Below are 71,662 nucleotides of genomic sequence, written 5' to 3'. Positions count from 1 at the left end.
AATCAAGCAACAGACTTGATCCAGCAGTATCAAATTCTAAGCAAGTTATGATGAAATTCTTAATTGTAGTTCAAGTACAGATGAGTAAGTGGTGTGACTTCAGTTTATTATCTTCTTGGTGACCTACTTTAATATGTATTCTGTAGTGATTCATATTAGTTAAGGGAAGTTTTCAATATGCTTGAAATAAGAAGTAGCATTTTACTCTCAATATAGGAAATGACTGTACACAAATGCCAATCAGTGATTTGGGGCCTTTTAATATTTTTAACAGTAATCATTTATTTATTTTTATTTTTATTTTTTCTTTTTTTGGAGATGGAGTATCAATCTGTCACCAGGCTGGAGTGCAGTGGTGTGATCTTGGCTCACTGCAACCTCCACCTCCCAGGTTCAAGCAATTCTCCTGCTTCAGCCTCCCGAGTAGCTGGACTACAGGTGCGCGCCACCACACCCAGCTAATTTTTGTATTTTTGATAGAGATAGGGTTTCACCATGTTGGCCAGGATGGTCTCGATCTCTTGACCTTGTGATCTGCCCACCTTGGCCTCCCAAAGTGCTGGGATTACAGGCATGAGCCACGGCGCCATGTTCCATCTTTTATTTTTTAATAGCCTTAGTTATTTATAATTCAAATGCACTAAAATATCATTGCTGTCATGAACTTTGCTGTTTTACAGGTTCTGTGTAATTCAGAATGCTTTGTACTTAGAAAATAACTTCTGGGCCGGGCGTGGTGGCTCACGCCTGTAATCCCAGCACTTTGGGAGGCCGAGGCGGGTGGATCACAAGGTCAAGAGATCGAGACCATCCTGGTCAACATGGTGAAACCCCGTCTCTACTAAAAAGACAAAAAATCAGCTGGGCATGGTGGCACGTGCCTGTAATCCCAGCTACTCAGGAGGCTGAGGCAGGAGAATTGCCTGAACCCAGGAGGCGGAGGCTGCAGTGAGCCGAGATCGCGCCATTGCACTCCAGCCTGGGTAACGAGAGTGAAACTCTGTCGCAAAAAAAAAAAGAAAATAACTTCTAGGTTTATTTTGTTTTGCAATTTTCATGTTTTGACAATTGCCCACCATTTATAACACTCAATTTTTGATTATGTAATGGATGGTAAAATTTAAACATATCTAATAATAATTTGCCTTAGTTTGATTAATAAATTATATCAAAAATTTGGGGATAGAAAGAGGCTTTTTTTCCCCTATAGTATTTTTTAAACTTTTTAGATGAGCTGGACGACCTTAGTACATTGGAGTGGAGTTGTATTGAGTACAGCCCCACCTCTGAAGCCTTATATTCATGTCTTAAGTACTATCGATTGTTCTGTGAATTGTTGTTAGTTTCATATTTGACATTTTAGTAATCCACCTTGCATTTTAGTCTTTGCAAAAAGGATATAGCTAGGTATATTCTTATTTCTGATTGACTATTGAATTTACATTTTCACAATTTCATTCTTTGTCATTATAATCCAAAAACAGTGTCCACATCGGACTTGGAACTTCTCACTTCAAAAACGAAATACAGATTTAGCAATGTTGTACATAATGATGTTCAAGCATTTTTCCACCTGTTTACTGAGTTTTCCAACCATTTACTATGTGTTGAGATTGGTGGGTTTTCTTGCTGTTTTTCTGAGGTGAGTGACTTGTTAAAGAGCCTCAGTGAGAAATTTTAACTAAAATCACAAAAACATAAAGTCCAGGAAACCACCAGAAGATGGATTTTTAGTGTTTTTGAAATCTTATATTTTGATATCACTTATTCCTTTTTATTTTACGACTGCCAATTAATTATGGTATTATATGTATGTGTTTATATGTATGCATATAATATATGTATATGTATATGAAGAATAAAGTTAAGATTTGGTCAAACTATATTTTCCCATTCAAGTACAAAATGTTTTCAAGGCTGCAAAAAGTGTACAGTTGTTAAACAAGTTGTAAATAAAGACTTGTATAAAAATTCAGCTTAGATTTCTTTTTTCTGCTCTTAAACTGTGACAAATGTACTTCATAATTGTCTGGTGACATTCTTCCACCCATCTTTGACACTTGCCATTGTGTCCTATCAATTTAAAGCTTATGTCACTGGTCAGGAGTGGTGGTGCCTGAGTGTATTCCTAGCACTTTGGGAAGCTGAGTCAGGCAGATCACCTGAGGTCAGGATTTTGAGACCAGCCTGGCCAACACGGTGAAATCCCATCTTTACTAAAAATACAAAAATTAGCTGGGTGGCTGGATGTGGTGGCTCATGCCTGTAATCCCAGCACTTTGGGAGGCCAAGGTGGGTGAATCACCACGTCAGGAGATGAAGACCACCCTGGCCAACATGGTGAAACCATGTCTTAAAAAAAAAAAATTACCTGGGCATGGTGGTATGTGCTTATAGTCCTAACTACTTGGAAGGCTGAGGCAGGAAAAATTGCTGAATCCAGGAGGCAGAGGTTGCAGTGAGCCAAGATCATACCATGGCACTCTAGCTTGGGCAACAGAAACAGACTGAAAAAAAAAAAAGTAATGAAGATTATGTCACTGATTTATTGTAAGTCAGGAGTATTCTTTGGGTTTTTTCCAGTACCAGTGGTAGATTTCATGTTGGTTTAGGCTGGTACTTTCTGTTTGTAAGCTGATTAGTCTTCGGGGATAAAAGTGAAACATGGCTGCTTCTCTGTAGAGCTAGCATGTTGACATAACTGATGTTGCCACGGAGAGTATGGTATTCTTTGTGACAACTTAATGTCACAATGTAAAGCATTATTGTTGGCACCCTATTTAGGCAATAAATGCACTTTTTCTTAGATCCTTACAGTTTATCTTTTTCCCCAGCTCTCCCCTCATCATTGAAATCTGGCATCTTTGGTGTTAAAGTGGTAGTAGCAGAATGGGAGTTGATTATATTTACAGTAAATATCAACTCGTTAGTTCCAAAGTGAAGTTAGCAGCTAAATAAAAGCAGTATACATATAGCCAAAATAGCACCCATTTTAATGTCAGCAAGATAAATACACGTTTTCTTCACTCATTGGCTTGGAGATATCCATATTAATTAAGCATTAAAGTTCACAGTAGAAGTATTTGTGTTAATGCGAACCTGTAGTCCTAGCTACTCAGCAGGAGGATCACTTGAGCCCAGGAGGTCAAAGCTGCAAGTGAGCCAAGATCATGCCACTGTACTCCGGCCTGGGCAGCCAAGCAAAACCCTGTAAAAAGAAATGTTCCCCAGCCAAAGCCCTGCCGGCTTTGCCTTACATATATTTTTGCTACTGTTGTGATTATCTATTGGTGTATCACAAACCACTCCAAAACCTAGGGTCTTCAAACAACCTATACTCCCTCCTGAGTCTGGAGACAGGCTGAGGCTCCACTGTTCTCAGATGGGGTCCCCTATTTGGGTGTGGTTAGGTTAGATGATGTGTGAGGTCAGAGTCATCTGAAGACTTGCTCTCCCGTACACCTGGCGCCCTGGCTGGTATGGATGGCACACCCAGGGCATGTCGGACGTTTCCACACAGCCTCATGCCACAACTTGTTTGGATCTTCTCACAAAATGATAGATGAGTTAGTTATTCCACGCAGCCAGCTTTTCCTAGAGCAAGACTCCTAAGAGACCCAGGTGAATGCTTTGCAGCTTCTTATACTCAGCCTTGGGAGCCACACAGTATCACTTCTCTTTTTTTTTTTTTTTTTTTGGGAGGGGGTTTTACTCATGTTACCCAGGCTGGAGTGCAATGGCGCGATCTCGGCTCACTGCAACCTCCGCCTCCTGGGTTCAGGCAATTCTCCTGCCTCAGCCTCCTGAGTAGCTGGGATTACAGGCACGCGCCACCATGCCCAGTTAATTTTTTGTATTTTTAGTAGAGACAGGGTTTCACCATGTTGACCAGGATGGTCTCGATCTCTTGACCTCTGATCCACCCGCCTCGGCCTCCCAAAGTGCTGGGATTACAGGCGTGAGCCACCGCGCCCAGCCATTATCACTTCTCTTATGTGTCAAAACTGTCACGGACAAGACCGGGTCCAGGGGCTGACAGAATACACTGCAATTCTCAGTGGTAGAATGACCAGGTTACACAGCTGTCACTCTGGAGTGCTAAGGAAAATGTCTGCTATGAGGATCATACTTCTGAGGTAAAATCTTTCCCCATTTTCTGATTTCTATGTCAAGCACATTCACTGTGTACAACAGTCAGGTACATGACTTCAGTGTGAACGAAACCTGAGGTAGAAACTACATGGAAATATAGTAACAAATAACAACACTTGTACTTCTTTTGGAAGGTATCTAATTGCATGTAACATAAGCTATAAACAAGTTATATATAAAAATGTTGGCCAGGCGCAGTGCCTCATGCCTGTAATCCCAGCACTTTGGGAGGCCAAGGCGGGAGGATCACAAGGTCAGGAGTTGGAGACCAGCCTGGCCAACATGGTAAAACCACACCTCTACTAAAAATACAAAAATTAGGGCAGGGCACAGTGGCTCACACCTGTAATCCCAGCACTTTGGGAAGCCAAGGCAGGCGGGTCATGAGGTCAGGAGATTGAAACCATCCTGGCTAACATGATGAAACCCCGTCTCTACTAAAAATACAAAAAAATTAGCTGGGCATGGTGGCGCACGCCTGTAGTCCCAGCTACTCAGGAGGCTGAGGCAAGAGAATGCTTGAACCCAGGAGGCAGAGATTGCAGTGAGCTGAGATCATGCTACCACACTACAGCCTGGGTGACAGTGGGAGACTCCATCTCAAAAAAAAAAAAAAAAAATTAGCAGGACATGCTGGTGTGCGCCTGTAATCCTAGCTGCTGAGAAGATTGAGGCAGGAGAATTACTTAAACCCGGGAGGTGAAGGTTGCAGTAAGCAGAGATCACACCATTGCACTCCAGCCTGGGTGACAGAGCAAGACTCTGTCTCAGGGGAAAAAAAAGTTTTTTATTAGATAATTGAAAGGCAAATATTTTCTTCCAGTCTGTTCCTTGACTTTCTATTACTGTGTCTTTCAAAGTGCAGAATTTCCTAATTTTCATAGTGGATCTAAGAAATCTTTTTCTAACCTCAGGTCAAAAAGATTTCCATTTTCTTTTTTTTAGAAGTTTCATAATGTTATATATTACATTTAGGTTTATTACCCATTTTGTCTTAATTTTGGTATATAGTTTAAAATATGGATTGAAGTTACTTTTCTTTTTCATTTGAGTGTGGGTATATAAACTGTTCAAGCACCGTTTGTTGAAAAGTGGACATTTGTTTCATTGAAACGCATTGTACATGTTTGTTGGAAATCAATTGAGTGTAATGTGTCAGCCTGTTTATTTCTGGATTCCTGTTTTGTTCCATTGATCTATTTTTGTATCTTGACACCAGTAACACCCTACCTTGATTGTGGCGGTTTACAACAAGTGTTGAAGTCACATGGTGTCAGTCCCCCAATTTCTTTTCAAAGTTGTCATTTGGGTTCTTTGTAATATGAATTTTATTATCAGCTCATAAACTTCTATTTTTTTTTTTTTTTTTCTGAGATGGAGTCTCACTCTCTCGACCAGGCTAGAGTGCAGTGGTGCAATCTCAACTCACCGCAACTTCTACCTCCTGGGTTCAAACAATTCTCCTGCCTCAGCCTCCTGAGTAGCTGGGATTATAGGCATGTACCAACACACTCAGCTAATTTTCATATTTTTAGTACAGACCGGGTTTCACCATGTTGGTCAGGCTAGTCTGGAACTCCTGACCCCATGACCCACCTGCCTCGGCCACCCAAAGTGCTGGGATTACAGGCATCAGCCACCACGCCCAGCCTCTATTTTTAAAAAGTTGGAATTTTGACTAGGATTGTGTTGAACCTATAGGTGAATTTGGAGAGAATTTATAATATTGAGTCTTTGTTTCATTTATTTAAGTTGTCTTTAATTTCTCTCAGCAGTTTTCAACGTGTAGGTCCTGGCCAGGCACAGTGGCTCACACCTATAATCCCAGCATTTTGAGAGGCCGAGGTGGGTAGGTCACCTGAGGTCTGGAGCTGGAGACCAACCTGGATAACATGGTGAAACGCTGTCTCTCCTAAAAATACAAAAATTAGGCTGGGTACGGTGGCTCACGCCTGTAATCCCAGCACTTTGGGAGGTCGAGGCAGGAAGATCATGAGGTCAGGAAAATACAAAATTACAAAATAAAAAATAAGCTGAGCATGGTGGAGGGCACGTGTAATCCCAGCTACTTGGGAGGCTGAGGCAGGAGAATCACTTGAATCCAGAGGCAGAGGTTGCAGTGAGCCGAGACCACGCCATTACACTCCAGCCTGGGCAACATAGTGAGACTCTGTCTCAAAAACAAAAACAAAAAGACAAAAATTAGTGGGGCACGGTGGCGGGCACCCATATTCCCAGATACTCGGGAGGATGAGGCAGGAGAATCACTTGAACCAAGGAGGTGAAGGCAGAGATTGCACATTCGAGATTGCACCACTGTACTCCAGCCTGGGCGACGAATCAAGACTCTGTCTCAAAAAAAAATAGTCCTTCTTAACTTTTGTCAGTTTTATCCTGAGCATTGTATATTTTATGATGCTGTTGTAAATGGTTTTTGTTTGTTTGTTGTTGTTGTTGTTGTTTTCTGAGACAGAGTCTTGTTCTGTCGCCCAGGCTGGAATATAGTGGTGCAATCTCAGTTCACTGCAACCTCCGCCTCCCAGGTTCAAGTGATTCTCCTGTCTCAGCCTCCTAAGTAGCTAGTATTACAGGCATGTGCCACCACACCCAGCTAATTTTTATATTTTTAGTAGAGACGGGGTTTCACCATGTTGGCCAGGCCAGGCTCAAACTCCTGACCTCGTGATCCGCCCGCCTCGGCCTCCCAATGTGCTGGAATTACAGGAGTGAGCCATTGTGCCAGCCGTAAATGGTTTTTTAAATTTCAGTTTCAGTTATTCTATGCTAACATACAATTAAAATAACTTTTGGTCTACTCAATTTCTCTATAGCTTTTTGCTTTCTATTTTATTTGTTTTCATTCTGATCTTTATTATTTCTTCAATGTAATTTGGTTCCATTTGCTTTTTTTTTTTTAAGACACGGTCTCACTCTGTCACCCAAGCTGAGGACAGTGGTGTGATCATGGCTTACTAAAGCCTTGACCTCCTGGGCTCAAGTGATCCTCCCACCTCAACCTCCCAAGTGGCTGGGACTACAGTCACATACTACCACAGCCAGATAATTTTGTATTTTTTGTAGAGACCAGGCCTCTTTGTGTTGCTGAGCTGGTCTTGAGCTTTGGACTTAAGCACTCTTCTCGCCTTAGCCTCCCAAAGTGCTGGGATTACAGGGGTAGCCACCGTGCCAGGCCAAGCCCAGCACTTTAAGAGGCCAAGACGGAAGGTTCTCTTGAGTCCAAGAATTAGAGGCCAGCCTGGGCAACATAGTGAAAACCCCATCTCTATACAAAATTTAAAAACCAGGCATGATGGTGCATGCCTAGTCTCAGCTCTGGGAGGCTGAGCCAAGAGGATCACTTGAACCCAAGAGGCAGAGGCTGCAGTGAGCCAAGATCACACCGGTGTACTCCAGCTTGAGTGATAGAGAGAGACCCTGTCCAAAAAAAAAAAAAAAAGCTAGACGAGGGGAGGATAGGCTTCCAAGTTCATTCACATCACTGATCTGTCAGTTTCCTGCCACGTTGGCCTCTCCATAGTGCAGTTCAAAACATGGCAATTTGCTTTCCTCAAAATGAGGTCTCCAAGAGACATAAGGGCAGGAGCAGGGGGGCAAACATGGTGGAGGTCACAGTCTTGCAATCTCAGAGTTGGCATGCAATCACTTTTGCCATTTTGTTTTCTTTTTTGAGACAGAGTCTCACTCTGTCACCCAGACTGGAGTGCAGGGCATGATTGTAGCTCCCTGCAGCCTCGAGTTCTTGGGCTCAACTGATTCTCCCATATCAGCCTCCCAAGTAGTTGGGACTAGAGTTGTAGCCACTTTTACCATATTCTATTCATTAGAAGCTGGTCATGAGGGGCCGGGCGTAGTGGCTCACGCTTGTAATCCAAGCACTTTGGAGGCCAAGGCGGGCGGATCACCTGAGGTCAGGAGTTCAAGACCAGCCTGACCAACACGGTGAAACCCCGTCTTAAAAAAAAAAAAAAAAAAAAAAGGTCATGAGGTCAGCCTGCACTCAAATGGAGGGGACTTTACAAGAATATGAACTCCAAGAGGTGGGCTCCTTAGGAGCCATCTGCGAGACTACCTACTGCAGCTTCCATTGAGAATCTGCTGTCATCAGTAGGTTTCTTCTTTTTTTGTTGTTGTTGTTTTTTTTTTGTTCTGTTTTGTTTTGTTTGTAACGGAGTCTTACTCTGTTGCCCAGGCTGGAATGCAGTGGTGTGATCTCAGCTCACTGTAACCTCCACGTCCCGGGTTCAAGCAATGCTCCTGCCTCAACCTCCCGTGTAGCTGGAATTACAAGTGCCTGCCACTACATGCGGCTAATTTTTGTATTTTTAGTAGAGATGGGATTTCACCATAATGTCCAGGCTGGTCTCAAACTCCTGACCTCAGGTGATCCGCCCGCCTTGGCCTTCCAAAGTGCTAGAATTACAAGCATAAGCCAACACGCCCAGCCACGTTTGTTCTTCCATACCTAATATGTATTCTTCTTTGTTGGATTTTAAGATTTTCTCTTTATCACTGCTTTTGAGCAATTTGATTTTGATTTGTCATTTTTTTTTGAGACAGAGTTTCACTCTGTTGCCAGGCGCCAGGCTTGAGTGCAGTGGCGCGATCTTGGCTCACTGCAACCTCCACCTGCCAGGTTCAGGCAATTCTCCTGCCTCAGCCTCCTGAGTAGCTGGGATTACAGGCGCGCACCACCATGCCCAGCTAATTTTTGTATTTTTTTAGTAGAGATGAAGTTTCATTATGTTGGCCAGGATGGTCTCAATCTCTTCACTTCATGATCCGGCCACCTTGGCCTCCTGAAGTGCTGGGATTACTGGTGTGAGCCACTGCTCCCGGCCCATGTATTTTTTTTTTAAACATTTCTTGTGCTTGGGCTTCTTTGAGCTTTGTAGGTTTATATTTTTTCTCCAATTTGGAAAAACTGCAACTATTATGTCTTCAAATATTTTGTCTATCCTTCTGCTCCTCTCTGAGAACTCTAGCTACACAGATATTATTGAGCTAATGGTGTCTGACAGCTCACGGATGTTCTGTGGATCTCTTTCTAGTCTTTTCTCTCAGTTTCATTTTGGATCATTTCTATGACTGTCTTCAAATTCACAAATCTTTTTGTCTAGAATGTCTAATGTGCTAATGCCATCCAGTGTATTTTTTATCTCTAGAGGTTAAATTGTTATTTTTTTCATTGATATCTTCCATGTCTCTACTTAACATGTGGAATATTTCTGCTAGCTTCTTGATCATAAGGAACACAGTTGCAACTGTCTTAGTGCCCATGTCTGTTGATTGTAATGTTTGTATTAGTTCAGGGTTGGTTTTGATAGATATTTTTTCCTCCTCATAATGCGTCAAATTTTTCTACTTCTTTGTGTGCCTGGAAACTTTAAATTGGATGCCAGACATTGTGAACTTTATTTTATTGGATGATCAATATCTTTCTATTACTACAATAATTCTTGAACTTTTTGATAGGGTGCAGTTAGGTTAATTGGAAGCAGATTGATCACTTTGGGTCTTGCCCAACCATGACTACATTTGGGATAATTTCACCCCACAACTAAGGGAAGACCCTGTTGGGTACTCTACCTGCTACCCTGTGAATTTTAAGATTTCTTGCTGTAGATGGTGAAAACAGGTAGTATTTCTTTTTTTGTTTTTGTTGTTTATTGTTGTTTTTTTAAAAGACGGGGTTTCACCATGTTGGTCAGGCTGGTCTTGAACTCCCGACCTCAGGTGATCCGCCCACCTTGGCCTTCAAAGTGCTTGGATTATAGGCGTGAGCCACCACGCCCTGCCTGTTGTTTTAAAGACAGAGTCTTGCTCTGTCACCGAGGCTGGAGTGCAGTGACATGATCATAGCTCATTGCAGCCTCGAACTCCTGGGCTCCAGTGATCCATCTGAACAGGTAGTATTTGTGACTGTGTGTGAGCTTCAGGAATTCTCCCATCTAATTCTTTGTGTGATCCTTTTTCCGTCCTTGTTTATTGCTCCAATACATACACTGCTCATTATGCAACTGAATACTTGAGGGCAACCCTCAGCAAGTCTTCAGAGTTCTCTCTATAACTGTCTCCTTCAGGTAGCCTACCCTGTAAAATGTAGCCACACTGGCTTCCTCAGATGTCCAATGCTGCCTCTTCAACTCAGGAGGGGCCATTGTGCTCTGCCTCTCTAAATCATGGCCTGCACGTTTATTTGTTTGTTTGGTTTTTTTTTAGACAGAATCTTGCTCTGTTGCTCAAGCTGGAGTGCAGTGGTACGATCTCAACTCACTGAATCTCTGCCTCCTGGATTCAGGTGATTCTCCTGCCTCAGCCTCCCAGTTAGCTGGGACCACAGGCATGCAATACCACTTCTGGCTAATTTTTGTATTTTTTTAGTAGAGACAGGGTTTCATCATGTTGGCCAGGCTGGTCTCAAACTCCTGGCCTCAAGCGATCTGCCCATCCTGGCCTCCCAAAGTGCTGGGATTACAGGGATGAGCCACCACCCCCAGCCATGGCCTGCACATTTTTAATTACTTAATTTTTTTTAGAGGCAGGGTCTCGCTCTGTCACTTAGGCTGGGGTACAGTGGTGCGATCATAGCTCCTTGCGAGTTCAAACTCCTGGTATCACGCGATCCTCCCACCTAAGCCTCCAAAGAAGTTGAGACAACAGGTACATACCACCAAACCCAACTAATTTTTTTTTTTTTTTTTTTTTTTTTTTTTGAGACTGGGTCTTGCCATGTGGCCCAGGCTGGTCTCAAACTCCTGATCTCAGGCAATTCTCCTAAAGTGCTGGGATTACAGGTGTAAGGGCTACACCCAGCCCCTAGAAATTTTTTATAGGCTATAAGCTGAGGCAGTTGCAAGATTCCCCTTTTTTTGTGTCATATCACTTGGAGTTTATGGTCCTTATTTTCCTGATGTCCCGATGAGAACTGTTGTCTCAGTTTTTTGGTCCTGTTGTCTTAGTTGCTTCAGGTGGGAGAGTAAATCCAGTCCCTGTTACTCCATCTTGGCAGTAGCAGAAATCTTTATTGTCCATTGTTTAGGCAGGATAATGGTACAGATATATCTATATCTATCTCTCTCTCTATATATATATATATAGATATAATCTATAGATATATCTATATATACACGTGTATATATATTTAGATATATATATACGCATATATATATACGCATATACGCATGTATATATATTTAGATGGGAGTCTCACACTGTCACCCAGGCTGGAGTGCTGCAGTGGCCCAATCTCAGCTCACTGCAAGCTCCGCCTCCTAGGTTCAAGTGATTCTTTTGTCTTAGCCTCCCAAGTAGCTGGGATTACAGGTGCCTGCCACGATGCCCAGCTAATTTTTAGTATTTTCAGTAGAGACGAGTTTTCACTATGTTGGCCAGGCTGGTCTCGAACTCCTGACCTTGTGACCCGACTCGCCCTCCTAAAGTGCTGGGATTACAGGCATGAGCCACCACGCCCAGCCTATACAATTATATTTTTTCTGTTATAATGATGTGTTATATGATGTCTTGAATTTACTTCAAAATATTTCTGTAGGGTAAGGGATTAAAAGAAGAGTATTGGGGCCAAGCGCGGTGACTCACGCCTGTAATCCCAGCAATTTGGGAGGCCGAGATGAATGCATCACTTGAGGTTAGCAGTTTGAGACCAGCCTGGCTAATGTAGTGAAACCTTGTCTGGACTAAAAATACAAAAACTTGCCGGCTGTTGTTGCTCATGCCTATAATCCCAGCTATTCGGGAGACTGAGGCAGGAGAATCACTTGAACCCAGGAGGCAGAGGTTTCAGTGAGCTAGGATCACGTCACTCCATCCTGGGCAATAGAGTGAGACTCTGTCTCAAAAAAAAAAAGAGAAGAGTATTGACATCAATATTCATGAGTGGGTGATTATTTCATTACTTGGCTGAGAGAATATGAGGGTTTATTGAATTATTTCCCCTATATTTGTTTAGATTGAAATTTTGTATTATGAAAAGTAAATATAAAGGGCTTATACTTGTTGATTTCAAAATTTATGTCAGGCCAGGCACAATGGCTCACGCCTGTAATCCCAACACTTTTTGAGGCCAAATCAGGAGGATTGCCTGAGCCCAGGAGTTTGAGACCATCCTGGGCAACATAGCAAGATACTATCTTTACAACAATTAAAAAAAAAAAATAAGCCAGGCATGATGGCACACACCTGTAGTTCCACCTACTTGGGAGGCTGAAGTGGGAGGATTGCTTGAGTCCAGGAGTTCAAGGCTGCAGTGAGCTATGATTTCGCCACTATACTCCAGCTTGGGTGACAGTAAGACCCTGTAATATGCTCTACCTCCATCTCTGACCTCACCTCCTCCCACCCTCCCATCTGGTCACTCCATTCCAGCCATACCAGCTGCCTAGATCCACAGTCACACCAGACTCTCCCTGCTCAGTGTCTTTGGACGTCTGCCAGGAATGGTCTGGAAAATATCCACGTGGGCTTGCTCCTTCATCTCCCTCAAATCTTTATTTGACTGTCACCTCCTTAATAAAGACTTCCCCCTAACGATGAGCTATCACTTGTAATCCATCCCTTCACTTCTCTGCTTTTCCTCCCTAGCACTTACACTAGATAATATTCAATAACTGTTAAATGTTTATTTTCATCTCACTCACTAGAATGAAAATACCATGAGCAGAGTTTTTTTTTGTTATCAATTTTGTTTTCACTGATATATTACCAGTATTGAGAACAGTAGCACACAATGATCACAAAATGAATGTTTATGAGATACATTTATTAATATGAGATGTTCATGAATGAAACATTCCAAGTGAGAAATTTGAAACAATGTTAAACATTCAACAATGGTTTATTTTTTATTATTAACATTATTATTATGGTTGGTTTTTTTTTGAGACGGAGTCTCACCTTGTCACCTAGACTAGAGTGCAGTGGTGCAATCTTAGCTCACTACGACCTCTGCCTCCTAGGTTCAAGCAATTCTTCTGCCTCAGCCTCCCAAGTAGTTGGGATTACAGGCGCCTGCAACCACACCAAGCTATTTTTTGTATTTTTAGTAGAAATGGGGTTTCACCATGTTGGCCAGGCTTGTCTCAAACTCCTGACCTCATGATCCACCCGCTTTGGCCTCCCAAAGTGCTAGGATTATAGGCGTCAGCCACCACGCCTGGCCAACATTATTATTTTTTAGATCCAAGATCTCCCTCTGTTGCCCACGCTGAGTGTAGGAGCACAATCATGGCTTACTGCAGCCTCAACTTTCTGGGCTCAAGTGATCCTCCCATCTCAGCCTCCTGAATAGCTGGGACCACAGGCACGCACCACTATGCCCAGCTATTTTTTTTTTTTTTTTTTTTTTTTTTTTTTGTAGCAACGGGATTGCCTAGGCTGGTCTCAAACTCCTGGGCTCAAGGAATCCTCCCACCTTGGCCTCCCAAAGTGCTGGGGTTACAGCTGTGAGCCTGTAACTGCTGTATAACTATTAACTACTATATAAAGCACAGTCTCTAAAAGAAATACCATGCACGATGTGCTTTATATAGTAGTTAATAACTATCATTAAAAACTATGTTTCTGTGGAGGAGACCAAGCTACACATCATGTTTGGCCAATATATTTCAACATTTGTCTCTGGAGTGTTCAGACAGAAAGAAGCAAGCTGGCTTCATAAAGCTAAAGTCGCATTTCTTCCCTTTCAGAATTTCAAACAGCCTAGGCCAGGCACGGTGGCTCACGCCTGTAATCCCAGCACTTTGGGAGGCCAAGGAGGGTGGATCATGAGATTAGGATTCGAGACCAGCCTGACCAACATACTGAAACCCTGTCTCTACTAAAAATGCAAAAATTAGCCGGGCATGGGTAGGCACCTGTAGTCCCAGCTACTTGGGAGACTGAGGCAGGAGACTCACTTGATTGAACCTGGGAGGCAAAGGTTGTGGTGAGCTGAGATCACTCCACTCCAGCCTGCAGCCTGGGCAATAGAGCGAGTCTCCGTCTCAAAAAAAAATTTTTTTTTTTCAAACAGCCTTTATGAAAAGTGAGTTATAGATTTTTTTTTTTTGAGTAACAAAGAATTGTTTTTAGTGAAGCACAGCTTTTACGTAATTTTCTAGAAAAGTGATCACTTTCAAATCAAGCTAGCATAAAACCTTTACCTGGAGTACATTTGACATATATGAAACTTGGGAACATAGAATTCCACGTTTCTCCCTGTGGTGATGATCTAGTGAACACCAGTGTCACCGTGATCCAAGGCAGAAAATGAAACATTGCAAGCACCCTGGAATCCCTACACATGTTCCTTCTCAACCATAACCTCCTCTCCTCCCCTAGAGGTACCTACTAGTCTGAGTTCTGTGGTAACCATTTTCTTTTTTTGTTTGGAGTTTTATCATTAAGTAAAAACAATAGGGTATCATTTTGCCTGTTACTAAACTATATGTACATAGAATTATACACTGTGGTTTCTTTGGCTCAGCACTTTGTTTATACAACTGTGGTACTGTGATATATTAAATATGTACTTTGGTCTTGGTCTTTATCTCCAGCTCCTGGCCAGAAAGTCCATAATTCTTTTAATTTCCTAATTGATAAAGGTGAAAGGTGAAAGAAATGTCCTCTTTTTTTTTTTTGAGATGGAGTCTTGCTATGGTTTGAATATTTGACCCTCCAAATCTTATGTTGAAATGTAATTCCCAGTGTTGGAGGTGGGGCCTTTGCGAGGTGTTTGGGTCATCAGGATGGATTTCTCATGGATGGCTTGGTGCTATCCTCTCAGTAATAAGTGAGTTCTCACTCTATTTTTTTTTATTTTTTTAGCGGATTTTCACTCTGTCACCAGGGTAGAGTGCAGAGGCGCGATCTCGGCTCACTGCAACCTCCACCTCCCGGGTGATTCTCCCGTCTCAGCCTCCTGAGTAGCTGGGATTACAGGTGTGTGCCACCATAACCAGCTAATTTTTGTATTTTTAGTAGAGACCGGGTTTCACCATGTGGAGATGGTCTCGATCTCTTGACCTCGTGTTCCGCCTGCCTTGTCCTCCCAAAGTGCTGGGATTACAGGCGTGAGCCACTGCGCCTGGCCATGTTTTCCTTTATTTATATTTTTTTGAGGCAGGCTCTCACTCTGTTGCGCAGGTTGGAGTGCAGTGGTGTGATCATGGCTCACTGTAGCCTTGACTTCCTGAGCTCAAGTGATCCCCTCACTTCAGCTTCTCGAGTACCTGGGATTACAGGCACATGTCACCACACCCAACTAATTTTTGTATTTTTTAAGAAATGGGTCTGGCTATGTTGATCTCAAACTCCTGGGGGCTGGTCTCAAATGATCCTCCTGCCTTGGCCTCCTAAAGTGCTGTGATGCATGGGTGGTTCAGTGGCAGAATTCTTGCTTGACTAAGGTGCTGTGATTACAGATGTGAGCCACTGTGCCCAGCCATGATTTTCTTCTAACCATGCTGATTATTGCATGAGCTTTAGTTCATACATTTTATTTTGCAAGTATTCCATTATTTGACTATACCACGTTGTACTCTTGATGAGCATGTTGATTGTTTCCAGTCTGTGGCTATTACAATGTGTTGCCAGTACTGTTGTTCATGTGTTCTGATGCATGTAAGTACACCATTTAAAAAATATATATATACCTGAGTATTGCTGGATGTCTTAGTCATTTTGTGTTACTATAATAAGAATACCTGAGGCTGGTAATTTATAAAGAAAAGAGATTTATTTGGCTCATGATTCTGGAGGCTGAAAGACTCAAGACTGGGCAGCTTTACCTGATGAGGTTCTCAGACTGCTTCAACTCATCAGGGAAAGAGAAGGGGAGTACTGTGTGCAAAAAGATCACATAGCAAGAGAAGAAGCAAGAGAGAGAAACTGAGGAAGACAGCTAGTCTATTTTGCAAGAGCAAGAACCTACTTATCCTTAAGGGAGGCCGTTAATCTATTAATGAGGAATCTGCTCCCATGACCCAAACAGCTCCCACTAGACCGTGCCTGTCAACCCTGAATGAGTTTTGGTAGGGACAAAATGTCCAAACCATAGCACTGGGTGATAACAATGTGTATCTTCAACTTTCCTACATAATGCCAACCTATTTTCCAAAGCCACTTGGAATTGCTTAGCTTTTCCATTTTTGCCAATGTAGTGAATGTATGTAGTATATAAAGACATATTGCTTCGTGATCATGGTATCTCCCCTGCCAGGTAAGTATAAAGACATATTTCTTTCTTTCTTTTTTTTTTTGAGATAGAGTTTCGCTTTTGTCGTCCACGCTGGAGTGCAATGGCACAATCTCAGCTCACTGCAACCTCTGCCTCCCAGATTCAAGCAATTCTTCTGCTTCAGCCTCCTAAGTAGCTGGGGTTATAGGTGTATGCCACTATGCCCAGCTAATTTTTGTATTTTTAGTAGAGACAAGATTTCACCATGTTAGCCAGGCTAGTCTCGAACTCCTGACCTCAGGTGATCCACCTGTCTCAGCCTTCCAAAGTGTTGGGATTACAGGGGTGAGCCACCCTGCCTGGCCAAAGAGATTTCTAATTTGCATTTTCTTGATTAATAATGAGTCTGATCATCTCTTCATGCATTTATTTGCCATTCTAGGTTTTCTGTTTTGTGCAGAAAAAGCTTTTATGCTTTTACTTTCACATTGAAGTCTAGGAAGTATGACATAGGGATGCAATTTCTTTTTCTTTTCCTCTGTTAGTACCTGATTGACCCAGCACCATTATTCAGAACGCCATCCTTTTCTCAATCTTCTGCAACGAAGGCTTTGTCTAGTCTCGAGCATCCACATACACATGGATCTGTTTGTGAGTTCTCTACTATGTCCCATTATTTGGTTTATCTATTTCTGCACCAATACTATAGCCTCTTTGAACAAAAAGAGGATGATTTAATGCAATATATGGAGTGGAGAAAGTCAAAAAGTCCTTTTTGTTCAGGTTTTCCTTGGCCTCTCTGTGGAGCATTCCTCCCTGTGACCCCCAGTGGGATAAGAGCCCTCTAGAACTAGGGTATATTTTCTTTACAGCCAGCGGTCACATAGAAAGGCAGGGCTGGAAGGAGGTTAGAGTAGTATTTGCAGGTGCCATGGCCGGCTTTGGGGGAAAAAGCTTCTGGTTTCTATGATTTGCAAGGGGGAAGAGGAATTCTAGTTGCTGTGGTTTGCCTCAGGAGGAGTGGTCACAGAGAGGAGGACAGAAGGTCAGAGAGAATGGGCTTCTGAAGCTGATGCTTGACCTTCATTTGGGGTATTGTTTTCTGAGCCACAACAGCATTCATTCATATGACCCCTTGTTAATGAAAAGAGTCAAATTCTGGAAAACATTTGAAGAGATTTATTCTGAGCCAAATATGAATGATTCATGGCCTGTGACATAGCCCTCAAGAGATTCTGAGAACGTGTGCCCAGGGTGGATGGGGCATAGCTGGGTTTTGTACATTTTTGGGAGGCATGAGACTTCAATCAAATACATGCAAGATACACATTGGTTTGTCTGGAAGGACAAGACAACTCATTGGGGAGGGGGGTGCTTCCAGGCGTAGGTAGGTTTAAATATGTTCTGATTAGCAATTGGTTGAAAGTTATTATGAATAGAAAGAATGTCCAGATTTCTGATAAAGGGTTGTGAAGACCGAGGTTTTATTATGCAGATGAAGCCTCCAAGTAACAGGCTTCAGAGAGAATAGATTGTAAATGTTTCTTATCAGACTTAAGGTTGGCCTTGATGTTAGTGGCCTACCCTACCCCCTTCTATCATGGCCTGAACAAGTTTTTCAGGTTAACTTTGGAATGCCCTTGGCAGAGAGGAAGGGTCTATTCAGATGGTTTGGGTTCAGAATTTTATTTTTTTGGTTTACACCATTATATCTGAACATATATAAATACAAACACAAACTTCACCAAAAATTACTTTCTTTTTCTATTGGTGTGTGCGTTTGTTTTGAAACAGGGTCTCTGTCACTCACGCTGGAGTGCAGTGGCATCTCAGCTCACTGCAGCCTCGAACTCCCAGCTAAAGCGATCCTCCCACCTCAGCCTCCTGAGTAGCTGGAACCACAGGCGCTCACATGACGTCCTGCTAAGTTTTTGTATTTTTGGTAGGGAAAGAGTTGCATTATGTTGCCCAGGCTGGTCTGGACTGCCCGGGTTCACGCGATCCTCCTGGGTTCACGCTATCCTTCGTCTCACGCGATCCTCCTGCCGCGGCCTCTGAGCTGCTGGGATCAGGCGTGAATCACCGTGCCCGGCCTTTATATTTTGTTTCGGAAATGCTGAGATGGACGCAAAGGGCAGAGTGCTCAGTGTCCGCCAGCCGCCCTGAGCCCCAAGCTTCCGTCCAAAAAGGCATCGCCCTCTTCCTGCCGGGGCCGCTAACAGCACTAATACGGTCCGAGTGACGTCTGCAAAGCTCGGGAACGGCGACACATGGAAAGACGGGTGGGATCCTGGGGGCCCCCGGAAGAGCCGCGCAGTCTCGCGGCAGACGCCGCCAGCACCCACACACTCCCACCCAGGCCCGGGCCGCCAGCCAGGACCTTCTAGCCAGCACCTCTATGGTTTAAAAAAAATAAAATAAAAATAAATAAACCCAGGAAACCGGAAGTTGCCCGCTTGGCGGGGAAGGGATGGGCGGGGCCTCAGAGGGGCGGGGCCTCCGTTGCGGACCGAGGCGAGATGGCGGCCACAGAGGGGGTCGGGGAGGCTGCGCAAGGCGGAGAGCCAGGGCAGCCGGAGCAGCCCCCGCCCCAGCCGCCCCCACCGCCGCCCCCCCAGCAGTACGAGGAAGAGATGGCGGCCGAGGCCGGGGAAGCCGTGGCGTCCCCCATGGACGACGGGTTTCTGAGCCTGGACTCACCCTCCTACGTCCTATACAGGTAACGCCCCCGCGGCGGCCGCGGCGCGGGATTCTCCCTGAAGGCCGAGCTGCTCCAAGGCCCGCGGCGCGCGCTCCCGGCCCCGGTGCGCCCGGCCGAAGTTCCCGCGGTGTAGCGTGGGCCAGTGCGGGGCGCTGGGCCGGGGCAGCAGCCGTGAGGTCGTCTCTTCCCAGGGCGGCGCCGGCGCGAGACCGTGGGGACGCCGAACAGCGAGGTCTCGGCTTCCCGCCCGCTTTAAGCCGCGCGGAAACTGCTGCGTCCTGAACCGCACTCGTTCAGGTCTTCAGACGTCGCGTTTCGTAAATATAAGAAATTTCCCGCTCTCTTCCACGGCCCAGAACGCTGTGCCGGTAACAAGCAGTGAATACCCAAGGGTTAGGATGCAGTTCTGGTAGTCGGGCAGTAAACCAGGGCCAGATTTGCTTACCCTAAAAACGAGGTGTGAGGGCTTCCCGTGGCTTGCTCTGCTTGGAGCACTGAGGCATTTTCATCCAATCCGTATTTTAGCGCCTCGTATCAGCCAGGCTAAAGGCTGAAAAGAGATTTGTTACTGAACCTCTCTTAAGCCTCCCTGCATCGCTCCGTACATAATACAAGTGATGTGTACTGGAGACGCCCCTCGTCTTTGCTGACACCCAGTTCCATCAGTTCTTTGCTTTTAGACGGTAATGCTGATTCCCTAATTCCCTGTGAACCTGCAGAGATAATCGCCTTAGTTTTACATTTGTAGTTCTAGGTAAACCCATTCTGTGGCTTGTTTACCTTGATTTTATGAATGAATAGAAGTCACTAACTAGAGTTTTTTTGTTTTTTTGGAGATAATGTTTTACTCATTTAAATTGGTAGCCCCATAACTCTCAAGTCAGCTCTCTGGATTGTGAAATACGCAGGTTCTAACATGACTGTGTGTGATTTCCTGGTGACTAAATGACAGCCTTACCTTTCCAGGCCACTCCCCCAGGCTTTAGGTGTCACTCTCAGGTCACGGCTTCTCTTGTATTTCTCCTTGTATAATGGACACAGTTTCTAGCATGGATGTCACAGAATCTTTGCTGTCAATAGTTGATCATTATAGAGAAATAAAAAGTGAAAGGAAGGCCGAAGGCGTTGGCTTATGTCTGTAATCCCAGCACTTTGGGAGGCTGAGGTGGGCCGATCACGTGAGATCACGAGACTAGCCTGGCCAACATGGTGAAACCCCCTCTCTACTGAAAATATAAAAATTAGCCAGGCTTGGTGGCGAGCACCTGTAATCTCAGCTAATCGGGAGGCTGAGGCAGGAGAATCGCTTGAACCCGGGAGGCGGAGGTTGCAGAAAGCCTGGATTGTGCCATTTCACTCCAGCCTGGATGTCTAGAGCGAGACTCAATTCCCTCCCCCGCCCCCCCAAAAAAAAGGGAAAGGAAAAGAATATAAGTGAATGTGTTAAAGAGAAATTTGGTCACACTGGGTAGTTCACAAATTTCTGTAAAGCACTAATTGTTACTATACAGTTATTTTAGCATTGCTTATTAGTAGTCATTGAATGCTGCCTGTTTGCAGTGGATGTTTTAAGTGCTTAACATTTGTTACCTCATTTAATCCTCCAAAAAACCTTATAAGGTTGGTTGGTAGTAATATTGCCCTCTTTTTAAAAATGATGAAACTCAAGCCCAAAGAAGTTAAGTAACTTTCTGAAGGTCACACAGCTAGTAAGTGGTAGAGCCAATGTTATGACTTAGGCAATTGTCGGATTCCAGAGCCTGCTTTCTTATTGATTACATGTACCACCTCTTGAGTATGTTAATGGTGCTTGCTTATTAAAATGTCAATTCCTAGCACTTTGTTTCTCAAACTTTTAAAAAATGCTGACTGACTCGAATCTTAGTAGACCAATGAGTTAGACTGATTTATAAGTTAAAAATACTGTGGGCCAGGTGCAGTGGATCACCTGAGGTCAGGAGTTTGAGACCAGCTTGACCAACATGGTGAAACCCATCTTTACTAAAAATGCAAAAAATTAGCTGGGCATGGGGCGGGCGCCTGTAATCCCAGCTGCTTGGGAGGTGGAGGCAGGAGAATCGCTTGAACGTGGGAGGTGGAGATTGCAGTGACCGGAGATCCGGCTACTGCACTCCAGCTTGGGTGACAGTGCAAGACTCTGTTTCAAAAAAAAAATACTGTGTACTTGCTGCAAAAACATGTTTTCTACTTATAAAACTTTGAATTTGAAAACCTGATTAATGTTTCAGCATCTAGGGGTTATTTGTTTAATTTTACTTTAGTAGTTTAATATGTAAAGCATATTGGCAAAACTTGGTCATGGAGAATCCAACCATGATTGCATTACGAGCCCTGTAGGTTACTAATATTAATGTAAGTGTAATTGTTGTCATTTTTAAAACACTAGAGTTCTTTTTTTTTCTTCTGTATTTGAATATAACCACTGGTGGGGGAATGTCTGTTTTCAGGGACAGAGCAGAATGGGCTGACATAGATCCAGTGCCGCAGAACGATGGCCCCAATCCCGTGGTCCAGATCATTTATAGTGACAAATGTAAGTTTGTTTGAATTAGGAAAAGGTCTGTAAGTTAAACTTAGTAGCAGAATTGGAATTCACAACTATGTAGCAAGATAGATGACAGATTTTTGTCTAATAAAAATCTCAATGACTTAAGATGAGTTAATTTTGTGCTTTTTTTGGTGATTTATCTTTATGATTAAAAGTTTTATTTTGCCCAAAGACTGGACATATTCTAAGTAATGAACAAGTAATGAATGTTACAGTATAATAGATAATAGCTACTATGTAATTGTGCATTTCTTTTCCTTCCTGGAGACCCCACTGCCTGGGAGATTGTGCATGTATAATACAATATAAATGAGTTACTGTTTTTAGAATAAACTTTGGTTGCTGAAACATCAGCATTTAAAAATATATTTTGTCAATGAAGTGTTAGGCTCAGTTTAATATCAAAACTGAGTGGTATTAAAATGAGTGGATATTAGAATGAGTGGATTTTTTTCTTTGACAAAGTATCATTCTTTTATAATGAATGAAAATGTAAATTGAAGGTTATGCAAGTGTTAATTGTTCTACTAGGAAAGGGTAAATGAATAAAATAGAATGACATTTTTGTAATTTTATGTATATATATGTTCTTTCAGCTAAGGCTTTACTAAGATCATTCTTTTACAAAAGCATTTTTTTGCTGATAACCAAATGACAATAAAAAAATAAAATGACAATAAATGTTTTAAAAAGAATAATGAAACAGGTTTTCCTTATTAAGTATGTAAATACGCCACTAAATGATTAAGTGGAAGTAGCACAGAAATAGATTAATAAGGACTCTAGAAATAGGTCCTCACTCTATGAAAACTTAGCGTATGATAAAAAGGACGTTTTATGCCTTCATGAAAAGGATGGATTAATCAAATAATGGTTTGGAATAGTTGGCTGTGCAATTAAGTAAAAGCAGAATTGTATCCCTATCATTCTTAGGGTGAAGAAGGTGTTTTTCGGCAAAATGTAAACCTCAGAATCGATTAAGGAAAAGGTCAGAATATATAACTGCACTAAAATGCAAAACTCCCATACTTTGAAGGATATTATATGTGAAGAGACACTTCACAAAATATCTATAAAGTTATATTAACCTTACTAGTGATCAGAGAAATACAAACCATAACTTTTTCAGATTCATAAGTACTTATAACAGAGATGTTGGGGGAAACATATAATCATGTTTCCATTGAGGATAAATTAATAACCTTTTTTTGCAAGGTATAAAATTAACATTTTGGGCAGGATGTGGTGGCTGACGCCTGTAATCCCAGCACTTAGAGAGGCCAAGGTGGGCACATCACCTGAGGTGAGATCACCTGAGGTAGGAGTCCCAGACTAGCCTGGCCAACATGGTGAAACCCCATCTCTACTAAAAATACAAAATTAGCCAGGCGTGGTGGCAGGAACCTGTAATCCCAGCTACTGAGGAGTCTGAGGAAGGAGAATCACTTGAACCCGAGAGGTGGAGGTTGCAGTGAGCCGACATTGTGATCTAGTCTAAATGACAAGAGCAAAACTCCGTCTCAAAAAAAGAAAAATTAACATTTTGAATTCCTACATACACCATAGGTAAAACCATAAAATAAAAGATAAGTTTGACCTGCCAACCATTTATAGACAAATAGATCAATTTAAAACCACAGCAGAAGAAACCATGAACAAGTAGCAGTGTGAGAGAAGATACGTCATATAAAGCAGGATCCATATTAAAACTTGTAAGTCATTTCTGCAAAAGGATAAGGAGACAGAGAGTTTAATCAAAAAATGGACAAAGGGTATGAACTGGCAATTCATAGAAAAGAAAATGCCATTGGCCAATAAAATAGGAAGAATCTCTTATCGTTAGGAATGAAGGATAGACAGGCTGAAATGAGAATGCCATTTTTCACCCGTGGTTTAAGTGGCAGAAATGAAAACTCTCTTATGATATTAGGTATTAAGATATATGAAGAGCTCCATACATTTCATATGGCAGTTTTCGTATGTTTAGCCATTTTGGAAAGCAGTGTTGTTATATCTTTTAAAACAGGAAAATGCACCTATCTTATAGCCTAGCAATGCTGCTTCTGATGTGATATTCTGGATTCATTCTGGCACATGACGTGAGAAGATATGCGCAGGAGGTTACAAGGACAGACTTTGGAGCCAGACCATCTGGTTCAAATTCTAACTTAGGCTGGGCGTAGTGGCTTATGCCTGTAATCCAAGCACTTTGGAGGCCAAGGTGGGTGGATCACCTGAGGTCAGGAGTTCAAGACCAGCCTGACCAACATGGTGAAACCCCATCTTTAAAAAAAAAAAAAAAAAAAAAAATTCTAACTTCACATTTTACTGACTGTAATCTTGGACAAGTTATTTAACTCCTATGTACCTCTGTTTCCACATGTGTAAAATGAGGATAATGGTACTAACTATAGATGTAGTAAATTATTCACATAAAATCATAGAATAGTGTCTGGCTCATAGTAAGCATTATATACGTTAGCTACTATATTTGCAGCATTTTTGGAAAAAGTAAGATAATTGGAAACTACCTATATGTCTGTGTTTTGGAGAAATTGATAAAATGCATCATTGTCATACAGTTGAATACTATGTAATCATTAAGAGGATTTAGATCTATTATAACATGAACAGATCTCAGAAACAATGTTGAGTTAAAAAAGGCAAAGTAGGCCGGGCATGGTGGCTCACACCTGTAATCCTAGCACTTTGGGAGGCCGAGGTGGGTGGATCACCTGAGACCAGGCCATCATGGTGAAACCCCATCTTAAAAAAAAAAAAAAAAAAAGGCAAAGTGTTGGAAACTTCGAGCGCAACAGTATGTCGTTCATAATTTTTTTTTTTTTTTGAGATGGAGTCTCACTCTGTCGCTAGGCTGGAGTGCAGTGGCAAAATCTCGGCTAACTGCAACCACCGTCTCCTGGGTTCAAACAGTTCTCCTGCCTCAGCCCCCTGAGTAGTTGGGACTACAGGCCTGCACCACTACGCCCAGCTGATTTTTGTATTTTTAGTAGAGATGGGGTTTCACCACGTTGGCCAAGATGGTCTAGATCTTTTGACATTGTGATCTGCCTGCCTTGGCCTCCCAAAGTGCTGGGATTATGGGTGTGAGCCACTGTGCCTGGCCAATATAATTTTTAAATTAAGGAATATGTTAGGCCAGGCGCAGTGGCTCATGCCTGTAATCCCAGCACTTTGGGAGGCTGAGGCGGGTGGATTGCCTGAGATTAGGAGTCTGACACTAGCCTGACCAACATAATGAAACTCTGTCTCTACTAAAAATACAAAAAATTAGCTGGGTGTGATAGCAGTGCCTGTAATTCCAGCTACTCGGGAGGCTGAGGCAGGAGAATCACTCGAAACCAGGAGGCAGAGGTTGTGGTGAGCCGAGATCGTGCCATCATACTCCAACCTGGGTAACAAGCGTGAGACTCCGTCTCAAAAAAAAAAGAATATTTTAATGATGTTTCATTTTACCTTTTACATTGACTTGGATTTTGGTTGCTTACATAGGAACCTAAGGCTTCAGAGCTATGCCAGCCTGATAGCCTCCAAGTTTATTTTATCAGTGTGCATAAGTATATGTGTATACTTTATGTGTATGTGTGTGTAAAATAATGTTATATGTATACATTATATATATAGTTAACGTTTTATTTTGTTACAAATTTGAAATTATTTGGAAGCTTGTTTTTTTTGTTTTTTTGTTTTATTTTTTGAGACAGAGTTTCGCTCTTGTTGCCCAGGCTGGAGTGCAATGGCATGATCTTGACTCACTGCAACCTCTGACTCCTGGGTTCAAGTGATTTTCCTGTCTCAACCTCCTGAGTAGCTGGAATTACAGGCATGCGTCATCATGTCTGGCTAACTTTGTTTTTTCAGCAGAGACAGGGTTACACCATGTTGGCCAGGCTGGCCTTGAACTCCTAACCTGAAGTGATCCACCTGCCTCGGCCTCCCAAAGTGCTGGGATTACAGGCGTGAGCCATGGTGCCTGGCCAAAGAAGCTTAGTATTAATGACTGCATAGTATTTCATAGTTGTTTGACATTTATGTTGTTTCTAAATTTTGCTCTGGAATGAATTCAACTTTTTTTTTGAGACAGAGTCTCACTGTCACCCAGGCTGGAGTGCAGTGGTGCAATCTCAGCTCACCGCAACCTCTGCCTCCTGGGTTTGAGCGATTCTCCTGCCTTAGCCTCCCCAATAGCTGGAATTACAGGCCCATGCCACCACACCCAGCTAATTTTTGTATTTTTAGTAGAGATGGGGTTACACCATGCTGGTCAGGCTTATCTCGAACTTCTGACCTGGTTATCTGCCTGCCTCAGCCTCCCAAAGTTCTGGGATTACAGACGTGAGCCACCGCACCCGACCTAGTTTACACTATCTTTAATAATGTATGAGTGAAAAAAGCAAAGCTCAGAGTGGGATGGGATCTCGTTTGCATAAAAATGAAGGATGGAATTAGGCTATATACTTGTAGATGCATAGAATATATTTCAAAGGATACAGTAGAATCAGTTAATAATGGTTGCTTTTCTGTGGGGGGGGGGTTGGGAATTTAGTGGAATGGAAATTTAGTGTGAACCTTTTTGTACTGTTTTGAGTTTTCTGCCTTTGGACATATTTTTCACTTAAAAATCTGATCATCAAAATAAAATTTCAGAAAAACAGCTATATGAATGTATTTGAATGTATGCACCCCTAATTTTCCTTTTACACATAAGGCCTATGGGAGATTTGGAATCTGGCATGAATTCTTATGCATGCACGTAAGCAGTAGGCATATGGTTAGACATAAGTAGCCCATGCTTTTTGTGGCTGTGACACTAGGGCATTATCAGGGTGGCAACCATAGCCATTTGACTGCTTTTTGATATAAATGATACAAAGGCCAATAAAATATCCTTCTGCGTAGATATAGCAACATTATACATTATAGTGCTAGTTGTAAGTAAGATGGTCCTAATGTGGTTGTGTGCTCTATCTCTAGTTAGAGATGTTTATGATTACTTCCGAGCTGTCCTACAGCGTGACGAAAGAAGTGAAAGAGCTTTTAAGCTAACCCGGGACGCTATTGAATTAAATGCAGCCAATTATACAGTGTGGTAAGTAATATATATCGTCAGTACTCCCTGCATAAATGTTTTACTTTAAGTGGCTTTTCTTTTTTAAGCTCTACATTAATTTTTTGGTTGGGGGGAAGGAGTTTTGCTCTTGTTGCCCAGGTTGGAATGCAGTTGGTACGATCTTGGCTCACTGCAGCCTCTGCCTCCTGGGTTGAAGTGATTTTCCTGCATCAGCCTCCCGAGCAGCTGGGATTACAGGCAGCCACCACCATGCCTGGCTACTTTTTTTGTATTTTTAGTAGAGATGGGGTTTCACTATGTTGGCCAAGCTGGTCTTGAACTCTTGACCTCAGGTGATCCATCCTCCTTAGCCTCCCAAAGTGTTTGGATTACAGATGTGAGCCACCAAGCCTGGCCTTTAATTTTTATCAAAATAGCGATTTGAGTATGGGTTTAAGAAGCTGCATGAAAATAAGTAGCAATCTCCAGCCCATTCCCTCCTACCATCAGTTCCACTCTGCAGAGGCAATAACTCTTAGGGATTTTTTTCTTGAATTAATCTCCATGTTCTAGATAATTTGCTTAATTGTTATTTTTTTTTTCATTTTAAACATTATTCCTTCTATGAAAGATCGTTCATTCTCCACTACCCTCTCTGTATCACAGATGAGCACTCAGTTTATGTTCATGCTGACCCACATTTTAAAGTGTAATTACATTCCTTCTAACAGAGTGTCATTTTTGTTTTGTTTTCTTTGTACTGACAGGTAATTTGTCTTCCAGATGCTCTGATATATGTGAAGTGTCATTTTTCTATTGAACACAGGTCATCCTTCAGTTCCATTTTTCTTTTCACTAGTTGGATACTGCATACCTGATCTTCAGCTCGTTCATGTGTTAGATCTGCTGTGTCCTAGATGCCATACCCTTCTCTTTCTTGATTTACTTTCTCATTTTATAGTGCACATCATGGAGTAGAAGGATGGAAAGTAATTTTTGAGATTTATACAATTAAAAATCAGTAGTCTCTCTTCAACTATAGTAATAGGATTCTAGATTGGAAATTATTTTCCCTGGGAAATTTAAAACTCTTTCTGTTTCTCTTAGCTTCTTTTCAGGTTGAGATTTCCATTCCTTTGTTTAAAACTTCTTTTTAAGTTCTGGGGATTTTTTTGTGTTCTTCTGATAATTTCTTCTCTCTTTCCTTTGTTTACTTTTTCTGGAATTCCTTTTAGTTGTATGTAGTATCTCCTGGATTACCTTTTCTTATATCCATTTCTTTGTCTTTTTATTTTCTTTTGAGATATTTCCTCAATTTTATTTTCTAACTCTTGTATGGATTTTTAAAGATTTCTACATTTAATTTGGGGGAGAAGTTTTTTGTTCTCTATTCTTTTTTAAAGTAGCATCGTGTGTGTGTGTGTGTGTGTGTGTGTGTGTGTGTGTGTGTGTGTGTGTGGTGTGTTTTAGAAGTACAGTTACCTTGGAGTTTATTTAAACTAAGAGAAAAAAGTCGTAATGCTTTCATGAAATATGTACTTGGTTCCTTAAATAACAATTATGTGACAGATAGGGGAAGGAATTAAGGAATGTTGCCCTTGTGATCCATACAAACCACGAACATTTTAGGTTGTACACAATTAAAGAAATATCTGGGTCGAACGTGATGGTTTATGCCTGTAATCCCAGCTCTTTGGGAGGCCGAGGGGAGCGGATCACAAGGTCAGGAGTTTGAAACCAGCCTGGGCAACACAGTGAAACCCCATCTTGGGATGCCTATAATTCCAGCTACTTGGGAGGCTGAGGTGGGAGAATCACTTGAACCCAGGAGGCAGAGGTTGCAGTGAGCTGAGATTGCGCCACTGTACTCGAGCCTGGGCAACAGAGCGAGACTCCGTCACCAAAAAAAAATTAGGTAATACTGGAAATACTTTTTAAAACACTGTAATAGCCAATACATAGAGGCAAGCCATAGGTGGGCACAGGAATGCAGTTTAGAAAAGAAAGAAAAAATCATATAGGAACTACTCAATTTCTTTAAAATCACTGAGCAAGAAAAGCAACAGTGAACTTTCTTTTTTTTTTTTTTCGTGTTTTAAAAAAGTGACATTTTTTTATTACTATCCGTAGGTAGGGCCTGCATGAGGTGGTTGGTGTGCTGGGCTCGGGATAATGTGTGGACTGTGGAGATGATGACAGAAAGGCAGGAAGGAAATGGGGTGGATTTGAAGGCCAGGCCCAAGGGGTCCTCAGGTCCGCTTCTTGGAAGGGACAGCCTTGAGGAAGGAGTCATGGCAGGCCATAGCTAGGCCACCAATCAGATTAAGAAATTCTGAGAAATCTAGCTGCCCATTATTGTTGGTGTCCAGTTTCTTCATCATACGGTCAAGGACACTGGGGTCCTTCTTGTTCTTTGTGAAGGCAGCCAGTTCTCTATTCATGATGCTTAGGAACTCCGTCTCAGAGAGAATGTAGTTAACAAGCATCCTTTCCAGCGTACTTCTGGAAAACAGTAGTTAGGGACTTGATGCACCACTCACCCTCTGTAGGGCTGGAGATTTTTGCCATGTTGAAGCTGAACGAGGCGTGTGGGAGGCTGTGGCTGGGAGCAGCGCTGAGAGCTCTGGGCACGGCATGCAGGTCTGGAGCCTCTCCCCGACGCACCAAAACATTGAACTTTCATATTGATTTTACACAATTCCTATATAGTACCTTGAGCAAAAGTTAAGACTCTTCTCTATTTTTGGTAAATGACTGCATGATAAACTTAGATGACTTTTTCCTCTGGATTTTACCTGGAAGTGGCTTCTTAAAATTTTTATTTAAAAGAGGGCAGGCTTGCCACTTTTATACTGATGTCACCAATGTTAATATTTCTTGGGATCTCAGGAAGATTCGTATTCTTTACAGCTGATACAGCGCTTCCGCTAAGCCGGCCTCAGATTTTTCTAGCTTATTTTCTGTATCAATTTGTGTAACAATCTCATTCATGTTAGTCTCTAATAGCATTCCCCCCATCACCATTTCTGCAAGAATATTGTGCACCTTGTCTACATGGAAGATCAAATCCAGTTCACAGACATTTTTAAAACATTTGTCTAATGTTTCCACAAATACGTGAATTAGATCTAAAATGTCAAGTTCACTTTCTGAAGAATCAACACAGAAGACAAAATATTAGCATTGCATAATGTCTATAAATCAGTTTGTTGTTGGATCCTCCAATTAATAATCTTCCTTCTAGGAAATTACAAACATTTTCATCTCTCTTAGATACCAAATAGAAAGTCCCCCTGATGATTTGCTGTTGTGTATCTTCACTGTTGGGCTGGTAGAACTTGGAGAGCCTCGGCTGCCCGTGGTTGTTGAAGATTAGGATTGCCTTGATCATGGCTGGGCACTGGGGGCGAGGGCGGGGGCAGGTGGAGTCTCGCCAGAGATCCTTCCCCACCCATCCCCTCCTTTTTTTTTTTTTTTTTTTTTTTTTTTTAATTTCATGGGTATGAGATCTTTTCATCTCTTTTGGCCTCTTTCATGGTTGGTAATTCTTGACTTTCTCTTTATGCTTATAAGAGAGACAGGAAAAATCCTGACTGAAAGCCGTGTCTGTGGCAGGATTTATCAGCCAGAGGGCTTCTCTGTGAAGTGAAGTCCTTACTGAGTGGGGATGTGGCTGTGTCGTAGTGAAATCTCACTTGTCAGTATTTAAATCTTTTCTCTTGGACAGTGTCTCTCAAAGAGGATTAAGTAGTTTATTGCTTAAGGAGTGTACGTTTGGCTGCCACAGTTCTGTGGGGTCAGGCAGGGGAAAGTGGTAGGAGAGTCTTACTGTTTAGGATATCAACTTTTTGCAGATCTTACCTTGTCATTTGAAATACAAACTTTTTTTTTTCTAACTTAGTATATCAACATTTTAAATGTCCTTGTTTCCACCCTTTAACTTACCCTGCCTTCTAGTGTGCCTGGTAACACATTCTGCTTCATATTTTTCCAGAGGATAAAGCCACTTGTCTCCTGCCCAAGACAGAGGATGTGACTTCTGCTCAGGGGAGTGGGAAGGGTCTTGACTGCCAAGGACTCTTTTTCTATAGTCTTTCTACTGCTTTTAGTCCCACCTTTGACCCCCAGTTTTGGAAATATGTCATACCTCTGATTTCTGGAATTTTCTTACAGTCTTATTCTGTGTTTTAGTCAGTTAAATCTTGTCTGTTTGCTTAAACTTCCCATAATGTTGTTGACCTCTTCCAGTTGCCGTGGTGTCTTTGTCCCAGATTCTCTTTGTTCTTGTGGGTTTATTCCTTTGTTGTCATTTTAGTGGGGTTTTATTAGGGAGTAAGAATAAACTCGTTTACTTAATCCAGCCTGTTTAACCGGAATTCTCAGTGTGTTTCATCATTCTTGGAACTTAGAATACACTTAAAGATTGCCTGCAAGTTTATTGATGTGGAAAAAAGCAGTATACCTGGAATCATTACCCATAAAAGCAGCCAAGGGCTTATATTTACAGACTCCGTGAAGTCTACTTCAAAAAAATAATAATGGAGAGAAATGCTATTGTCTCTCCTACTTTGCAGTTCGTTTTCTTTTATTCTTACTATTTTTGAGACAGAGTGTCACGCTGTTGCCCAGGCTGGAGTACAGTGGTGTAATCTCGGCTCACTGCAACCTCCGCCTCCTAGGTGCAAGCAATTCTTGTGCTGCTGAGTAGCTGGGATTGCAGGTGTCTGCCAGCACATCCAGCTAATTTTTGTATTTTTAGTAGAGATGGGGTTTCACTATATTGGCCAGGCTGGTCTCGAACTCCTGACCTCAAGTGATCTGCCTGCCTTGGCCTCCCAAAGTGAGCAGTTCATTTTAAAAGCTAATAAAATTAGGTCCTGGAATGCCCTTTACTTAGTAATTGGAAATTTTGAAGTAAAAATACGCCAGAACTAACTTTTTAGGAAAAATTTTTTTGTTGTTGGTTCTCCACCTATGGGGAAATTAAAGAGAAACTTGTTTCATTTATAAGTAACATTTTTGTGGTGGTTCTACAAGTAAATATTTTGTTAATGTTTATAATAGAATTATTATATGAATAATGTATCTACAGAAACAAGCTGTACTGTATAGGGAAACAGATGTCTTTGATTCTCATATTATAGAACACCAGTGACCAGAGTAGTACCTGAAAATAATTTTAGTTGGTTTTCTATCATTACTTAAGATTTAGAAATTTACTTTTCTTCTATCTCATACTTGTTACCTTTCACTGTTTTTACTAAATGTGCTGATTTCTTTTAGTCAACCAGGTAGTTGTATGAATTTGGACACCCACAAGCCGTTTTATACAGAGTACCTCTGAATAATTTTTTTTTTTTTTTGAGATGGAGTTCCCCTCAGTTGCCCATGCTGGAATGCATGGCACAATCTTGGCCAACTGCAGCCTCCACCTCCTGGGTTCAAGTGATTCTCCTGCCTCGGTCTTCCTGAGTAGCCAAATTACAGGCGCATGCCACCACGCCCAGCTGATTTTTCTTTTTGTATTGTTAGTACAGGCGAGGTTTCACCATGTTAGCCAGGCTGGTCTTGAACTTGACCTTAGGCGATCTGCTCACCTTGGCCTCCCAAAGTGCTGGGATTACAGGCGTGAGCCACCATGCCCAGCCTGTAATTGTTTTTTTTCTTTTTTGAGACTCCATCTCAAAGTGCAGTGACGCTCTGAGTACAGTGACGCAATCTTGGCTTACTACAACCTCCATCTCCCAGGTTCAAGCAATTCTTCTGCCTCAGCCTCCCAAGTAGCTGGGACTACAGGCATGTGCCACCATGCCCGGCTAATATTTTTAGTAGAGACAGGATTTCACCATATTGGCCAGGCTGGTCTCGAACTCCTGACCTTGTGATCTGCCCGCCTTGACCTCCCAAAGTGCTGGGATTATAGCCGTGAGCCACCACGCCCAGCCATGTAATTGTTAAATTATACAGAATACCTGCGAAAAATTTGTCTAACTGTATTGCTAACTTGTAGCTGTGTTTGATGTTGTTACTAGGCAACTTCTCTGGAATAATACGACTTTGGCTTTTTTATATTTGCCCTAGGCATTTCCGGAGAGTTCTCTTAAAGTCACTTCAGAAGGATCTACATGAGGAAATGAACTACATCACTGCAATAATTGAGGAGCAGCCCAAAAACTATCAAGTTTGGTAAGATGAAAATAGGAAGAAAGGATGTCACGATGCTAATATTAATAGTACTTGCTAATGGATGATGAGATCATTGGGAAATTTTTGTTTTCTTTGTGATTTGAGTCCTTTACATTGGAGCTACTGTTAAGTGCCTCATAGGATTGTTAGGATGATTAAAGAAAATAACTTGTTTAGCGCTCAAAATGGTGCCTGACCTGTAGTTAACACTTGAATGTTAGCTGCCATTATTATTATTTTTTTTTTTTTTGAGACGGAGTGTCACTCATGTTACCCAGGCTGGAGTGCAATGGCGCGATCTCGGCTCACCACAACCTCTGCCTCCTGGGTTCAGGCAATTCTCCTGCCTCAGCCTCCTGAGTAGCTGGGATTACAGGCACACACCACCATGCCCAGCTAATTTTTTGTATTTTTAGTAGAGACGGGGTTCCACCATGTTGACCAGGATGGTCTCGATCTCTTGACCTTGTGATCCACCCACCTCGGCTCCCAAAGTGCTGGGATTACAGGCTTGAGCCACCGTGCCCGGCCAGCTGCCATTATTATTTCAAGTTTCAATGCTGTATGCTGTACTGCTGGAGTCAGAAAAAAATTAGAGTATGTTTGAAAAATTTGAAAAATGTTTTTGTTTTGAGACGGAGTTTCACTCATGTTACCCAGGCTGGAGTGCAATGGCGCGATCTCAGCTCACCGCAACCTCCGCCTCCTGGGTTCAGGTAATTCTCCTGCCTCAGCCTCCTGAGTAGCTGGGATTACAGGCACGCACCACCATGCCCAGCTAATTTTTTGTGTTTTTAGTAGAGACGGGGTTTCACCATGTTGACCAGGATGGTCTCGATCTCTTGACCTTGTGATCCACCCACCTCGGCCTCCCAAAGTGCTGGGATTACAGGCTTGAGCCACCGCGCCCAGCTGAAAAATGTTTTCTGTTTAGTGTAAGAAATTAAGCCCCTAGGCTAGCACGGATAAGAGTATGGGGATTGTTACGGGTGAAGGTAGCGGAACACAGTAGGGAAAAAGAGGCGTTACAGAGTAGGCAGAGAACAAATGAGAAAGAGTTTGAACAGTTGCCAGTGTGCATAGCAGCTGGAATTGCTGCAGTGGTGGTGTGGTGTGTGATGTGGTGTTGTGTGGTGTGATGTCGTGGTGCGCTGTGGTATGTCGTGGTGATGGTGTGAGATGGTGGTGGTATGTTTGGTGGTGGTGATGTATGGTGTGATGTGAGGTGCTATGGTGTGTGGTGGTGTGATGGTGTGTAGTGGCATGGTGTGGTATGCTAGTGGTGTGTGATGGTGTGTGATAATGTGGTTTGGTGTTTGGTGCTATGGTGGTGTGATGTCTGGGGGTGTGCTGTGGTGGTGTGGGGTGGTGTGGGGTGTGTGGTGGTGTGATGGTATGTAGTGGTGGTATGGTGTGGTATGGTGGTGTGTGATGGTGTGTAGTGGTGGTATGGTGTGGTAGTGGTGTGTGATGGTGTGAGGTGTGGTAGTGTGTTGTGTGGTAGTATGCAGTGGTGTGCAGTGGTGTGGTGTGGTGGTGGTGGCAGCGGTGGTGAAGAGGTGAAAAAGGTGAAGTAGAAGAGGCTGTCTGCCCTCGCACCAAGGCTGTCTCCACTTTGGTGCCTCTGCCTGCCTACTTATAGTACAGAAGTTACCAGTCTTATTCTTTCCCAACATAATGACCTATACACATCGTATCATCTTTATTCCTGAGATTTAAGGAAGACTTGAAAGGACGGACCCTTGAGTCAAAGTATTCTGGGCAGAAGCATGAAGGACTGTGACGCACCTGGAGAACTATGTGGTTCTGTGTGGTGCAGGTGGCCTCAGGAATAGGGACAAGGAGTTTGCACTGATCTTAGTGGCAGTGGAGGGCTGGTGACAAGTTTTAGTTAAGGAAGTAACATGATTAGACTTGCGTCATAGAAGGTTAACCCTGATGGCAGGTGGAGGCTGGACTGGAATAGGTCCACATTTCTGGAGGCCTGGAGTCTGGGAGGCCATTGTCGTGGTGCAGGTTAGAAGAGAGGCTCAAAATGTGGCGGGGCTGTGGGAGAGAACGGTAAATCTGAGATTTTGTATATAAAAGCAACAGGTTTTGAAGTTTAATTTATTGAGGGAGTGACAGAGAATGACTATATATTTGGCTTGACAACTGGGTCAGTAATAATGCTGGCTACTCACTACACACTGGGGTCAGTTGGGGGGAAATAGGGGAGGGATGGTGGGGGGTGGGAAGCTGGGGAGAGATAGCAAGGGGAGAAATGCCAGATGTAGGTGATGGGGAGGAAGGCAGCAAATCACACTGCCACGTGTGTTCCTATGCAACAATTTTGCATGTTCTTCACATGTACCCCAAAACCTAAAATGCAATAAAATAAATAAATGGGAAAAAAAAAAAAATAATGCTGGCTACTTTGGCAGCTTGGGAGGCAAAGCAGCAGTTTTTTTTCTTTCTTTATTTTGAGGCAGAGTCTGGCTCTGTTGCCCAGGGTGGAGTGGAATGGTGTGATCCTGGCTCACTACAACCTCCGCCTCCTGGGTTCCAGCGATTCTCCTGCTTAGTAGCTGGGATTACAGGCACACAGCACCATGCCTGGCTAATTTTTGTATTTTTTTTTTTTTTTTCCAAGAAGGAAGTAGTTAAGATATGATCCAAGAAGTTAAAGGCAGGAAAAGAAAGGAATTTCCAGGGTTCAAATTTTCACACTCTTTATAATGTTTCTATTTTGATACAGCTGTATTTTATATCTGCTTCTAATTTATAAGACCTGGAGTAGAAGTCCTAGGAAATACGTTCTCAAGTAGAGATGGATGAAAAACATATTTCTCTTGAATCTTACGATCATGGTTACACTTGCCCTATCTCCACATCACTGTAAAGACACTGGACCTGGCCTCCTGCCTCAGCCCAAGCCTCTCCAAAAGATTCCAGGACTATACTACAAGTCAAGTTTTTCTTCCTTCCGCATCACCAGATCTGCTTTCCCTGAAGCTGAGATTAGAGGACAACGACTTTTGAGCCCTTTTTTTTTTTTTTTTTGGAAGAAAGAGAGAAAGAAAGAAAAAGAAAATTAAAAAAAAAAAAAAGTAAAAAAAAAAAAAAAAAGAATAAAGGAAAGGAAGAAAGAGGAAGAGGGAGAGAGAACAGGGTGTTGCTTTATTGCCCGGGCTAAAATGCAGTCCAAAAATGGGTATGCCTATAATTATGTTTAATAATAGAGACATAAAAAAAAAAAAGAGGGAAGAAAATAATTAAGCAGCCAACCAATATTTCATTTAAACCTGTAAATACGTGTGATGTAGTACTGATAAGAGTGTATATTTTGTGTATTTAAAGTGGAGAGTTCTGTGAATGTTAATTAAGTCTACTTGTTCCGGATCTGAGTTCAAGTCCTGAATATCGATGTTAACTTTCTGTCTCATTGATCTGTAAGTCTCCCACTATTATTGTGTGGGAGTCCAGGTCTCTTTATAAGTCTTATATATCTGGGTATTTCTGTACTGGGTGCATATATATTTAGGATCCTTAGCTCTTCTTGTTACATTGATCCTTTTATCTTTATGTAATATCCTTCTTTGCTTCTTTTGATCTTTGTTGCTTTGAAGTGTATTTTATCAGCAAAATTTGCAACTCCTGCTTTCTATTTATTTATTTTTGCTCTCCATTTGGTTGGTAAATTTTCCTCCATCCCTTTGTTTTAAGTCATTGTGTATCCTTGCATGTAAGATGGATCTAGATGTAGCATACCAATGGGTCTTGGCTTTTTTTGCCTGTCTGTGTCTTTGGATTGGGGGATTTAGTCGATTTAAATTTAGAATTAATAACAATATATATGAGTTTGATGCTGTCATTTAATGTTGGCTGGCTGTTTTGCCCATTAATTGATGCAATTTCTTAATTATGTTGATGTTCTTTATTTTTTGGCATTTTTTAGAAAGACTGATACTGGTTGTTCCTTTCTATTTGTAGTGGTTCTTTCAGAAGCTTTTGTAAAGCAGGCCCGGTGGTAATGAAATCTCTGAGTGCCTGCTTGTTCACAAAAGATTTTATTTTTCCTTCGCTTATGAAGCTTAGTTTGGCTGGATGTAAAATTCTGGGTTGAAAGTTCTTTTCTTTAAGGATGTTGAATATTGGCTCCCACTCTCTTCTGTCTTGTAGGGTTTCTGCTGAGAGATCTGCTGTGAGTCTGATGGGCTTCCTTTTATGGGTAACCTGACCTTTCTCTCTGGCTGCCCTCAGTATTTTCTCTTTCATTTCAACCCTGGTGAATCTGGCGATTATGTGCCTTGAGGTTGGTCTTCTTGAGGAAAATCTTTGTGGAGTTCTGTGTATTACCTGGAGTTGAAATATTGTCCTGCCCTGCTAGGTTGGGAAAGTTTTCCTGAATAATATCCTGAAGCATATTTTCCAGCTTGGATTGATTCTCTTGGTCACATTCAGGTACACCTATCAAACGTAGATTAGGTCTTTTCACATAGTCCCATATTTCTTGGAGACTTTGCTCGTTCTTTTTTATCCTTTTTTCTCTAATTTTGTCTTTTTGTTTTATTTCATGAAGTTTGTCTTCGACCTCTAATATCTTTTCTTCTGCTTGATCAATTCGGCTGTTAAAACTTGTGCATAGTTCGCGAAGTTCTCGTGTTGTATTTTTCAGCTCCATTAATTCACTTATATTCCTCTCTAAATTGTGTGTTATTTTTAACATTTCGTGAAGCCTTTTTTCAAAGTTCTTAGTTTCTTTGCATTGGGTTAGAACAAGTTCTTTTAATTCCCAGAAGTTTCTTATCATCCACTTTTTAAAGTCTGCTTCTGCTAATGGAACACAGTCTTTCTCCATCAGGCCTTGTTCTGTTGCTGATGAGGAACTGTGATCACCCTGTAGAGGGAGAGGTGTTCTGAGTTTGGGTATTCTCAGCCTTTTTAGGCTGTTTTCTTCCCTTCGTTATAGATTTATCCATCTGTGGTCTTTATAATTACCGTCTTTATAGTTGGGTTTCTGAATGGACGTCCAACTTGTTGATTCCCGGCGCTAGAATCTGAGCAACCCACTGCGCCGGCCAAAACAGCGGCTTTAAGATTGATGGTGCTTTTCTGACTCTGCACCAAGAACCGCCGCTCCAAGGCAGCAGCAAAACCGCCTCACCGGCCTCAAGAGTCGCGCTGGCGACACGCGGGGTTTCTCCGCTGGGAATCTCCCGGTGGGTGAGCAACAAAAATTGATCTGAAAGTGTGGCGTCCTCTCGTTCTCTGCTCTTTCAGTGCACTGGAGCTACATTCCCGAGCTGCTAGCGATCAGCCATCTTGGATCTCTCTCTCAATTTTTGTATTTTTAGTAGGGACGAGGTTTCACCATATTGGCCAGCTGGTCTCAAACTCCTGACCTCAAGTGATCCACCTGGCTCAGTCTCCCAAAGTGCTGAGATTACAGGCATGAGCCACTGTGCCCAAACAAAGCAGCACGTTTTTGGGAGAGAAAGATGGGGTCAGTAATGGACAAGTGGAGTTTGATCTGCATGCGGAAAAACTGTGTACGGCTGTGCAGTAATTGGTTGAAAATGCTCTATTCTTTTTTTTTTGTGAGTGAGTCTCACTCTGTCGCCCAGACTGGAGTGCAATGGCACAATCTTGGCTCACTAAAACCTCTGCCTCCCGGATTCAAGCAATTCTGTTACCTCGGTCTCCTGAGTAGCTGTGACTATAGGCGTGTGCCACTATGCCTAGCTAAGTTTTTTTTCTTTTTTTTTTTTTTTTTTGTATTTTTAGTAGAGACAGGGTTTCAGTGTGTTAGCCAGGATGGTCTCGATCTCTAGACCTCATGATCTGCCTGCCTTGGCCTCCCAAAGTGCTGGGATTACAGGCATGAACCACCATGCCTGGCTGAAAAATGCTCTTTTGAAGTGATGGCAAGACTTTAGGGGCTGTTTGCTTTCTGGAAGTGGTAGTTGAAGTCCTAGCTGTGGGTCAGGAAGCTCAAGGGGAGTTAGAGGAGGTCAAGGATAGAACATTGATGAATAGCAAGGTGCCATGGCTCATGCCTGTGATGATAGCACTGTTGGAGGTGGAGGCAGGAGGATTACTTGAGCTCAGAAGTTGGAGGCTGCAGTGAGCTGTAATGGCACCACTGTACTTCAGCCATGGTGACAGAGCAAGACCCTGTCGTTATAAAAAACAACACTGGCTGGATGCAGTGGCTCATGCCTATAATCTCTGCACTTTGGGAGGCCAAGGTGGGTGGGCCACTTGAGCTCAGGAGTTCGAGACCAGTCTGGCCAACATGGTGAAACCTTGTTTCTACTAAAATAAAAATAGCCAGGCAAGGTGGTGTGTGCCTGTAGTCCCTGCTACTCGCGAGGCTGAGGCATAAGAATCACTTGTGCCACGGAGGCAGAGGTTGCAGTGAGCCGAGATTGTGCCACTGCACTCCAGCCTGGGCGACAGAGCAAGATTCTTTCAAAAACAAATAGGCTGAGTGTGGTGACTCATGCCTTAGCACTTTGGGAGGCCAAGGCTGGTGGATCACTTGAGGTTAGAAGTTTGAGACGAGCCTGGTCAACATGTTGAAACCCCATCTCTACTAAAAATACAAAAATTAGCTGGGCATGGTGGTGTATGCCTGCAGTCCCGGATACTTGGGAGTTTGAGGCACAAGAATTGCTTGAATTGGAAATTGGGAGGGAAAGGCTTCGGTGAGCCAGGATTGCACCACTGCATTCCAGCTTGGGCAACAGAGCAAAACTTTGGTCTAAAAATACCAAAACAAAGGAAAACCAAACAAATGGATCATTTAAAAGGCAGAGAAGTGTACAAGTAAGACTGAGAAAGAATACGAGAAGTTAGTGTGGTGACATAAGAGAGAGTTTTGAGAAAAAAAGGAATGGGCTGGGAGTGGTGACTCACGCCTGTAATACCAGCAGTTTGGGAGGCCAAGGTGGTCGGATCACCTGAGGTCAGGAGTTCGAGACTAACCTGACCAACATGGTGAAACCCCGTCTCTATTAAACATACAAAAATTAGCCAGGTGTGGTGGTGTGCACCTGTAATCCCAGCTGCTAGAGAGGCTGAGGCACGAGAATCACTTGAACCCGGGAGGGGAAGGTTGCAGTGAACTGAGATCATGCCACCATTGTACTCCAGACTAGGCAACAAAGCAAGACTCCATCTCAGAAAAAAAAAAAAATGAATGACATATCAGCTACTGAGATGAGAGGTCAAAAAAGGGCTGAAAGTGGCAGAGCAGTGGATTGGTTAGGTGCTTCTCAGCCAGTGTCCTTGCCACACGCAGTCCTCCCACTGGTGCTGGGGTTGGTGCTGACCTGCAGATAGGAGGTGAAGAAGCTCAGCTTCTGAGAAATGAATGCAGTAGTCAGGGCTATCGGGTTTTGTTTGTTTTTTCAAGGCGGTGAAGACATCATGGTGAAGGGAGAGTGTTAATACAGAGAGAGAAGTTGAGAGTTCAGGAGAGAAAAGATAGCATCAAGGGGGAGCCGGGAAGCGGGGCAGTGCACAGGTTACCTTAGAAGAAGAAGCACTTTCATCTCAAAGGTGGGTAACATGGAGCATTAACTACCATCTTGCCCAGCTGTGGAATGATCACCTGCAGAATCAAATATCAAGGCGTATGTCACCATAGATAGATGATTAATTTCCCAAGAATTAGAATATGATAAACCTAACAGTGCATAATTGTTTCCAGTAAATAAGATTATTTGCAAATACAAAAAAAATGTAAATAACATTATTTGGCAAAGGATGAAAGTAGTAGCTATTGTACAAATTTCTATTTGTAGAATTTTATTTAAAAACTTTACCACTGTAGCCAGGCGCAGTGGCTCACGCCTGTAATCCCAGCAGTTTGGGAGGCTGAGACAAGTCAATCACTTGAGGTCAGGGGTTTCAGACCAGCCTGGCCAAAATGGTGAATCCCCATCTCTCCAAAAAATACAAAATTTAACCAGGTGTGATGTGATGGTGCGCACCTATAATCCCAGCTACTTGGGAGGCTGTGGCAGGAGAAACGCTTGAACCTGGGAGGTGGAGGTTGCAGTGAGCCGAGATTGTGTCATTGCACTCTAGCCTGGGCAACAGAGCAAGACTCTGTCTAAACAGAATAAAAATTAAAAACTAAAATCTTTACCGCTGTAGCCTCTTTATTAAAAGATTGTTGCATTTCTAAGAAATTGCATTATAAAATAGTTGTTTGAATGAGAAAAGCATTTAAATGGAGAGCTTCAGACCCTCACTAAAGTTATTTACTTGGTGGAATTAAAGTGCTTTTATATAAAAATCTGTAGCTATAAAATTCTGACATCACAGGCATTAGTATTTGATTACATCAGTTTTTGCTAAAGAGAAATGGCTTTTCTTTTCTGGATAGTGCAGACACTGTTGTTAGCACTTCATCACCCACTGTTATGTAAAACACAAAATCACTCAAAATAGCTGCTGTGGAAAGCCCAGCAGTTTTTAAATTGTACGTTTTTAATTGTCTACTCTTTTCCTTTTATAACTAGTATAGTACAGGCAATGCAAATTCTGTATCCCAGTTAACTAATCACTCTTTATTAACTTCTAACTATGAAAACTTATGCTATAATATAAAGCCCTGTAACTCCTTAAATCAGAGAACATCAGCATGAACTTTCTTCCTCAGTTTGATATCCTGGAGGATCTGATTCTTAGTTTATCCTAAATTACTGAATTCAACAGCAACCTGGAAAAATAAAATGCAGCTAGTGTTCACTGACTTGAAAGATTTCTAAAATATATTTGGAAACCTGTTTAGGATTTTCTTTCCCTTTTTTTTTTTGAGACAGAGTCTTGCTCTTGTTGCCCAGGCTGGATGGCAGTGGCGCAGTCACATCTCACTGCAATTTCTGCCTCCTGGGTTCAATTGATTCTCCTGCCTGAGCCTCCTGAGTAGCTGGGATTACAGGCGCCTGCCACCAATCCTGGCTAATTTTTGTACTTTTAGTAGAGACAGGATTTTGCCATGTTGGCCAGCCTGGTCTCAAACTCCTGACCTCAGGTGATAATGCCTGCCTTGGCCTCCCACAGTGCTAGGACCACAGGTGTGAGCCACCGCGCCTGGCCTATGATTTTCTTTTTGGTAGTATCTTGTCTTAATAATCTGTAAGACAAATTTTTAAATTTTCCAGGCATGTAGAATAGATCATTCATTAAGCATTAAATTCTTCCTTTTTTCCTATGGTTCTGCTCACTTTTAGTATAAAGAATGTTATACTCTAATAGATAGGTTTTTTTAAAGATCTGTTTTATTGAGATACAGTTTACTTACCGTACAGTGCCCCCATTCAAAGTATATAATTGGTTTTTAGTATATGTAAGATCTATGCAACTATCACCATAGTGAATTTTAGAACATTTCACTATTAGATTTCTTTTTTTATTTTTATTTTTTTTTCCCCATTTATTTATTTTATTGCATTTTAGGTTTTGGGGTACATGTGAAGAACATGCAAAATTGTTGCATAGGTACACACGTGGCAGTGTGATTTACTGCCTTCCTTCCCATCACCTACATCTGGCATTTCTCCCCTTGCTATCTCTCCCCAGCTCCCCACCCCCCACCATCCCTCCCCTATTTCCCCTCAACTGACCCCAGTGTGTAGTGCTCCCCTCCCTGTGTCCACGTGTTCTCATTGTTCAACACCCGCCTATGAGTGAGAACATGCGGTGTTTGATCTTCTGCTGTTCTGTCAGTTTGCTGAGAATGATGGTTTCCAGGTTCATCCATGTCCCTACAAAGGACCCAAACTCATCGTTTTTGATGGCTGCATAATATTCCATGGTGTATATGTGCCACATTTTCCCTATCAAGTCTATCGTCGATGGGCATTTGGGTCGGTTCCAGGTCTTTGCTATTGTAAACAGTGCTGCAATGAACATTCGTGTGCACGTGTCCTTATAGTAGAACGATTTGTAATCCTTTGGATATATACCCAGTAATGGGATTGCTGGGTCAAATGGAATTTCTATTTCTAGGTCCTTGAGGAATCGCCACACTGTCTTCCACAATGGTTGAACTAATTTACACTCCCACCAACAGTGTAAAAGTGTTCCTATTTCTCCACATCCTCTCCAGCATCTGTTGTCCCCAGATTTTTTAATGATCGCCATTCTAACTGGCGTGAGATGGTATCTCAATGTTGTTTTGATTTGCATTTCTCTGATGACCAGTGATGATGAGCATTTTTTCATATGTTTGTTGGCCTCATATATATCTTCTTTTGTAAAGTGCCTGTTCATATCCTTTGCCCACTTTTGAATGGGCTTGTTAGCTTTTTTCTTGTAAATCTGTTTTAGTTCTTTGTAAATTCTGGATATCAGCCCTTTGTCAGATGGGTAAACTGCAAAAATTTTTTCCCATTCTGTTGGTTGCCGATTCACTCTAATGATTGTTTCTTTTGCTGTGCAGAAGCTGTGGAGTTTGATTAGGTCCCATTTGTCTATTTTGGCTTTTGTTGTCAATGCTTTTGGTGTTTTGGTCATGAAGTCCTTGCCTACACCTACGTCCTGAATGGTTTTGCCTAGATTTTCTTCTAGGGTTTTTATGGTGTTAGGTCTTATGTTTAAGTCTTTAATCCATCTGGAGTTAATTTTAGTGTAAGGTGTCAGGAAGGGGTCCAGTTTCTGCTTTCTGCACATGGCTAGCCAGCTTTCCCAACACCATGTATTGAACAGGGAATCCTTTCCCCATTGCTTGTTTTTGTCTGATTTGTCAAAGATCAGATGGTTGTAGATATGTTGTGTTGCCTCCGAGACCTCTGTTCTGTTCCATTGGTCTATATCTCTGTTTTGGTACCAGTACCATGCTGTTTTGATTACTGTAGCCTTGTAGTATAGTTTGAAGTCTGGTAGTGTGATGCCCCCCCGCTTTGTTCTTTTTCCTTAGAATTGACTTGGCTGTGCGGGCTCTCTTTTGGTTCCATATGAAGTTTAAGGTGGTTTTTTCCAGTTCTGTGAAGAAGGTCATTGGTAGCTTGATGGGGATAGCATTGAATCTGTAAATTACTTTGGGCAGTATGGCCATTTTCACAATATTGATTCTTCCTAACCATGAACATGGAATGTTTCTCCATCTGTTTGTGTCCTCTCTGATTTCGTTGAGCAGTGGCTTGTAGTTCTCCTTGAAGAGGTCCTTTACGTTCCTTGTTAGTTGTATTCCTAGATATTTTATTCTCTTTGTGGCAATTGTGAATGGAAGTTTGTTCTTGATTTGGCTCTCTTTAAGTCTGTTATTGGTGTATAGGAATGCATGTGATTTTTGCACATTGATTTTGTATCCTGACACTTTGCTGAACTTGCTGATCAGTTTCCGGAGGTTTGGGGCTGAGACGATGGGGTCTTCTAGATATACAATCATGTCGTCTGCAAATAGAGACAATTTGACTTCCTCCTTTTCTATTTGAATGCCCTTTATTTCTTTTTCTTGCCTGATTGCTCTGGCTAGAACTTCTAATACTATATTGAATAGCAGTGGTGAGTGAGGGCATCCTTGTCTGGTGCCACATTTCAAGGGGAATGCTTCCAGTTTTTGCCCATTCAGTATGATATTGGCTGTTGGTTTGTCATAAATAGCTTTTATTATTTTGAGATACGTTCCATCAATACCTAGCTTATTGAGGGTTTTTAGCATAAAGGGCTGTTGAATTTTGTCAAAGGCCTTCTCTGCATCAATTGAGATAATCATGTGGTTTTTGTCTTTGGTTCTGTTTATGTGGTGAATTACGTTTATAGACTTGCGTATGTTGAACCAGCCTTGCATCCCCGGGATGAAGCCTACTTGATCATGGTGGATAAGCTTTTTGATGTGCTGTTGCAGTCGGCTTGTCAGTATTTTATTGAAGATTTTTGCATCTGTGTTCATCATGGATATTGGCCTGAAGTTTTCTTTTCTTGTTGAGTCTCTGCCGGGATTTGGAATCAGGATGATGTTGGTGTCATAAAATGATTTGGGAAGAATTCCCTGTTTTTGTATTGTTTGGAATAGTTTCAGAAGGAATGGTACCAGCTCCTCTTTGTGTGTCTGATAGAATTCAGCTGTGAACCCATCTGGACCTGGGCTTTTTTTGGGTGGTAAGCTCTTAATTGCTGCCTCAACTTCAGACCTTGTTATGGGTCTGTTCAGGGTTTCAGCTTCTTCCTGGTTAAGGCTTGGGAGGAGGCAAGTGTCCAGGAATTTATCCATTTCTTCCAGGTTTATTCGTTTATGTGCATAGAGTTGTTTGTAGTAATCTCCGATGATGGTTTGAATTTCTGTGGAATCTGTGGTGATATCCCCTTTATCATTTTTTATTGCATCAATTTGGTTATTCTCTCTTTTCTTTTTTATTAATCTGGCTAGTGGTCTGTCTATTTTGTTGATCTTTTCAAAAAACCAGCTCCTGGATTTATTGATTTTTTGAAGGGTTTTTTGTGTCTCTATCTCCTTCAGTTCTGCTCTGATCTTAGCTATTTCTTGTATTCTGCTAGACTTTGAGGCTTTTTGATCTTGCTCCTCTATCTCTTTCAGTTTTGAGGATAGGGTGTCAATTTTTGATCTCTCCTTGCTTCTCATGTGGGCACTTATTGCTGTATATTTTCCTCTAGAGACTGCTTTAAATGTGTCCCAGAGATTCTGGTATGTTGTGTCTTCATTCTCGTTGGTTTCAAAGAACGTCTTTATTTCTGTCTTCATTTCATTGTTTATCCAGTCAACATTCAAGAGCAAGTTGTTCAGTTTCCATGAAGCTGTGCGGTTCTGGGTTAGTTTTTGAATTCTGAGTTCTAACTTGATTGCACTGTGGTCTGAGAGACTGTTTGTTATGATTTCCGTTCTTTTGCATTTGCTGAGGAGTGATTTACTCCCAATGATATGGTCAATTTTAGAGTAGGTGTGATGTGGTGCTGAGAAGAATGTATATTCTGTGGATTTGGGGTGGAGAGTTCTGTAAATGTCTATTAGGTTTGCTTGGTCCAGGTCTGAGTTCAAGTCCTGGATATCCTTGTTAATTTTGTGTCTGGTTGATCTGTCTAATGTTGACAATGGGGTGTTAAAGTCTCCCACTATTATTGTGTGGGAGTCTAAGTCTCTTTGTAAGTCATTAAGAACTTGCCTTACGTATCTGGGTGTTCCTGTATTGGGTGTGTATATGTTTAGGATCGTTAGCTCTTCCTGTTGCATTGATCCTTTTACCATTATGTAATGTCCCTCTTTGTCTCTTATGATCTTTGTTGCTTTAAAGTCTAATTTATCAGAGATGAGAATTGCAACTCCTGTTTTTTTTTGCTCTCCATTTGCTTGGTAAATCTTCCTCCATCCCTTTATTTTGAGCCTTTGTGTATCCTTGCATGTGAGATGGGTTTCCTGGATACAGTACACTGATGGGTTTTGTCTTTTTATCCAATTTTCCAGTCTGTGTCTTTTGATTGGGGCATTTAGTCCATTTACAGTTAGGGTTAATATTGTTTTGTGTGAATTTGATACTGCCATTTTAGTGCTAGCTGGGGGTTTTGTCCTTTAGTTGAGCTGGTACTTGTTGTTCCTTTATATGTGTAGAGCCTCTTTCAGGAGCTCTTGTGGAGCTGGCCTGGTGGTGACGAAATCTCTGAGTACTTGCATGTTCCCAAAGGATTTTATTTTTCCTTCACTTACGAAGCTTAGTTTGGCTGGATAGGAGATTCTGGGTTGAAAGTTCTTTTCTTTAAGGATGTTGAATATTGGCCCCCACTCTCTTCTGGCTTGTAGGGTTTCTGCTGAGAGATCTGCTGTGAGTCTGATGGCTTCCCTTTATGGGTAACCCGACCTTTCTCTCTGGCTGCCCTTAGTATTTTCTCCTTCATTTCGACCCTGGCGAATCTGACGATTATGTGCCTTGGGGTTGCTCTTCTTGACGAATATCTTTGTGGTGTTCTCTGTATTTCCTGGACTTGAATGTTTGCCTGCCGTGCTAGGTTGGGGAAGTTTTCCTGGATAATATCCTGAAGCGTATTTTCCAGCTTGGATTCATTCTCTTCGTCGCATTCAGCTACGCCTATCAAACGTAGATTAGGTCTTTTCACATAGTCCCACATTTCGTGGAGACTTTGTTCATTCCTTTTTACCCTTTTTCCTCCAGTCTTGCCTTCCCGTTTTATTTCATTGAGTTGATCTTCGACCTCTGATATCCTTTCTTCTGCTTGGTCAATTCAGCTGTTGATACTTGTGCATGCTTCACGAAGTTCTCATGTTGCGTTTTTCAGCTCCATCAATTCACTTATATTCCTTTCTATTTTGTCCATTCCTGTTAGCATTTCGTCAAATCTTTTTTCAAGGTTCTTAGTTTCTTTGCATTTGGTTAGAACATGTTCTTTAAGTTCACAGAAGTTTCTTACTACCCACCTTCTGAAGTCTGATTCTGTCATTTCATCACACTCGTTCTCCCTCCGACCTTGTTCCCTTGCTGGTGAGGAGTTGTGATCCGTCGTAGGAGGAGAGGTGTTCTGTTTTCGGGTGTTTTCATCCTTTTTGCGCTGGTTTCTTCCCATCTTTAAGGATTTATCCACCTGTTGACTTTGTAGTTGGTGGCTTTCAGATTGGGTCTCAAATCTTTCAGATTGACGTTCTGTTTGTTGATGATGAGGTTATTTCTGTTTCTGGGTTTTCCTTCTGACAGTCTGGCCCCTCTGCTGTAGGTCTGCTGAGGTTTACTCCAGGCCCTGCTCGCCTGGGATTCACCTGCAGCAGCTGCTGAACAGTAAGGGTTGTTACCAGTTTTCTTCTTCTTCTATCTTTGTCCCAGGAGGATACCCGCCTAGTGTCAATCTGATCTCTCTCTCTTTTTTTTTTTTTTTTTTGAGACTGAGTTTCACTCATGTTACCCAGGCTGGAGTGCAATGGCACGATCTCGGTTCACCGCAACCTCCGCCTCCTGGGTTCAGGCAATTCTCCTGCTTCAGCCTCCTGAGTAGCTGGGATTACAGGCACGCGCCACCATGCCCAGCTAATTTTTTGTATTTTTAGTAGAGACGGGGTTTCACCATGTTGACCAGGATGGTCTCGATCTCTTGACCTCATGATCCACCCGCCTCGGCCTCCCAAAGTGCTGGGATTACAGGCTTGAGCCACCGCGCCCGGCCTGATGTCTCTTTTATGAGGTGTCTCTTTGGATATATAGGGGTCAGGGAGCTGCTTGAGGAGACGGTCTCTTCTTTATAGAAGCTCAAATGGTGAGCTGTGAGCTCTGTTGTTGTTCATTCAGAGCTGCTGGGCAGGTACGTTTAGGTCTGCTGCAGCAGAACTCATAAACTGCTATTTGTTCCCAGGTGCTCTGTCCCAGGGATTTAGGGCTTTATTTATGAGTTTCCATTATGCTTCCGCCTTCTTTTTTTTTTTTTTTCCCTTCAGACCCGCCCAGCCCAGCAAGGAGGCAGCCTAGTCACTGTCGACCTATAGAGGCATTGCTGAGCTGCTGTGGGCTCTGCCCCGCTGCAGAGTGAACTTCCCTGCAGTCCTGTTTATATGGGTGTAGTTAGAACTGCTTTGGTGATGGTGGCCCGCCTCTGTTGGGGCGGAGTCTCTCTGCTGTGGCGGGTTGCCTTGGCACCGTTGGGCTACCTCAGCAATGGCGTGTTGCCTTGGCAACGGCGGGCTGCCTCAGCATTGGTCGACTACCTCCGTCGTGGCGGGCTGCCTCGGTAATGGTGGACGCCCTTCCTGCGCAGAGCTGGACCGTCCCGGGTTCAGCTGCGCTTGTTGTGAAAGTCTCAATCCAGAGTTTCTGATTTCTGTTCTTTTGTGGGGGTGGGACCAGCCGAGCCTGATCGCCTGGCTCCCTGCCTCAGTTCCTTTTTTAAGTTGGTGTTCCAGTCGCCTGTTGAAGAGGTGCCATGGTTTGTTTGTTTTCCCCTGCGGCCCCTCACTGTGCTGGTTTAAACAGCGGCACTGGTGTTTTGGGCCTTTTTTTTTTTTTTTTTTTTTTTTTTTTTTTTGCCCTGGAAGCTACCCTCCTGGTTCTCTGCTCAGTCCCCTTTTTAAACAGACTAATGGGCTACTTCCCGTGGCTCCAATCGCCAGCGAAAAGGGCCCCCGGACTGGTGTATTTTGTATGGAGAACCGCTGCTGCGGGGCGCCGACAAAGCAGCCACGTGGGGCAAAGCAGCTGTGCAGGCCGGCTCAGCCGCGCAAACAGCCGTGCTGGCGACCGTGGAGCTCCTCTGCTTGGGAATTTCCTAGTCTGTGGGCAATAAAAATGTGGCGTCCACCCACCCTCTGCGCTTTCACTGGGAGCTGCAATCCTGAGCTGTTCCTAAACGGCCATCTTGGATCCTCCCCCTCACTAATAGATTTCTATAACTATTTCAGCTAAAGAAAATTATAAAAATGGAACCCAATATAAAACTCTTGTTTTTGTAGTATAGAAACTTCTCTGTTGACAATTTGCAAGTTGTCATAGCTACTTGCCAGTGTAGCATTGAATTCAGTTCTGCTAATTTGTGGAATGAGAAGCTGCTTGTGTGGTAACACTTTGCACTTAGCGAAAATTGATAGGCATGTGTAAGTAGATAATCACATTTCCTCTTGTCTCATTATACAATCTAGTAATGTTTCAAAATTTTTTGACACAGTTTTGTGGTTGTTGAAGGATTACTGTACTTCCAGATGTAGTTTGAGATAAACTATCTGAATTTTTTTCTTATTGTTGTGTTATCTTTTCTCTCCATTAGTGTCTTGAGAATTAGAGATGAATTTTTGTTTCTTGTGTGTCCTCCCATGTTACCTAGACAACGTGTGCAGCTGATATTTTAGTTCTTGGATAAATTAACAAAAAAACTTCTCTCCCTTATTCTCTGGGCTTTAGGCATCATAGACGAGTATTAGTGGAATGGCTACGAGATCCATCTCAGGAGCTTGAATTTATTGCTGATATTCTTAATCAGGATGCAAAGAATTATCATGCCTGGCAGCATCGACAGTGGGTTATTCAGGTATTGCCTTTCTTGTACAGTGTTTTTCAGATTTTTTTTAACTGAACTAACTAAGATTACTATTAAAATCTGTTTCTAAACTAAAACACACACATATAAAGATGATTGCACACAAAGTACAGGAGAATTGCTTGAACCTGGCAGAGGGAGTGAGCTGAGATTGCACCACTGCACTCCAGCCTGGTGAGAGAGTGAGACTTCGTCTCAAAAAAAAGAATTACTCAAATACTTAATTAAAACCTGACATCCTCCATGTTGGCTAACCTTTACAATCTCTTTGGATATAGTAAATTTTAAATATTTTAAAAATTGAATTGTGTCAAACATTTGTTAGCAAATTGAGTATAAAAAGCCTATTTTAACGACAGATGTATTATTTGAATTAACAAAGGCATATATTAAGTTTTTTTCATAGATAAACTTTGAAATATGAGTTTACAGCAACTGTTCAGTATTTTACTTCTACCCACGTGTTAAAGTTTTATGCTAAATCCTGAATAGAATAGTTGTTAACTCCCACTCTGGGTTTTTTATTTTAACAAACAATTCTAGTGTTGTTTCCTGTGAATTTTTTTCTAGGGATTGCTACTTTCTGCACTATTCATTAGACCAAGAGCATTTCGCCAAATAATTAAAATTTAAAATTTTTCCAAATTTGATTAAAGGGATAACATGTTGTAAAGGTATTCGATATTTTTACTTATTTCTGAAAAACAAATCACAAAAGCATACATTTTACACATACACATGGCTCTTTCCATCTACCACAAGAGATTAAGACCTAGAACATAACCAATATTTTTGAAAAGCCCCCTTAACTCGCATGCTTCTTACTGAGATTCTTATAAAAGGTTCCTATGAGAAAAGATTTAAAAATATCTCTTAATTTTGTTGTAGTTTATACATTTCTATTTATTTTATAAAGTACACATAATTATCTTGTTTTCACCTTTAATATATTATGGTTTTATATATTTCCAATATAATTTTTTAAAACGTAATGATTTCAACTATAATGAATTCTGAAAACTGAAGAGAATCTGTCTATACATTTTCGTATGCTAAATGAAAAGGAAATAATTTGTTCCAAGTAGGACATATATACATTATGTAGATTACTTACCTGGCAGGGGAGATATGATCACTGAGGTGATTTTCCCAGGATAAAGTTCATTCATTGCACTCTGGATGTGCTGACCCCTGTGATTTCCCCAACTGTGGGAAATTCGACTGCACAATTTGTGACAGGGGGACTGTGTGGCACTTTCCCCTGGTCTTCACAGTTTAAGAACAGGTTTTGGCCGGGCATGGTGGCTCATGCCTGTAATCCTAGCACTTTGGGTGGTTTAAGCAGGCGGATTGCCTGAGCTCAGGAGTTCGAGACCTGTCTGGGCAACACGATGAAACCCTGTTTCTACTAAAAAATACAAAAAATTAGCTGAGTGTGTCATTGTGTGCCTGTAGTCCCAGCTATTTGGGAGGCTGGGGCAGGAGAATGGCTTGAACCCGGGAGGCAGAAGTTGCAGTGAGCCAAGATTGTGCCATTGCACTTCCAGCCTGGGCAACAGAGCAAGAGTCCGTCTCCAAAAAAACAACAGATTTTCTCTGTTTATTTTTATTTAAAAAAAAAAAAAAAAAGTGAGTCAGTGGTTCTCAATCAGCAGTGATTGTGTCCCCTAGGGGACATTTTTGGTTGTTATAACTTGGGGCATGTTGCTATTGGGAGCTATTGGGGAGAGGGCCAGGATGCTACTAAACATCCCAAAATGCACAGGGCAGCCTCCCAACAACAAAGAGTTATCCAGCCTGTACTCTCAGCAGTGTCATAGCCAAGGAACTCTGGTCTATTTCTATATGGAAAGCTATTTTATTAATATTTTAGTTATTTTCAATCAGGATTTAAAGGATTCAGCATATTCTTTGATGATGTAAAATGGGTCTCTGAGGCAGTTCTTTAAAAAATATTTTATGGCCGGGTGCAGTGGCTCACACCTGTAATCCTAGCACTTTGGGAGGCCACGGTGGGCAGATCACAAGGTCAGGGGATCAAGACCATCCTGACTAACATGGTGAAACCCTGTCTCTACTAAAAATAAAAAAATTAGCTGGGCGTGGTGACACACAGTTGTAGTCTCAGCTACTTGGGAGGCTGAGGCAGAAGAATTGCTTGAACCAGGGAGGCAGGGGTTGTCGTGAGCTGAGGTTGCACCACTGCACTCCAACCTGGGTGAGAGACTGAGACTCCATTTCAAAAAAAATTTATAACATATATTAGAAATGTAAAATTTTAGTTTTAAATGTTAAACATGAATTATAAACATTCATGGCCTGTATGTCATTGACATTGACTGTACTAGAGCTTCTTAAGTGAAGGAATGAAGAACCCTTCTTTGCCCCCAATCCATCACAGGTTGGATGTATTTTACTGTATTTCATGTACGTCTCATTTATATAAAAATACAGTGCCATGTATTTTATATAAAATTATACAATTTATATAAAATTTTACAATGAGGTTGTGTTCAGTAGCTCACACCTGGGAGGCCCAGGCAAGTCGATCCTGTGAGGCCAGGAGTTCAATCAAGACTAGCCTGGCAACATGGCAAAACCCTGTCTCTGTAAAAAATACAAAAATAATAGCCGAGCATAGTGGCTCATGCTTGTGTTTGCAGCTACTCAGGAGGTTGAGGCAGGAGAATCACTTCAGCCCAAGAGGTTGAGGCTGTGGTGAGCTATGCTCACGCCACTACACTCCAGCCTGGGCGACAAAGTGAGACCCTGTCTGAATTAAAAATAAAAATAAAAATGAAATATACACACACACAGAATACTACTCACCAGTCAAAATAAATGAATGATCCATATAGGCAACATCTTGAATGGATTTCAAGTGTATGATCCTTTGTGGAAAAGGGAGTCTCAGGTTTCATACTGCATGGCTCCATTGAGAGAACATTCTTGAAATAGCAAAATTATAGACGTAGAGAACGGATGAGAGGTTGCCAGGGTGAGGGAAAAGGGGGTACAGCTATAAAGGGGTAGCATCAGGCAGTTTCTTTGTGCTAAGGGAATAGTTCAGCATCTTGATTGTAGTGGTTATACTATACATGGAATAAAATTGTGTAGAACTATATTCTGCCCCCATTCCCCACCTGTACCACATAACACACAAGTGACTACATGCAAGATCTGAATAGGCTGGGCGCAGTGGCTCACGCTTGTAATCTGAAGAATTTGGGAGGCCGAGGCAGGCGGATCACCTGAGGTCAGGAGTTCGAGACCAGTCTGGCCAACATGGTGAAATGCTGTCTCTACTGAAAATACAAAAATAGCTGAGTGTGGTGGTGGGCATCTGTAATCCTAGCTACTTGGGAGGCTGAGGCAGGAGAATCACTTGAACCGAGGAGGCGGAAGTTAGTGAGTCAAGATCACTCCATTGCACTCCAGCCTGGGTGACAGAGTGAGACTCCATCTCAAAAACAAAAAAACCAAAAACATTTGAATCAAGTTAGCGGTTCCATTAACAATAATGTGCTGATGTCATTTTCTGGCTTTGGGATTGCGCTTCAGTTGGTAAGATGTTTACCATTTGGGGAATCTAAGTGAAGGGTACACAGGGCACTGTGTTACATTTATAACTTACATGAGTGAAAACAAACAGAAACACATGTATGGAAAACACTACTCCCAATTTTTCATTATTAGATTCAGTGGACATAAAATTATTGTTATACTGATAAAACAGCTTGTAGATGTTTACGCTCTCTTTCTATGCTTAGCATGCTGGAGACTGAGAACAGTGGGAGGACACCAATCAGTGGTCCACACTAGGATCACTGAACTCCACTAGGAACTTTCACAAAAATTTTCCTTTCCTTAATGCATTTATTTTCATGATCACCTGTAAAATCGGGGACTATCACAGGAGATTCTTACTTTTTTGCTGTTGACAAATAAGAAAACTCCATTATCTTTTTCATAATGTCCCCTACTTTCGAATTATTTGTAAGTTTTTATCATTCTCTTTTAAATTATCTTTATTGGTTTTCTTCCCCCCATGATTTTTTTTTTTTAAGACAGCTTTATAATATAAAGAATTAATATTGGCTGGGTATGGTGGCTTATGCCTGTAATCCCAGCACTCTGGGAGGCCGAGGTGGGCAGATTGCTTGAGTTCAGGAGTTCAAGACCAGCTTGGGCAACATGGTAAAACTCCATCTCTACGAAAAATACAAAAATTAGCCAGTTGTGGTGGCGCCTGCCTGTAGTCCCAGCTATTTGAGGGGCTGAGGCAAGAATATTGCTTGAGCCTGGGAGATGGCGGTTGCAGTGACCTGAGATCATGCCATTGCACACCAGCTTGGGCAACAGAGCAAGACTCCATCTCAAAAATTAATAAAAATTTATATCTTGGTCCAATTGTGTGTATTTCTTTTTTCTTTTCTTTCTGTTTTTTGAGACAGGGTCTCTTTCTGTTGTCCGGAGTGCAGTGGTGCGATCATAGCTTGCTGCAGCCTTAAACTTCTGGGCTCAAGCAATCCTCCCTCTTCAGCCTCCTGAGTAGCTGGACTCTAGGCATGTGCCAGTATGCTCAACTGATTTTTTAATTTTTATTATTTTTGGAGACAGAGTCTCACTTTGTCCCCCAGGCTGGAGTGCACTGGCTCTATCTCGGCTCACTGCACCCTCCGCCTCGGGTTCAAGTGATTCTCGTTCCTCAGCCTCTCGAGTAGCTGGGATACGGGCATCTGCCACCACGTCTGGCTAATTTTTGTATTTTTATTAGAGACAGGATTTTGCCATGTTGGCCAGTGTGGTTTTGAACTCCTGACCTCAGGTGATCCGCCTGCCTCGGCCTCACGGAGTGCTGGGATTACAGATGTGAGCCACCGTGCATGGCCTGCCTTATATTATTTTTTGAAATGTAGTCTCCTTATGTTGCCTTGGCTGGTCTCGAACTCCTTCTTCTTCAGCCTCCCGAAGCAGTGGAATTGCTGGTGGGAGCCACCACTGTTGGGCATGTATGCTTCTCTGCATGTATTTTAATGTAATTCTGTCATGTATGTGCACTTCTGAATGCTGCCCTTTTACTTTGATATATTAATATCAAGTCACATGAAATTTATATCTATACTATAGTCACTTATTCTCTTACTAGTGAGTTTGGTGGGGTTTTCCCCCCAAATTTTCTTTGATGTCTTTTTTACTGCTTTCTGTGTATGTCTTTCCAGTCTCTATCATCAGTTTTGTACTTGTATCCCCCTCTATTTTCTTTATTTGCAGCTGTCGCTACCTTCTGAATTTGTGATAAATCCTGTGTCTTCAGTTCTACCTTCCTCGTTGAAGCTTTATTTATTTTTATTGTTCATAAATAATGGGACATTTCTAATTGGATGGTTTTTCTAAATTTTTCCTTTAGGAGTTTAAACTTTGGGATAATGAACTGCAGTATGTGAACCAACTTCTCAAAGAGGATGTGAGAAATAACTCTGTCTGGAACCAAAGATACTTCGTCATTTCTAACACCACTGGCTACAATGATCGGGCTGTATTGGAGAGAGAAGTCCAGTTAGTAATCTTCTTCACTTGCTCGTTCATTACAAACATCTTTGCATGCCTACCATGTCTCAGGCACTGGGGATATAGCAGATCAAGATCCTACCCTATGGAACTAAAAGAGGACAAAGTACTGAGTGAAACATACAATGATAGATTTACAAATAACGTAGTATACCTCTACTTGTAGTATCTTAAGTTTCTCAAAATATTGCTACTGGAGATTGAAAAGAATTCCAGTGTTATGGGGTATTGTCTAAGAAGATTTATTTTAAGACTATCTCATTAAATTGTGTTGCATTTTAGATAATCATCCCCAGATGCCATGTTACCCTAATGCAGGATTTGGGGCTGGATAAGTTTTGGTTGTAGGGGGCTGTCCTGTGTTTTGTAGAGTGTTTAGCAGCATCCTGTCCTTAAGCAAAAATGTTTTCAGACATTGCCAGCTGTCCCCTGAGAAGTGAAGTCACCCTCAAGTTGAGAACCACTATACAAAGAGCTATTATTAGAGCTAGAAATTCTGAGTTGGCATCAATTTCTATGTTGTATCCATAAACATTAGTAGCCACGATTTTTCTGACCTTACTTGTCCATTGTATCTGAGTGTCTGTTTCACAATTTGAACAGGCTTACTGTTTTTAGAGCCTGATGAGGTGGGAGTCATAATTTTAGTGTAGACGTGTTTGAACAACTGTTGGGCGGAGCTGATTTGTATGGTGCACCTGCCTGTCATCCTCCAAGCCCTTGCTTTTGCCTGGATTGAGGCAGCTTGCCCTTATTTTATCTGCTATGGTGACTTGAAATTTATAAAAGGCTTCAATCCATGTCTCACTTTAATGCCCTGCTTTGGGCTTATGTCTGGAGCACACACTACCCCTCAAGCACACTTTATGCTTTCTTTCTACTGCTCTCCTATATAAAGCATACCTGGTTTTATGAGCCTTGCAGATATTATGGTTGGGTTTTTAAAATATATATAAGTTGAAGATTCATGGCAGTCTTGCATTGAGCAAGTCTATCAGTGCCATTTTTTCTAACAGCATGTGCTCACATTGTGTCTCTGTCATGTTTTGGTACTCCTCAGTATTTCACATTTTTTCATAATCATTATATCTGTTTTAGTGATTTGTGATCAGTCATCTTTGATCAGTCATCGATTATAATTGTTTGGGGGTGCCACAAACTGCACCCATATAAAATAGCAAATATCACTGTTGCATGTGTTCCCTCATCTTTCTCCTTCATCTCAGGCCTCCCTATTCCCTGAGACACAACAATATTGACATTAAGCCATTTAACCCTGCAATGTCATCTGAGTGTTCAAGTGAAAGGAAGAGTCACAGCCTCTCACTTTAAATAAAAAACTAGAAGTGATTAAGCCTAGTGAGGAGTGCATGTCAAAAGCTGAGATAGGTCCAAAGCTAAGCCTCTTGCACCAAACAGTTAGCCGTATTGTGAATGCACAAAAAGAGTTACTGAAGGAAATTAAAAGTGCTGCTCCAGTGAACACATGGACAAAACAGCATTATTGCTGATATGGAAAAAGTTTGAATGGCCTGGATAAAAGATCAAACCAGCCACAACATTCCCTTTACCCAAAGCCTGATCCAGAGGAAGCCCTTATTCTCTTTAATTCGATGAAGGCTGAGAGAAGTGAGGAAGCTGCAGAAGAGAATTTGGATGCTAGCAGAGGTTGGCTTATGAGGTGTAAGCAGGACGCCATCTCCATAGCATGGAGGTACAAGGTGAAATAGCAAGTGCTGCTGCAGAAGCTGCAGCAAGTTCTCCAGAAGGTCCAGTTCAGATCACCGATGAAGGTAGCTGCGTATAAACAGAAGATTTTCAGTGTAAACAGCCTTTTATTGGAAGAAGATGCCATCTAGGACTTTTCATAGCCAGAGAGAAAGCACTGCTTCAAAGCTTCACACAGCTGGCTGAATCTTGTTAGAGGCTAATGAAGCTGGTGACTTTTAAGTTTAAACCGGTGGTCAATGAGCATTCTGGAAATCCTAGAGCCCTTAAGAATTATGCTGAATCTCCTCTGCCTGTGCTCTATAAATGGAACAACAAAGCCAGGATGACAGCACATCTGTTTATGGCATGATTTACTGAAAATTCTAAGCCCTCTTTGAGGCCTATTGTTCAGAAAAATTTCTTTGAGAGTATTATTGCTCATATTACTGCTCATTGACAATGGACCTGGTCACCCAAGAGCTCTAATGGAGATGTGCAGAGATGCTGTTTTCATGCCTGTGAACACAACATCTGTTCTGCAGCCCTGGATAAAGGAGTAATTTTGATTTTAAAGTCTTACTGTTTAAGAAATACATTTTTTAAGACTATAGCTGCCATAGATAGTGATTCCTCCAGTGAATCTGCGCAGTCAGTTGAAAATCTTCTGGAAAGAATTCACCATTCTAGATGCTATTAGGAATATTCATGATTCACAGGAAGAGGTCAAAATATTAACATTAACAGGAATTTGGAAGAAGTTGATTCCAGCCCTCATGATGACTTTGAGGGGTTCAGGACTTTAGAGGAAGGAGGAATTGCTGCTGAGGTGGAAACAGCAAGGAAACTAGAATTAGAAGTGGAGCCTGAAGATGTGACTGAACTGCTGCATCATGATAATACTTGATCAGATGAGGAGTTGCTTCTTACGGATGAGCAAAGGAAGTAGTTGCTTAAGATGGAATCTACTCTTGGTAACAACGTTGTGAACATTTTTGAAATGACAACAAAGGATTTTTAATATCTTGACTGTTACCTAAACTTAGTTGATAAAGCAGCCGCAGGATTTGAGAGGACTGGCTCCAGTTTTGAAAAGTTTTACTGTGAGTAAAATGCTGTCAGCATCACATCCTACAGAGAAATCTTTTATTGTTGTCTTATTTTAAGAAATTGCCACAGCCACCTCATCCTTCAGCACCCAGCACCCTACCCTGATCAGTCAGCAGCCATCAACATGGAGGCCAGACCCTCCACCAGCAGAAAGATTACGACTTGCTGAAGGCTCAGATGATCATTAGCATTTTTTAGCAATAAAGTATTTTTAAATTGAGGTATGTACATTGTTTTTTTAGATATGATGCTATTGCATACTAGACTACAGTATAGTGTAAACATAATTTATGTGCTGGGAAACAGAAAAGTCGGGTGACTTGCTTAATTGTGATAAAATTGCTTTATTGAGATGGTCTAGAACAGAACCTTTGATATCTGCAAGGTATACCTATACTGTTAATATGGTAGTGACTAGCCACATATGGCTATTTAAGTTTCAATCAGTATGATTGTAAAAAAATTAAAAATACAGTTCTTCCATTGCACATGTCCTATTTCAGGTGTTCAGTACCCACATGTGGCTAGTGATTACCATATTGGACAGCACTTGTCAAAGAACATTTCCATCATCACTGGAGGATTTATTGAACGTTACTGGTCTAAAGATTGACAATAGTTAAGAGTAACAAAGTATTTTAAATATTGAATATAAAGAGTTTTGAAAATGCAAATTTTTAGCCTTTCCAGAGGCAGATCACTGCCTATTTCACAACAGGCAGATTGTATTGTCAAAGAGAAACAGAAATAATTACCCAGGAATCTAAAAGAGCTTCCTATATTTAATATTTATTTTCCTTTTAAGATGGGTAAAGGAAGTATTTAAAATATTAAGAGTAGCTGTAGGTGTCTAGAATTTACAGTTTGTTAACTTTTAACTCTAAGCGTACAGATAGATGTGCATAATTATTTTTGTCATTTTTTTATTATAAAAGTAATGCAGTGTAGTTATGGGGGAAATTGTACTAAATTCTATAAAGTAAAAAGTCAAAGTCTTTTACTGTTCTTCATCCCACATCCCATTTTCCAGAGTGAGCTATAATTGGGTGAATTTCCCCAAACTTTATAAATACACTTGCAAACATTTATACACAACAACCTAGATAATAATGTTACAGGCATTGCCTTTTCACTTAATGTGTCATGGCCCTTTTTCTAGACTGTGAGTGCATAGTCTTCTAGTACTACCAATAACAGCATTTATCAAGCATTTATACTATGTGCCGCTAATTCTAACAGCTCTCTAAGACACTTCATGAAGAACTTGAGATTCTAGGTAATTCTGTAATTTGCCTAAGAGCACATAGATAATTTATGAGGCCAGGAGCCAGGATTTGAAGCTAGGGAGCCTGACCTCAAAGTTCATGGGTTTGTTTTGTTTTGTTTTCCTAAGAGAGAGGGTTTCACTCTGTTACCCAGTCTGGAGTGCTCGCTGCTGCCATGAGCTCCTGGGCTTAAGGAACCCTCCCACCTCAGCCTCTGAGTAGCTGAGACTACAGGCATGTGCCACTGCTCCCAGCTAATTGTTAAAATTTTTTGTAGAGGTAAGGTCTCCCTATGTTGCCCAGAATGGTCTTATCTCCTGGCCTCAAGCACTTTCTGCTTTGACCTATGAAAGCGCTGGGATTACAGATGTGAGCCATCATGCACAGCTAAAGTTAATGTTTTAACCATAAAAATAGGTAATGCTTTAGTACACATATATGTAAATAAAAATTTAGATATTGCCAACATGAAATTAAGAATCTTAAACAAGGACCAGCTAAGACCCGGAGGGACATGGTTTCGCAAAGAATTGGAAACATTAAGTCATGTAAAAGTAGTTGGAGAAATATTTTTGTAATGTTGAATGAGTTTATTATTACTCTGTGGGAAAAAAAAAAATCTTAATAGTAACAGCACTGCAGCAGAACCAAGACTACCAAGCTTTAGTCAGTGACTCACTCATCTGAGCAAGTATGTGGTGAAGCAAGTTCTGTGGCTCCCTTAGGATTTGTGGTAATCAGGTCTGAATTATATTTTATCTGTTTAAGGGGAAGACAGAAGTATGGAGCACCCATTTTGACAGAATCATGTCACAGTTTACTAGTCATTTTGCTTTGGAATATAAGAAATATATTCTTGTGTTGGTTTTTCATTTTTATTGTTTGCCTATATAATTTCCATGCTGTTTTTTAATGATAGCTAAGATTATGTAAATTGTCCTATTTCAGTGACTAAGGATTTGTTGGGATATAAGTGGAGCATAGACTGTTTTCCCAAGGGTGCTTTACCAATAAATGGGAAGTCTCCTTCTTTTAGCTGATGTTTCCTTCAAAAGGAAAATTTTCCATATTATTTGAAGGAATTTGTTTTCTTTTCTTTTCTTTTTTTTTTTTTTGAGATGGAATTTTGCTCTTGTTGCCCAAGCTGGAGTTCAATGGTGCGAACTTGGCTCACTGCAACCTCTGACTCCTAGGTTCAAGTGATTTTCCTACCTCAGCATCCCGAGTAGCTGGGATTACAGACATGTGCCACCATGCCCGGCTAATTTTGTATTTTATTTATTTTTTTAATTAATTAATTTTTGAGACAGAATCTTGCTCTGTTGCCAGGCTAGAGTTCAGTGGCGCAATTTTGGCTCACTGCAACCTCCACCTCCCTTGTTTAAGCAATTCTCCTGCCTCAGCCTCCTGAGTAGCTGGGACTACAGGCGTGTGCCACCATGCCCAGCTACTTTTTGTATTTTTAGTAGAGACGGAGTTTCACCATGTTGGCCAGGATAGTCTTGATCTCTTGACCTTGTGATTCACCAATCTCAGCTTCCCAAAGTGTTGGGATTACAGGCGTGAGCCACCGCTCCCAGCCTAATTTTGTATTTTTTTTTTTTTTTTGAGACGGAGTTTCGCTCTTGTTACCCAGGCTGGAGTGCAATGGCGCGATCTCGGCTCACCGCAACCTCCGCCTCCTGGGTTCAGGCAGTTCTCCTGCCTCAGCGTCCTGAGTAGCTGGGATTACAGGCACGTGCCACCATGCCCAGCTAATTTTTGTATTTTTAGTAAAGACGGGGTTTCACCATGTTGACCAGGATGGTCTCCATCTCTTGACCTAGTGATCCACCCGCCTCGGCCTCCCAAAGTGCTGGGATTACAGGCGTGAGCCACCGCGCCCGGCCCTCTAATTTTGTATTTTTAGTAGAGACAGGGTGTCTCCATGTTGGTCAGGCTGGTCTCGAACTCCCAACCTCAGGTGATTCTCTTGCCTCGGCCTCCCAAAATGCTGGGATTACAGGTGTGAGCCATTGTACCTGGCCTTAAAGGAAATATTTCATGTTAATTTTTTTCCCATTGTAAATTGAAGCTTTTAGATTAGTTATGTGTCCTTCCCTAGAACTGAATTGACAGCTGCAGCCTTGAGAGATTCTCTGATTTAAATATGACCTGGAGAGGTGCCACAGTCCACTAAGAGATATGCTGACACAAGTGAAAGTATGTTTCCAAAGCTGTGCCACAATCTTACTAAAACTGTCTCATCATTGCACTGTTCTTTTAAAATTGTATATACATTTTTCTTGCAGATACACACTGGAAATGATTAAGCTAGTCCCACATAATGAAAGTGCATGGAACTATTTGAAAGGGTAAGAGGTTGTTGTTTTATTATTTAAAAAAACAAAGTGGCTATATGATATATCATGGAGTATATTCCATAGTCAGATTCCAAAAGGATAGTAAATAATTTTTCATTTTTCCAGACCTAAGAGCAGAAGTATAACAGCATTATGGAAACTCTGGAAAAGTGCCCTCTACCCTTTTCTGCACCTCCAAAACACCTGCCAACACCATTTGCAGAATAATCCACCAGTAAAATAATGCCATTTTAATTGTATTTATGAATATCGTAGTCTTTTTTTTTTTTTTTTTTTTTTTGAGACGGAGTCGCACTCTGTCTTGTCTCTAGGCTGGAGTGCAGTGGCACAATCTTGGCTCACTGCAGCCTCCACCTCCTAGGTTCAAGCGATTCTCCTGCCTCAGCCTCCTGAGTAGCTGGGACTATAGGTGCACACTACCATGCCGGCTAATTTTTGTATTTTTTTTTTAATTATACTTTAAATTCTGGGGTACACGTGCAGATCATACAGGATTGTTACATAGGCATACACATGCCATGGTGGTTTGCTGCATCCATCTCCCTGTCATCTATGTTAGGTATTTCTCCTAATGTTATTCCTCCCCAATCCCCCCACCAACTGCTGTCCCTCCCCTAGTTCCCCCACCCCTCAACAGGCCCTGGTGTGTGATATTCCTCTCCCTGTGTCCATGTGTTCTCATTGTTCAAGACCCACTTATAAGTGAGAACATGCAGTATTTGGTTTTCTGTTCTTGTATCAGTTTGCTGAGAATGTTGGTTTTCAGCTTCATCCATGTCCTTGCAAAGGACATGAACTCATCCTTTTTTATGGCTGCATAGTATTCCAAGGTGTATCTGTGCCACATTTTCTTTATCCAATTTGTCATTGATGGGCATTAGGGTTGGTTCCAGGTCTTTGCTATTGTAAACAGTGCTGCAATGAACATACGTGTACATGTGTCTTTATAATAGAATGATTTATAATCCTTTGGGTATATACCCAGTAATGGGATTGCTGGGTCAAATGGAATTTCTATTTCTAGATCATTGAGGAATCGCCACACTGTCTTCCACAATACATGAACTAATTTACACTCTTATGAACAGTGTAAAAGTGTTCCTATTTCTCCACATCCTCTCCAGCATCTGTTGTCTCCAGATTTTTTAATGATTGCCATTCTAACTGGTGTGAGATGGTATCTCAATGTGGTTTTGATTTGTATTTCTCTGATGACCAGTGATGATGAGCATTTTTTCATATGTTTGTTGGCTGCATAAATGTTGTCTTTTGTAAAGTGTCTGTTCATATCCTTTGCCCACTTTTTGATGAGTTTTTTTTTTTTTTTCCTTGTAAATTGGTTTAAGTTCTTGGTAGATTCTGGATGTTAGCCCTTTGTCAGATGGGTAGATTGCAATTTTTTTTCCCCATTCTGTTGGTTGCTGGTTCCCTCTAATGACTGTTTCTTTTGCTGTGCAGAAGCTCTTCAGTTTAATTAGACCCATTTGTCTATTTTGGCTTTTGTTGCCATTGCTTTTGGTGTTTTCATCATGAAGTCCTTTCCTATGCCTGTGTCCTGAATGGTATTGCCTAGGTTTTCTTCTAGGGTTTTTATGGTGTTAGGTCTTATGTTTAAATCTTTAATCCATCTGGAGTTAATTTTTGTATAAGGTATAAGGAAGGGGTCCAGTTTCAGCTTTCTGCACATGGCTAGGCAGTTTTCCCAACACCATTTATTAAACAGAGAATCCTTTCCCCATTGCTTATTTTTGTCATGTTTGTCAAAGATCAATTGGTTGTAGATGTGGCATTACTTCCGAGGCCTCTGTTCTGTTCCATTGGTCTATATCTCTGTTTTGGTACCAGTATCATGCTATTTTGATTAGTGTAGTCTTCTAGTATATTCTGAAGTCAGGGAGCGTGATGCCTGCAGCTTTGTTCTTTTTGTTTAGAATTGTCTTGGCTACGTGGGCTCTTTTTTAGTTCCATATGAAGTTTAAGGTGGTATTTTCCAGTTCTGTCAAGAGGGTCAATGATAGCTTGATGGGTATAGCGTTGAACCTATAAATTACTTTGGGCAGTATGGCCATTTTCATCATACTGATTTTTCCTAACCATGAGCATGGAATGTTTTTTCATCTGTTTATGTCCTCTCTTATTTCCTTGAGCAGTGGTTTATAGTTCTCCTTGAAGAGGTCCTTCACATCCCTTGTTAGTTGTATTCCTAGATTATTCCTCTTTGTAGCAATTGTGAATGGGAATTCATTCATGATTTGGCCCTCTGTCTGTCTGTTACTGGTGTATAGGAATGCTTGTGATTTTTGCACATTAATTTTGTTTCCTGAGACTTTGCTGAAGTTGCTTATCATCTTAAGGAGATTTTGGGTTGAGACGATGGGGTCTTCTAAACATACAATCATGTCGTCTGCAAATAGAGACAATTTGACTTCCTCTTTTCCTAATTGAATACCTTTATTTCTTTTTCTTGCCTGATTACTCTGGCCAGAACTTCTAATACTATGTTGAATAGGAGTGGTGAGAGAGGGCATCCTTGTCCAGTGCCAGATTTCAAAGGGAATGCTTCCAGTTTTTGCCCATTCAGTATGATACTGCTGTGGGTTTGTCATAAATAGCTTTTTTTTTGACATATGTTCCATCGATACCTAGTTTATTGAGAGTTTTTAGCATAAAGCACTGTTGAATTTTGTCAAAGGTCTTCTCTGCATCTTTTGAGATAATCATGTGGTTGTTGTCTTTGGTTCTGTTTCTGTGATGGATTACATTTATAGATTTGCATATGTTGAACCAGACTTGCATCCCAGGGATGAAGACAACTTGATAGTGATGGATAAGCTTTTTGATGTGCTGTTGGATTCAGTTTGCCAGTGTTTTATTGAAGATTTTCGTATCGATGTTTATCATGGATATTGGCCTGAATTTTTTTTTTTTTTTTTAGTTGTGTTTCTGCCAGGTTTTGGTATCGGGATAATGTTGGTTTCATAAAATGAGTTAGGGAGGATTCCGTCTTTTTATATTGTTTGGAATAGTTTCAGGAGGAATGGTACCAGCTCTTCTTTGTACGTCTGGTAGAATTTGGCTGTGAACCGTCTGATCCTGGACTTTTTTTGGGTTGGTAAGCTATTAATTGCTGCCTCAACTTCACACCTTGTTATTGGTCTACTCAGGGATTCAACTTCTTCCTGGTTTAGTCTTGGGAGGGTGTAAGTGTCCAGGAGTTCATCCATTTCTTCTAGATTACTGGTTTATATGCATAGAGGTGTTTGTAGTAATCTCTGACGGTAGTTTCTATTTCTGTTGAATTGGTGGTGATATGCCATTTATCATTTTTTATTGCATCTATTCAATTCTTCTTTCTTTTTTATTCTGGCTAATTGTCTATCTATTTTGTTGATCTTTTCAAAAAATCCCAGCACCTGGATTTATTCATTTTTTTGAAGGGTTTTTTGTGTGTCTATCTTCCTCAGTTCTGCTCTGATCTTAGTTATTTCTTGTCTTCTGCTAGCTTTTGAATTTGTTCGATCTTGCTCCTCTAGTTCTTTTAATTGTGACATTAGGGTGTCAATTTTATATCTTTCTTTGCTTCTCATGTGGGCATTTAGTGCTATAAATTTTCCTCTAGACACTGCTTTAAATGTGTCCCAGAGATAGTGGTACGTTATGTCTTCGTTCTCATTGGGCGAAGAACATCTTTATATCTGCCTTTGTTTCATTTATCCAGTAGTCATTCAGAAGCAGGTTGTTCAGTTTCCATGTAGTTGTTTGGTTTTGAGTGAGTTTCTTAATCCTGAGTTATAATTTGATTGCACTGTGGTCTGAGAGACTGGTTGTTATGATTTCTATTCTTTGACATTTGCTGAGGAGTGGTTTACTTCCAATTATGTGGTCAATTTTAGAGAAGGTGCAGTGTGGTACTGAGAAGAATGTATATTCTGTGGATTTGGGGTGGAGAGTTCTGTAGATGTCTATTAGGTCTGCTTGGTCCAGACCTGAGTTCAAGTCCTGGATATCCTTGTTAATTTTCTGTCTCATTGATCTGTCTAATATTGACAGTGGAGTGTTAAAGTCTCCTACTATTATTTTATGGGAGTCTAAGTCTTTTTGTAGGTAGTTAAGAACTTGCTTTATGTATCTGAGTGCTCCTGTATTGGGTATATATATATATATATATATCTCTAGGATAGTTAGCTCTTTTTGTTGCATCGATCCTTTTACCATTATGTAGGTCCTTCTTTGTCTCTTTTGATCTTTGTTGCTTTAAAGTCTATTTTATCAGAGACGAGAATTGCAACTCTTGCGTTTTTTTGCTCTCCATTTGTTTGGTAAATCTTCCTCCATCCCTTTATTTTGAGTCTATGTGTGTCTTTGCACATGAGATGTGTCTCCTGAATACAGCACACTGATGTCCCTTGACTCTATCCAATTTGCCAGTCTGTGCCTTTTGATTGGGGCATTTAGCCCATATATATTTAAGGTTAATATTGTTATGTGTGAATTTGATCCTGCCATTTTGATACTAGCTAGTTGTTTTGCCCATTAGTTGATGGAGTTATTTATTGTGTCAATGGTCTTTATCATTTGGTGTTTTTTTGTAGTGGTTGGTACTGGTTATTCCTTTCCATGTTTAGTGCTTCCTTCAGGAGCTCTTGTAAGGCAGTCCTGGTGGTGATGAAATCTCTCAGCAGTTGCTTGTCTGTAAAGGATTTTATTTCCCCTTCATTTTTGAAGCTTAGTTTGGCTGGATATGAAATTCTGGGTTGAGAGTTCTTTTGTTTAAGAATGTTGAATATTGGCCCCCACTCTCTTCTGGCATGTAGGGTTTCTGCTGAGAGATCTGTTGTGAGTCTGATGGGCTTTACTTTGTGGGTAACTTGACCTTTCTCTCTGGCTGCCCTTAGCACTTTTTCCTTCATTTTAACCCTGGTGAATCTGATGATTATGTGCCTTGGGATTGCTCTTCTTGAGGAGTATCTTTGTGGTGTTCTCTGTATTTCCTGGATTTGAATGTTGGCCTGCCTTGCTAGGTTGGGAAAGTTCTCCTGGATAATATCCTGAAGAGTGTTTTACAGCTTGGATTCATTCTCCCTGTCACATTCAGGTACACTGATCAAACATAGATTAGGTCTTTTCACATAATCCCATATTTCTTGGAGGCTTTGTTCATTTCTTTTCACTCTTTTTTCTCTAATCTTGCCTTCTTGTTTTACTTCATTGAGTTCATCTTCAATCACTGATATCCTTTCTTCTGCTTGATCAATTTGGCTATTGAAACTTGTGTATGCTTTGCGAAGTTCTCATGCTGTGTTTTTCAGCTCCATTAAGTCGTTTATGTTCTTCTCTAAGCTGGTTATTCTAGTTAGCATTTTGTCTAACCTTTTTTCATGGTTCTTAGTTTCTTTGCATTGGTTTAGAACATACTCCTTTAGCTCAGAGAAGTTTGTTATTACCCACCTTCTGAAGCCTGCTTCTGTAAATTTGTCAAACTCATTCTCCATCCAGTTTTGTTCTCTTGCTGGTAGGGAGTTGTGATCCCTTGGAGGAGGAGGGGCATTCTGGTTTTTGGTGGTTTCAGACTTTTTGTGCTGGTTTCTTCCCATTTTCGTGGATTTATCTACCTTTGGTCTTTGAAGTTGGTGACTTTCAGATGGGGTCTCTGAATGGATGTCCTTTCTGTTGATATTGAAGCTATTTCTTTCTGTTTTTTAGTTTTCCTTCTAACAGGTCCCTCTGCTGCAGGATTGCTGGAGGCCCACTCCAGACCCTGCTTGCCTGGGAGTTACCTGGGGGAGCTGCAGAACCACAAGGATTGCTGCCTGTTTCTTCCTCTGGTAGCTTTGTTCCGGAAGGGTACCTGCCAGAGGTCAGCCAGAGTGCCCCTGTATGAGGTGTCTCTTTGGATATACAGGGGTCAGGGAGCTACTTGAGGGGGCAGTCTGTCCCTTATCAGAGCTCAAGTGCTGTGCTGGGAGCTCCATTGTTCCCTTCAGAGCTGCTGGGCAGGGACATTTAAGTCTGCTGAAGCGGAACTCAGAGCCGCCTCTTTTCGCAGGTGCTCTGTCCCAGGAAGGTGGGGCTTTATTTATAAGTCTCTGATGTGTTGCTGCTACGTTTTTTCAGAGATGCCCTGCCGAGCAAGGAGGGAGTCTAGTCACAGTCTACCTGCAGAGGCCTTGCTGAGCTGTCGCGGGCTGTGCCCAGCTGCTGTGTAAACTTCCTTGCAGTTTTGTTTACACAGGGAAGGTTAGAACTGCCTCAGTAATGGCAGATACCCCTACCCCCACTGAGCTCGACCATCCCAGGTCGAACACAAACTGCTGTGCTGCCTGCGGAAAATCTCAAGCTGGTGGGTTTCAGCTTGCTGGTCTTTGTGGGTTGGGACCTACCAAGCCAGATCACTTGGCTCCCTGCCTTCAGCCCCCTTTTTTTCATGGGAATGAGTGGTTCTGTCTCGCAGGTGTTCCAGACACCGGCCAAAATGGCCACCCAGTTTTGTGCTGGAAACCTGTGGGGCTGGTGTTGTCAGTAACAGCAGGAATCTCCTGGTCTGTGGGATGTAAAGACCGTGTGAAAAGTGCCATATCTGAGCCTGAGTGACTGGAAAAGTCCCTGATGGCCTCCCTTGCATAGGAGGGGGATTTCTCTGGCCGCTTGCACTTCCCGGGTGAGGCAACACACCACCCTGCCTCGGTTTGCTCTCCTTGGGCTATACTCACTGTCCAACCAGTCCTATTGAGATGAACCTGGTAACTCGGTTGGAAATGCGGAGATCACTTGTCTTGTGTTGCTCTCGCTGAGAACTGCACTCCAGAGCCGTTCCTATTCAGCCATCTTGGTGGAAGTCCAAATTTTTGTATTTTTAGTAGAAACGGGGTTTCATGATGATAGCTAGTATGGTCTCGATCTCTTTGACCTCGTGATTCACCCGCCTCGGCCTCCCAAAGTGCTGGGATTATAGGTGTGAGCCTATGCACCTGGCCAAATCCTATAGTCTTTATATCAAAGAATGGAACACATACACCCCCAAGCTCTGCTTCGCTCAGGAACACAGTAAAGCAGGCTAATTTACAAGAAGAGTTTTCCAATGGACAGCCAGCCTTTCTGTTTTTGTTTCTAGAGATTAACACCTACAAGTTAACTTACTCCTCAAATAGAAAAGATTTCACTTGCCACTGACATAACCTAGTTCCTTGTTGAACTTAAAGGTCTTTAAGGAAACTAGGCTCAAAGAACGCGAAGTATGGAACCAGTCATCCTTGGAGATATGTCAGGGGAGGGGCCTGTAGTATCTGGAGAGCTTGAGGGATGAGAAGCCATCTCAAGAAAAGACAAGAGGGCCGGGCGCATTAGCTCATGCCTGCATTCCCAGCACTTTGGGAGGCCAAGGTGGATGGATCACTTGAGGCTAGGAGGTCAAGACCAACCTGGCCAACATGGTGAAACCCATCTCTACTAAAAATACAAAAATTAGTTGAGCATGTTGGTACATGCCTGTAATCTAGCTACTTGGGAGGCTGAGGCATGAGAATTGCTTGAACCCAGAAGTGGGGGTAAGAGTGAGCTGAGATCATACCACTGCACTCCAGCCCAGGTGACAGAGACCCTGTCTCAAAAAAGAGACAAGAACATCGCTCCTGGTTTTGTCCTTCACTTTTTAAGATGGTTTATTTTGCATGTTGTACGTATTAAGTTATAAATGAATACTTTTAAACTTCATTTTTTAAAACTTAATTCTATTTAGCTCTTAATTATCTTTTTTTTTTTTTTTTTTTTTTTAGACAGGATCTGACTCTGTAGCCTAGGCTGGAGGGCAGTGGCATGATCATGGCTCACTGCAGTCTCGATCTCATAGGCTCTAGGATTCTCCCACCTCAGCCTCCCAAGTAGCCAAGACTACAGGCATGGCTGATTTTTTAAAAATTTTAGTTAGAGATGAGATCTTGCTGTTTTACCCAGGCTGGTCTTAAACTTCTGGGTTCAAGCGTTCCTCTGCCTCTGCTTCCCAGAGTATTGTGATTATGGGCATGAGCCACTGTACCTGGCCAGCTCTTAATTATCTAATTATTTATGATAAGACTCATGTAATTTAAAAGTTTCATTATAGTTTCAGCCTCATTCATTCAGAATAACTTTCGCTCTCTTGTTTGTGTTTCAGGCTTTATTTTCTCTTAATCTTTCTGCTGCTTTTGTTCTTCCTTCACAAAATCAAGTGTTTGTTTTTTGTTGTTGTTTTAGGATTTTGCAGGATCGTGGTCTTTCCAAATATCCTAATCTGTTAAATCAATTACTTGATTTACAACCAAGTCATAGTTCCCCCTACCTAATTGCCTTTCTTGTGGATATCTATGAAGACATGTTGGAAAACCAATGTGACAATAAGGAAGACATTCTTAATAAAGCATTAGAGGTAAGCTGGTGGGGCTCAGTGCATTCATTTTTGGTATTTCAGAATGGTCTGCCCATTGCCACTAATATTCATGCCCCCTTTCAACATTGTTACTCAGAATTCAGTACAAGGCTATTTCTGGTTAGGGGCAGCATTGACATCACGTAGGAACACAGCCTGTGTCTCTAACAGCATGCCACATTTGAATGTGATCTGAATTAAATTGTATTGGCTCAAAGGCATTTGCCCTTGAGATTGAATTACCTATTACTTTAATAAATTTTTATTTTTCATTTTCAGTTATGTGAAATTCTAGCTAAAGAAAAGGACACTATTAGAAAGGAATATTGGAGATATATTGGAAGATCTCTGCAAAGCAAACACAGCACAGAAAATGACTCACCAACAAATGTACAGCAATAACACCATCCAGAAGAACTTGATGGAATGCTTTTTTTATTAAGGGAATTTATGCAGGAGTTTAAAACTAGAGTGATCCTTCCCTTTGCCTGTGGTGTAAAAGTGCATCATACAGGTATTGCTTTTTAACAAGAACTGATGCTCCTTGGGTGCTGCTGCTACTCAGACTAGCTCTAAGTAATGTGATTCTTCTAAAGCAAAGTCATTGGATGGGAGGGGAAAGAAAAAGTCCCATAAAGGAACTTTTGTAGTTTTATCAACACGTAATCTAATCCCTTAGCATCAACTCCTCCCTCAGTGGTACACGTGTCAGGATTTGTAGCAGTAATGACTGCCGGTCACTTGTTTGTAATGAATATGAGGTAGCCGAAGTTTGGTTCAGTAAGCAGGGAATACAGTGGTTCCATCAGAGCTTGTCTGCACACTCACAGAATCTTGCTATCACTGTAACCAACTAATGCCAAAAGAATGGTTTTGTAATAAAATTATAGCTGTATCTAAAAACAATGGTACAGTAGTTTGATTTTTTAATAGCATTTAACTATATGTTATACAAGACACATTGTCTCAGCTTAGAAAAGCAATTGAAGAAGAAAATATTGCTATAAATCTTTAAACTAGGAACATGATGTATTGGAGGAAATGTTAAAATGTGAATTGGTCAGTTCTTGACTGAAAGTGAGAAAATCCGCTCAAGGTAGTTTAAATCCAAAGGGTTTATTCAGGTATATAAATATCTCACAGAAGAATTGCCTAATCTTTTAGAAGTACATTCCCAAACCATAGTACACAACTGGACCATCCCGTTGCTGCCGCCTGTCCAGAATCAGAAAACTGCTAGATGAGGAATGAGGAGCCACAACCCTGGCTGCCAGCTCCAGGACCATGCTGTCTCTGCATGTTCCATAAAAAGCACATCTACTGCTTTTCCTGTGTAGTGTGGTTCCAAATTATGGCTCACTGCAGTGCATCTGATTGGAAAGAACTAACAGGATGT

The 71,662-nt window shown here is 41.7% G+C and overlaps 1 protein-coding gene, 1 non-coding gene and 2 pseudogenes across 4 annotated transcripts; 2 read left to right on the top strand and 2 right to left on the bottom strand.

The window, feature by feature from the left end:
• Window positions 1-18,830: 18,830 nt before the first annotated feature.
• Window positions 18,831-71,172, top strand: FNTA (farnesyltransferase, CAAX box, alpha). 2 transcript variants are annotated; one of them, XM_032288040.1, is made up of 10 exons: window positions 18,831-19,064; window positions 21,515-21,600; window positions 26,611-26,725; window positions 32,768-32,872; window positions 49,714-49,840; window positions 55,260-55,408; window positions 61,794-61,856; window positions 69,065-69,121; window positions 70,095-70,266; window positions 70,546-71,172. In XM_032288040.1, the coding sequence occupies exons 1-10, from the start codon at window positions 18,865-18,867 to the stop codon at window positions 70,666-70,668; spliced, it is 1,197 nt and encodes a 398-aa protein (XP_032143931.1). In that variant the 5' UTR covers window positions 18,831-18,864; the 3' UTR covers window positions 70,669-71,172. The 2 variants fall into 2 exon arrangements, with proteins under 2 accessions (XP_032143931.1, XP_032143932.1); XM_032288041.1 differs by lacking the exon at window positions 69,065-69,121 and having other exon boundaries at window positions 18,832-19,064.
• LOC116558250 lies at window positions 28,777-29,330 on the bottom strand (annotated as a pseudogene). The gene has a single exon (XR_004271918.1). The product of XR_004271918.1 is annotated as a protein S100-A11 pseudogene (transcript).
• LOC116558249 lies at window positions 29,574-30,079 on the bottom strand (annotated as a pseudogene).
• Window positions 50,956-51,113, top strand: LOC116558551. The gene has a single exon (XR_004272058.1). It is a non-coding gene; the product is annotated as a U1 spliceosomal RNA (small nuclear RNA).
• Window positions 71,173-71,662: the final 490 nt, after the last annotated feature.

Source organism: Sapajus apella, unplaced genomic scaffold, assembly GCF_009761245.1.
Source record: "Sapajus apella isolate SASKATOON/1434 unplaced genomic scaffold, GSC_monkey_1.0 scaffold21, whole genome shotgun sequence".
In the NCBI taxonomy this organism is placed as follows: Eukaryota; Metazoa; Chordata; class Mammalia; order Primates; family Cebidae; genus Sapajus; species Sapajus apella.
The sequence above is the reverse complement of the archived record's forward strand: the minus strand, read 5'-3'. Positions and strand labels throughout refer to the sequence as shown.

Excerpts from the sequence above, each read along its gene's own strand:
- FNTA (XM_032288040.1), top strand. The coding sequence starts at position 18,865 with ATGGCGGCCACAGAGGGGGTCGGGGAGGCTGCGCAAGGCGGAGAGCCA. Across the intron at positions 19,065-21,514 it reads CCCTCCTACGTCCTATACAG|GGACAGAGCAGAATGGGCTG; the intron begins GTAACGCCCCCG and ends GTCTGTTTTCAG. Across the intron at positions 61,857-69,064 it reads GCATGGAACTATTTGAAAGG|GTCTTTAAGGAAACTAGGCT; the intron begins GTAAGAGGTTGT and ends TTGAACTTAAAG.